We start from the raw sequence: 70,829 nt of genomic DNA, 5'->3' as shown, positions 1-70,829 counted from the left end.
TATTAAAAGGTTACTCTGAGAATTAAGATGATGCATGTAAACCCATAGGTATAGTTTCCAGTATATGATGGTTCCCAGTATGGTAGCTAAAGGTGTATTATTGTTTTGTCACAAAGTGCCTCGTGGCCCCACGCATGCTGATGGGAACAACTGGTTGGATAAGTCTGAAAAGACCTGGAGGAAATGGGTTTCCGGGAAAGCACCAGTGAGTAAACGGCACTGGGAACTGATGGTGCTGAAATGCAGGCTGAAGTCATCTTTCAGGTACAGGCAGACTCTGTGAAACATCACAGTGATGGTTCTTTTCATAAAACCTCCAGGTGATAACTATTTTATATAAGATTGCAAGATATGGAATATGATCACCATCATCACAACTCTATCTCTTTCAAGCAGTTAGCCCATCTGACAACTAAAATAAAGATCTCTCCTGCAGAGTTAAATGAAGGGCTAATTACCTGGAAACGGCTGTACAATACAGACCGCAGACATTAAGTGCATATAGACTTCATGAGTAACTCATCCTCAGGATGCGAAGTTCCTTTACTTTACCTGAAATCATTCATACTTTTCCCAAGCAGGATGTTAAATCCTACGTGATGCTCCCAGCCATTCCTGCAACCCCCTCTCTAGCCCCTGGCACCCCAGTCTACTCCGCTGCCCGGGGAAGGCAGACGTGGCAGGATTCCCGCTCGGCCGTGTAGGTGTAGCCTAATTCTTCCGGTTCTTCAGATACTTGGTTGTGACCTCCTCTGTCAGCCCAACAGAAACCTCCAACAAAGCCCACTGCTGCGCCCTTCCCCACAGCCAGGGAGGCTTCTGGGAAGGCAAGGGCCCCCTCGAGCCTGCGTGCTCCGCCTGCCGGCCTCTCTCCCAACCACCCTGCGGTGTTTTACTTGAGCAGAGAGACGCGTTCCTCCTCGGTCATTCCTCATGCTCAGCCTGCACCTGCCCCGTCTTTCCAGCCTCGTCTACAAGGGAGATGCCCCCCTGGCTGCCAGTGCCTGGAGACCCAGGAAAACGACACACTCCTTCCAACCCCCCACGGCATGCAGCCAAACAACACAGAGATACTTCACCTCTACCGTGAGGTCGCTGGCTTAACCGATGACCTAAGCACATGTCACAGAGGCCTGGCACTGTCCCCAGAGGGGCACTGTACTCGTTCCTGGGAGTCGGGGCAGGAAGGCTCAGGGACGCACCGCTCACGGCTCACCCTGGAGAGCAAGGCCCAGGAGGCAGACAGAGGGACGTGCCCTGCCCGAGAAGGGGGAGGGGGGGCGGCACTCAGACAAGAAGAGACATTTCTCACTCACTCGCTAATGTGCCAGGCCCTTCACATCGAGCCAAGGAACTGCCGCCTGCCCAGGGTGCTGCCAGGAGTGGCCTGCACGCACCTCCAGCAGCATCTGAGGGTCTTGGTCTTCACACCGGCGGCCCGGGGTGCAGCCGTGCCGCCGGATGGGGCAGGAGGCGGGAAGGGTGAGGCACCCTCCGCGAAACCACACTGTTACCTTGGCTAAGACTCACGGGAGCCTGTGAGGGAGGCACCTGGTGAGAACACCAGTCCGCAGCTCCGGTAACCCGCCAGCTAGTGAGCATCGGAACCCAGCTCGGGAGACACGGGCTCGGAGCCGGGCTTCTGGTCCCACCCTTTCAGTCCGCAGACAAGCACAGCTCTGAGCTCCCGCCCACGCTGCGTGGGGCTGGCTTGTTGCACTCCTCCTGCGAGAGGGGGAGATCTAAGTCAGGTTTCCGCGGAAGAATGATCTTCAAGGATGTGTTCATTCCACAGCGTGTAAGCCTGTGGGACATCTGGTGAAACACAGTAATGTCTGCTCTGTAAAGCAAAGTACAGAGAAGGAGCTTGGGGCAGATGCACTGCGCAGACGGTGTCGATTGCACGGGCCACGCGGAACGGATCCTGCCGCACGACACGCGCCGCCGCGGCGCAGTGCGGGGAGCAGTCTTCTCGCGCAGAAGGTCGTGCAGTTGGAGAGCAGAGCGCACGTTCAGGACCCCCGGGTGGACTGCGTCCCACCCGCGGTCACTAAGGCGCAGGTGTGCCGTCTAGGGGGGAGGACACCCCCCTCGCCCCCACACAGGCACACGCACCCTCCAGAGGTTCTCGCTGTGCCAGCTTAAGGCCATAATGTGATAGTATTTGATTAGCACACAGCCTGCCCTCCCTTCCTTCCCCTCCTCCTCACACCCCGACCCCGACCCCGGCTTTATCACGCGAGGGAATCAGGCAAAGTCCTGCGCACTGCGGAGACCAGCCCCGATGCCTTCCTCCCAGGAGGACGGGGCGGGAGTGCCAGGACTGGGGCCTCTGCCCCAGGATTCGTGGAGAAAGGACTTGGTCTCCTGCTGGGAAACCAGAGTCCGCTCAACAGCAAAGTGCCACTGAGGCTGGAGCACATGGGTGCCTAAAGGACAGGGGATGTTTTGAGAGAGCTGGAAACAGAAGTAGCTAATGCCCGTCTCCTTGAGCTCGAACAGGAGGCAGGACAGAGCCATGGGATGTAAGCGGCAGAAGGAATGCTGTGGGCCTTTTTGTCCGTGCATGTCCCCCCACATCAGAACGGTCTTCCTTAAAAGTAAACAAGCTCAAGAAACCAGATTCGGATCCCTCCACTGGCTCCCTCACGTCACACGCTTCTCCCTGAGCCCCCGCAGCCCTGAGATCTGGCTCCTGGCTCCTCTCCGGCCTCGGCTCAGTCAGCTTCCCTGTGTCCATGGCAACAAGGCTTCTCTGCTTAATTCTTTTCAGACACACCAAGCATGTTCCCACCTTAGGGCCTTTGCACCAGATGTTCCCACTCTCTGCGACACTTTTCTGCCACATTGTTTTGTGGCTGTCTCCTCATCATGGTTCAGGTCTCAGCTGAAGTACTACTTCTCCCCAAGTTCTCCCCAACAACCCTCGCTGAAGGAGCTCCCCCAGCACACACACAGGTGACCTCTAGATCTAGGCATCATCCTTGCTGGGTTCTCAAAATACTTGTCCCTCCTGGAACTGCTTTGTTTTGTGTAGTTTATGAATTGTCACTATTTCCTCACGAGGACAGGGGCCAGAGAACAGGAATCCCGGTACCCCTGACCATGGTGCCAGCCCAGATAATGCCACGTGGTTGGCCCATGGAGACTCTGCAGTCGGACGCTCGCTCCACCCTCACACTCCTTCTGCGTCTCAACAGCCCATGTCTAAAATGAGGCATATTATAGTTTGAAATGTGCCTTTTAAACATTTATATGTTGAGGTCTTAATCCAAGTATTTTAGTATGTGATCTTATTTGGGAACAGGGTCTTTGCAGATGTAATTAGTTAAGTCAGCATGAGGTCATACTTGTGTAGAACAGGCTCTAATCCTACATGACTAATGCGTTCATAAAAAGATGACATTTGGACGCTGAGACAGGCACAGAGGGAAGACGATGCGAAGACGCAGGGAGAAAATGGCCATCTTCAAGCCAAGGGACAGATTCTTCCCTCACAGCTCTTAGAAGGAACCACCCTGCTGACTCCTCAATTCCATACTTCCAGCTTCAAAACTGTGAGACAACAAATTTCAGTTGTTTAAACCACCAGTCTGTGGTGCTGGGTTACTGCAACCTTAGCAAAATAACACAAAGAACGTACAAGATGCTTTCCGCATTTCTCTCCTCTGAGCCCCACTTCCTACTCCCCCGTTCCAGGGGAAGGGCAGAGTCTCAGGTCCCTTCCAAGCTGGCTTATTTAACATTCTTCAGCAACTGGACACATTCGCTTCCCTGGGTGAAATTAAATTCTGTGGCTGGACAGAGTCCTAATCTCTCCACACTGTTGCTTACATAATATTTGTTCTACCATTTCCTACGAACAACTTTGCTGAGGGAGTTAATGACACAGCTTAAAAGAGGAAGCTTTTACTTTCCTTCTCAAACCGCTATTGCAAGAACTTCTCCAAGGAACTGTGAGTCCTTGATCCAGCACCAGGGCAGGAACACCCCTCTCCAGGCCTCACCTTGACAATCCTCGTGGCCCAGCTTGGTTTCTGCGTTGGTCCCATTCCGTGCACAATGACCCTGCAGCCAGCACCTCTCATGTCGAAATACATAAGCTCTGGTTAGAGCACAACTCAATCTTCATTCCTGTTTTCCAAAGTTTTTCCAAGATGAGAAAACTATAGTGCCCAGGAGACTGGCTGAACAACGTGAGGTTTCTGGCAAACACAAATATGTGCAGATGTGTTTTCCAAACAAGAGTAGGGCCTCCCCAGCCCGTCCACACAGGCCCCTCTCTAGGACAGAGGGAGGCAGTAGTTCTGGCGCAAGTCTCTGAGAAAGGGCTGCATCTACATGTTTAGCTTTGAAGAAAGGGCCTCCAGCTTCAGCTCAAGAGAGGTACAGAGCTGAAACAACATCACCCTTACAATAAGAAAACAGCTGGCCAAATTAAAAATGAATGACTTTTCTTGAACTAACACCATCAGAGAGCAGAGGTCGAAACAACCGCCCAGCCTCTAGGGAGACACAGCTGCTCGCAGGCATCACCAGAAGCCAGGAAAGCCGGCAGGAGGATTTCACTACAGAAATGTAATGAATTAATACATACCACATCTGAGCCAGCGTGAGAAAGTGAGACCCCTGAGAAGAAGAAGTGAATGGAGATTTAGGGGTGTAGACAGACTCTTCCAGGCTTTTCCTCCATGAATCCACTGGGTACAGGGAAGACGCAGAGATCCCCGAGACAGTCTCAGTCACCGTGCTGGTGGAGAAGGGTAGCAGCCTCATCCTCAGAGCTAGAGCAGCACACACTGCTGCCCGAGCCCTGGTGGAAACCTACTGCAGCTGGGAGGATGGAAGAGCAAGGAAATCCTGATCCCTAGCGAAGGCCAGGAAAACGGGCTGGCTCCAGCATTGTGGCTGGGCAGGTAAAGGAGCATTTATAAAGGTCATACCCCCAACATCCAACTTCATGGTGCCCACCTGAGACTAAGGCTTAACCGGAACATCGGAGGTTACCCATTTCTGCATTCCCCACCACCATGCTGACAAACACTGAGTAAAAGTAAGTGCACTCCATCTGGGAGAGTGACAACAAACAGATTTTCTCTGGGGAGCTACACAAAGCAAAGACCCAGCACCCACTAGTTAGGTCTGAGACCAAGTAGGGTGCCTACAGCGGGAAAAGCCCTTAGGAAGATTAGCCCGTTCCCTAAAAACAAGGCGGCACCAGGAGCATCTGAAGCCTCTGGAGCACTGTGGTGACCAGAGCAACAACAAACTTTAAGCTCAACCCAACTTCTGACCATAGTAACACAAATCCCTGTACTAAAGGCCCAGCCCAAAGAAAGATAAGCTCATATCCACACATAAAAAATATTTCCTACCAACAACAAGAAAAATAGGAAGCATATGAAAAAGCAAGAAAAACATACTGCTGAGACAAAGCAAATACCAGAAACAGAATCAGATATAACACAGAGTTAAAACTGTCAGACAAGCAATTTAAAATGACTATGATTAATGTGTTAAAGGTTCTAGTAGAAAAGGTGTGACATCCAAGAACAAATAGGTAATTTCAGAGGAGAGATAGAAATTCTAAGAGAGAATCCAGCAGAATGCTAGAAATGAAAAACAATGTAACACAGATGAAGAATGCTTTCAACATGGTAAGATATCAATGGGTATAACACAGCTGAAGAAAGAATCAGTGAATTTAAACATAGGCTGATAGAAATGATCTAAACTGAAATGCAAAGAGAGAGTAAACACTAAAAGTACACTCAAGAACTGTAGGGCAATATCAAATATTCTAAGACACACACAGTGAAGAGAAAGACAACGGAGTAGAATTATTTAAGGAAATAGCATCCAAGGAAAAGCATTTTTTCAAATTAATGACAGACACCAAATCACAGATCCAAGAAGCTCATAAACATCAAAACAACACAAAATAAACAAATAAAAACACCTAAACATATATTCAAAATGCTGAAAACCAAAAGCAAAGAAAAAGTCTTAAGGGCAGCCAGAGAAAATGTCACATTGCCTACAGAGGAACAGGATAAAAATTACAACAGACTTCTGATCAGGAACAACTACAATTGAGTGCTATATTTTAAATGCTGGGGAGAAAAAACACCAATCAGCACAGAATTCTATAGCTGGTGAAAATATCTTCCAAAAATGAAAGAAAATTAAAGTCTTTTTCAGACAAACAAAGCAGGTAATTCACCTTAACAGAACTCCTCCAGAAGAAATGTTAAAATAATTTCTTCAGGAACAAGGAAAAGAATATGATATAGGTTAGAAAATTGGAATCTTCACAAATGAATGAAGAGCACTACAAATAGAATAAATGAAGGTAAAATAAAATTTATTTTCATATTTTTAATTGTTCTAAAAGATAATTGGATAATTAAAGCGACAATAGAAACAATGTATTGTGTATTTATAGCTTATGTATAAGTAATATATATGACAACAATAAGAGAAAAATATTGGGGATAAAGATCCTTCTACAACATGTGAGGTGGTTAATATTATTTAAAGTGAAATCGGATTATTTTTAAATGTATATTGTAAACCCTAATGCAAGCATTAAAATATATTTTTAAATCTTCTCTCTTGAATACATATTTCAATGGAAGAGATAAAATAGGAAAGAGACTTGGTAAATGTTTCTTTCAACTTAGTCCAAGCAGACATGGAGGGAGCAGCCGGCAGGAGCAGGGTCCACTGCTGCTGGGAAACACTGTCCACAGCAGCCTTTTTTCCTTCACTTGTGCAAAAATCAGTACTTTCTTCTTTTACTCTAGAAGTTGTTCACTCATTGAATAATTTTTCTGAGTAATTTCTTTTATCTTTCAGTTTTGTTTCTTGTCCTTTAAGTGAATAGTGGCCAAGTGATTACAACAAAAATACCAGAGATAGTTGATAAAGTTTTGTTGACCTCCCTGGCCGATTTGGCTCAGCGGTTAGAGCGTTGGCCCGTGGACTAGAGAGACCCAGGTTCGGTTCCCGCTAAGGGCACGTACCTCCGTTGCTGTTTGTCCCCGGCCCTGGTTGGGGTCATGTGGGTGGCAACCACTCGATGTGTCTCTCTCACATTGATGTTTCTTTCTCTTCCTTCCTCTCTCCCTCCCGCTCTATCTGAAGATAAATGCAAAAAAATAAAATAAAATAAAAATATCCTCGGGTAAAGATAAAAAAAAAAGTTGTTGACCAAAGCAAAACCTACATGATGTGGGATATTGATTAATTACAAGTTACACTATTCCTAATATTGTGTATTAGACTGCTGGCTTTTTACCATTTTAATCCATCTTTTACTTCTATCTAAACAATGAAAAATTACCAAATAAGAAAATAGTCATGTACAAGATTATCTTCTCACGGATGGAACAGTAAGTCCTTTAAATTCATCAATCCACTGATCATTCATGACTACGAAGAGAGAGAAAGGAAAAGAGAAGGGAAAAACAAACAAAAGCGATTTCTCTATCAGCATTTTTCAGGGTTATTAAATTAGAATCTAGAAGTAGTCTTTCACAGTTAGAGCAGCAATTTATTAAATTCCATCACCAGGAGGGGCCATCTGCAGATAGGCAAGGCATTGACTCTCACAATGAGAATTTGGAAATCTGTTCACCATGCAAACTATCTCAAAATTTAAACAATTCACCAAAAGAAAGAAATTTTTCATGAGAAACCAAACCGAAAGCACTAAAACACACTCAAGCAACGTTCAACTTCATGTGGAAATTGCTTCTCCAGATGGTTAAGGCTCCTGAGGACAGTGTCATTGCTCCAGAGGCTAATTTACTGTCTGTGTGAACTTAAAACGGTTCTTCTTCAATGAAAGTTAGACGTTCCATTCTGAATATTGACCATTAACTATTTTTTTCCAAGGAATTTCTGGACTTTTTCATAAAAAATTAAAATCACAAGAAAATATACTCAAAATGTTTTTAAATACTTGGTTTAAAGAAGTAAATATTTTCTGTTTTGAATAAAGCTTTTTTATAGTGAGGTGTTTTTAATTTTTAGGTATATTCAATATAAATTGTATATACTTAAGGTGTATAGCATGATGTTTTGATATACATATGCAGTGAAGAGACACAGTCAAGGCAATTAACATATCCACCTTGCTCACAGTGACCATTGGGTGAGCGTCTGTGTGTGGGGAGTACCTGAGGTCCACTCTTAGCAAATTTCAAGTGTACAATACATATTATTAACCATAGTCACCATGCAGTACATTAAGCCTCTAGAACTTAGTCATTCTGTACTCTTTGACCAATCTCTTCATTCCCCTCCACCTCCCCAACTCCTGGCAACCACCATTCTATGCTCTAGTTCTATGAATTCAACTTTTTAAAAAGATTCCACACATATGAGTGAGATCATGCGCTATTTGTCTTTCTGTGTCTGGCTTGTTTCACTTAACATAACAACCTCCAGGTTCTTATCTCAAAATAGTACTAAATAACGATTAAAGTTAGACAAAGGGTTTCAGTGTCTGAATCAGGTATTCATAACAAAGAAGGTGCACGTGGTCTGGCTGATAGCAACCATGACAGGAATTCAGAACCTGATCATCAGCCGTCTGTGCGCGACCAGAGGCTTCCCGTCACTAGGCCGCCGCGCGAGGCGGAGGCCCCTTCACAGAGGTGCCCTGAGCCCTGGCCTGCAGGACACTAGGCTAGGTGCCAGAACCTCTACCTGCAAAGGACACCCTGCTGCAAAGACTCATACCTGGGTAAGAAGACAACCAGACTTGGAGGTAATTAAAAATGATGTTTCAAGAAAATGTTGCCAAGCCTCTGCCTAGTAATTCATCAGATAAACCCAAATAACTCAAGCTAAAAAGAAGAAAAAGTAATCATCTACACAAGTCTCCCGTCATTCCACAACCTCTGTAGACTAGCCCTACATAGACCACAGGTGGGACTTCGCCACCCCGGGGCAGAGCTGTCTGCTGAGGGCAAGAATTCTGAGTCCCCAGGGCCCTCCAGCAGGGAGGGGGAGGGCCAGCAGCTGGTGATCCTGTGAAACTACCAAGTAAAACCCCATTTTAGTTTCTCCCACCCTCAGCAGGGACAGAAGGATGGGTACCACTCAGGGATCTCCATTTCTGTGCAGGGTTCACAGACAGGAGGGGTGAGGTCCGGGGACACCTGACTACAACAACAGATTACAGGTGATTCTAATAGAGAAAAAAAAAACATGCTGAAGTCAAATCACAGAAAACTCTTAAGCCTCAAGGCATTTTTCTAATCTGACTTTGTACCAATGTTTCAAATCTTATAACATGGTAATATGTCTAATTTTATTATTTTAAATTATAAAATAATAATACTGAAAGTCAACCGTTTTTTCTCCAAATCCCTAATGATGGGTTATTTGAGGTGGAAAAACACAGACCATAGTTTAAAAGATAGAAAACAACAAAAAACCCAAGGGAAGCATGAAACGGAGCAGCCAGCTATGTTGCACAGCAAGTTCTCGTGCAGAGATCACACGTGTAAACCTAACTCACGAAAGAAGGGCTGCCAGTAAGCACCAAACACAGCACAAAACCCAATCACACGCCTTCGATGAGGATATGCAGTTAAAACAGAGGAATGTAGGAAAGCCAAAAGTGAAAAGGAGAACAAAAATATTCCAGTTCAATAGGAATCTGGGTATTAATATCTTACATACATTCAGGGCCCAAAACAGAAGATTATATCATAATAATATTTATTTATATTCAATATAAAAATATTGTACACAGCATAAATAGTCAATGTAAAAATATAAAATATTGTATAATATTTTTGTTCAGTTGTTAGTAAGCAAATCAGTGAAGATATAAAGCCGTCAAGAACTTAAATTTATTTTTATTTATTTTTATTCTCACCCATAGGCATTTTTGCATTTATCTTCAGATAGAGTGGGAGGGAGAGAGGGAGGAAGAGAGAGAGAAACATCGATGTGAGACAGACTCATTGACTGGCTGCCACCCACACCACCCCAACCGGGGCCAGGGACAAACTGCAACCAAGGTACATGCCCTTAGCGGGAACCGAACCCAGGTCTCTCTGGACCAGAGGGCGATGCTCTAACCACTGAGCAACTGGCCAGGGCAGAACAACACCGATAAATAAAGCAAAAGCCAGGGTATAAAGTAAATTTGGCAAAACACAAAATCATTTGAAGACTTCATTTATTTTTTATATATCCTCACCCAAGGACATTTTTGCATTTATATTCAGAGAGAGTGGGAGGGAGAGAGGGAGGAAGAGAGAGAGAAAAACATCAATGTGAGAGAGACACATTGAGTGGTGCCAGGGACAAACTGCAACCGAGGTACGTGCCCTTAGCAGGGACCAAACGCAGGACTCTCTGGTCCACGGGCTGTTGCTCCAACCGCTGAGCCAAACCGGCCAGGGCTATACTCTTTTTTATTGTCCAATTTCTTATATTATTTAACAAAGAAAATCTTAAATTTTAAAAAAGGAAAATAAAAACAGCAGAAACCATTTTCTCTAACATCAGTAGAGTCAAACTAGAACTATATAACAAAAAGTTAGTCGTTGCCAATGACAGTGGGGAACGGTTTGGAATTACAAAGTTCTTCCCTAAATAATACTTTGGTCACAGAAAATCTTAAGATAATTTCCTTAAAACAATATTCCTTATCAAACCTTTGTTGCTCTGCCCAGTTTTGCTCAGTGGTTAGAGCGTCGGCCTGCGGTCCAGAGAGACCCGGGTTCGGTTCCCGCTGAGGGCATGTACCTCGGATGCAGTTTGTCCCCGGCCCTGGTTGGGACGTGTGGGTGGCAGCCACTCGATGTGTCCCTTTCACATCGATGTTTCTTTCTCTCTCTCTTCCTGTCTCTCCCTCCCACTCTATCTGAACAAAAAATGGAAAAATGTCCTCGGGTGAGGATAAAAAAAACCAAAAAACCTTTGTTATACTGTTATAGCTACAATCATAGAAAAATGTATAGCCATTAATATTTTTAGTCATACAAATTAAAAAATACAGACAAGTGAACTAAGAATTCTATTCAATAAAATTTTAAAAATTAAAGTCACTAAAAAGAATATTACAAAGCTGGGGACGAAGTGGGGTATATGGGGAGGAGGGTGTCAATGGGGAAAAAAGGAGAGACATCTGTAATAAAAATAAATTAATAAAAAAAGAATATTAAACATAGAATCATAAGTGAATTAAGAAGTTAAGATGAAAAGCAGCATTTATTTGATTGTGATAAAAAGGTGGTTATTTGGAAGGGAGAAAAATCGAATATGATAACATAGATTAAAATAGAATATGATTTAGTCCATTACAGAAAAACAAGAGTAAATTAATAAAAGAAAAAATAAGGAAGAAGAAAAAAGTAGTAGTTTGTTTAAACTTTTCTGGATGAGCTTTTAAACTGATCCAGAGCATAGAAATAGGAAAAAAATAATTTCAATTATTTTGTTAAAAGTTAATACAATTCTGACATCAAAACTTAACTGAAAGAGAGAGCACAGAAAAAGAAAACTATAGACAACTATCCTATATATTAAAGCATTAAGTGCTAAATTAAATATTAGCTTAATATTTAATAATATTTAATAATAATAATTACCTTAATGCAGAAGGAGAAGTGGGGTAATGCAGCCTGTATCTGAGCATCTTGCTTGGCCATGGGGTCCAACTCTGTTCCTGAGGCTGAGAGTGTGGTCTCGTCGTGAAGCGGAGTGAGCACCCGGGACAGAGCGCTGGGCCCAGGACTTGAACACCTGGGTTTGGCCGGCAAGGACTGTTTGTGGAGAAGGGGCTGGAACAGGAGGTGCCCAGCAGAGAGCCCCAGGCAGGTCTGGCTCTGGGAGGCTGAAACCACTGAGTTGTCCTGCGACTCTGAGGGGAGCCGAGAGCGGCCCCCAGCTCCAGTGGGGAATGGGGCTAGGTTCACACTCCAGGACAGGGGTGCAGAGCATTTTGGGGTGACTTCAGTGGCCTAGGGGGGAGGGAACTCTCCTCTGAGCAGGGGCACGGTCCTCCTCGGGGAGGGGAGTCAGGAGCCTGAAGCTGGGGGTGGCAGTGCGGGGAGGGGCCCAGCTCCTGACGCTCAGGAGATTTATCTTAGATGGCTGGAAGGCACTGAGGGAAAAAAGTATAAAAAGTGAGGACATCAAAGCTGCATGAAAAGACAGGGACTGTGCCATGTTTCACAACTTACAGCCTCTTTGCAGCTTTCAGCCTGTTTCTTATCAAACTCTGGATGGTGACCACCCCAGAGACCTGCCTCAGGCAGGCTGGGAGTTCGGGAATGCACCCCTCCCCTCCTGTGCTCCCAACCCCCAGTGTGACAAGTCACAGAGGAAGCCATGTGCCAGACCCCTGCCACCAGCCAGGCTAAGTGTCTCTGCTGTCGGGGTTTCAGCCTGAAGTCCAGCCTGGGCGCAGGGAGCTCAGGACTGCCTGCGGGCTGTCTGAGCCCATCCAAACTGTGGCACTGTCCTTCTCTTCCTTGTCCCTCTGCTTTTTGACACGTTTAACTCCACGGATTCTGCATCCTCCTCAAGGCCCTGGAGAAAGTGATTTGTGTAAATGACGAGGTAAACCAAGGTTACAGGCAGAGCATGATTGATTCCCTGGAGCTTTATTGTAAGAACTTTAATCTTCTGGAACTCATCTGGTATGAATTTAGGGACCGAGCAGCATTTCGCTGAAATCCCCCCTAATGCAGCCCTCGCTCTGCTGGCCTTGGTGGTTATGGAGTTTGCCATGTTTACGATTTGGCCCCAGGCTCCTTATTAATGGGCCTTGAAAAGAGGGTGTGGAATGTCTAGGAGCCTGTAGTTGTGCTTTTCTTGGGGAGGAAACAAACAGAAATATCTACCTTGAAGTGCTCTGGGCTCTGCCTTCCTTTAAAGAGAAGTAAATCAAATGTGTGCTGCCCAGGCCCTCACGGGGGGAGGAGCCTCTGGCACCTGTAAAGTCTCAGTTCTGGGCGTATGCAAATTGGGGGGAGGGGCAGGACCTCAGCTCAGGTCTTTACACTGCTGCGCCCACCGGAGTTTACAGAGACCACGAGGCTTGGGCACCAGCTTCTTCTGTTCTAACAGCTCCGGTCCAATCACTGGACTTTGGGAGACCTGGGTCAGTTCCACTCCCAGGGCTTGCCAACTCTGGACAGGTCACCATCCTCTCCCCACATCCATTAAGCGAGCACTTCCTGGAGTGGCCTTACCCACGTGTCCTTCCCGCTCATGATCCGGGAGCAGGGGCTGCACCACAGGGGCTGTGAGGCCCAGCACACCTGAGCCTCTCTGGGCTCTGCAGACCACCGCCTGCAGAGGAAGGCGCTGCGTCCGGGGGGGAGAGGCCAGAGGTCCACATCCGGGGGGAGAGAGGCCAGAGGTCCGCATCCGGGGGGAGAGAGGCCAGAGGTCCGCATCACCCGTGCAGAGCCTGTGTGAAGACACAGAAAACAGGCAAACGCACTTGCCGGTGCCTGACAGGCCGGCCGAGAGGCTACGTCTGCACATCATGCAGCGTACCTATCACCTCTGCATTGACAGCACGTTCACATATACTTCCTGCTGTCGCAAGAGGCTTTGGTCAACCCTGCTGCGATCGAAGACCCTGGCGCCGAGGCGGACACTGGAGTCCCTGCCTGGACCAGCGCAGGTGCAGCTGCGGCCCGTGGAGGTGGGCAGTGCGCCCTCGTGTGCTTCAGACGGCCCGGATTTTAGTCCTGGCCACTCACCTGCTCTGGGGCTGGGCAAGACACCCTCTCCTGTGACTCTTGAAAGGAAAAAACAAAAACAAACAAGCAGAGCCTAGCAGCCATTTCTGCACAGGGCGTCTCAGCAAACTGCACTTGACAAGCCTGGGCGCTAGACTGTCTGCCTCTGCGGGGCGCTGGGGACTGCCGCCTGCACTGTGGCCGGCGGGCGCCCTTGTCAAGGAGTCCGCGGCCCTATTCCAACCAGTAGCACAGGATTCCCCCTTCTTCCCAAAGCTGTGACCAATAGCACCAGTCAAGCTGTGAGGATGCGGTGTCCTCATCCGCTTGAGGGCAGGTCAGTCAGGGACGGGTGGAGACTTCTGTCTCTAAGCCAGCTCCTCTCTGGCCCGGGGCCACGCTGTGCTGTTTCCGCGCCATGCTGTCTACCTTCGAGCTGCTGGCACTGAAAAAGTTCCTTCTTCACCGCACCCAAAATTAGGGGTTTCTGTTGGCATTGAAATGGCGCCAGTGACCATCCGTTGACATTCCTAAGTCCATTTCTTTCTTAGGTTAACAAATGGCAGTAAAATTACCTGCTTCAGAGAGTGTCGATAAAGTAGGTAATGCACGCCTATTTCCCAGGAAACACATAGTACATAGTATATGTTCAATAACCTAAGTCCAACTCCCCATTTCTTTCCACTACGGTGTTTCATACGCTGAAGTATCGCACTGAAACTGAAGGGCAGTGTAACCAGAAGAGAGTGGTCTCCTCATGGACTCGCTGGCATGGCTGGGTGAATGCTGGTGATGCTCAAACCTTGGCTCTTGGGTCGCCTGGTGGCTGGTGTCATCCATGTCCCCTTTGCCTGGCACTGTCTGCTGTGTGCTCAGAATGAAGGGGCCTGTGTGGACCTGGAATTCCGAAACCCACAAAGCAGCTATGTGAGCCCACCAATGCCATTCTCTGTCCATGCCGGGCCTTGCAGGTCCTATGACCCAGAGGAAGGGCCTTACTGACTCTGACCAGACATCCTGAGTAACCTACTAGGTTAAAAAAATCCAGCAGTGAAGAATCGGGCAGCTGAAAAGCCAGCTGTGAGAGCCTAGATCAGACTGTGAACTGGCCAGTTCCCTGCCTTGACCTTGCTAGTTCCTCTCTGGACCGAGGCCGTATCTACACCCGGCAGCTGCGGTCTGAAAGGCGGTGGGAGGTGGTGGTAAAGTCCACGCACCGTCCAGCAGGATCAGGACAGCGGCCACACAACCCGATGTGCTGCATCCCTGGCTGGGCCACTGTCACTGAGATGAGAGGGGTCGGGACCCCGTGGTCAGCGGGGTGCTGGGGTCTTCCGGGGCAGCCCTAGGCCAGAAAGGACCCCCAGCACCCCCTCTCCTATCAGCTGCTCCACTCTTCACCCTGATCAAGAGCCACACCTCTTCGGTGAAGCAACTGCGCCTCCCTCACTTCAGATATGGGGAAGGGGGGGCGGGAGAGAGGAGACCCAGCCTTCCCCGCCTTGGTCTGTTTCAGGAACTAGTAAATCCCCACCCCAGCCTGAGCCAACGCTGTTGGCTTGGTCCCTGTGACTGTGAAAATTGGCTATTACTAAAGCCCTAGCCGAAGGTTTCTAGTCAGGCTGCCCTAACAAGCTGGTGGAATTTTTATACTCCTGATGTTTCCATTATGAAAGTTTCTTTAAATTACATTTCATCTAAAACCAGGCCAAATCACTAATCTGAAAGATCTCCCACGGAACTCCACTGGCCACCCTGAGATTTCAGAGGTTCCATCCACCCCGCCTGTCCAAGCTGGCCACCAGCACCTGGGACTCTCCCAGTCCATGTCCAGCACCTTAAGTGGCCAGGTGTTCCTTGGAACAGAAAACCCTTTCTGAGACACAAGGGGCAAGGGGCAAACTATTAGGCACTGTGATGGGCCCCAGGTGCCCTTTGGGCCTGAAGGATGTGTTTCTCCCAACACTAAGTGCCACGAGCTGATGGCCACCTGCAGTCGCCCTGTCAGAAGCTGACCTCTGCTGGAGAGAGCTGCCTAGCCCATGGCCATGCCCTTTTCCCGAGCAGTGACATCCAGCAACACATCTGGTAGAAGCAGGAGGGCCCTGTCCCCTCAGGGTCCTATGGGATTAACTGGGACCCTTTCAGGGCTGCATAACTGCTCAGCTTCTCCCTCTGACCAATCCTGGTTGCTTTCTTCCATCCACAGGCCTCAGCCTGGGAGTACGTCGTGTGCGTTACAGAAGTACATGCATACATGCCATAGTCGCTGGTCCCGATAGTCCTGGGCTCCAATTTACTCGGGCTCTCTCTTGCCTCTGGAACTCAGCAGCATTCCTAGCTACGGTCCAACGGGGCCAACCGTAGAGGTTCGAGTCACCCTAGGCATGTCCTGCCAGAGCTGGACCTGCTGGACTCAGAGGGCTGAGAGAGCTCCTGGAGGAAGAACACAGTGACATTAGCTATGGGTGGGGGTGGGGGGTTGCTGCAGGGGCATTCTGGTGTCTGGGCCAGGCCCCTCTGCACTCTGCAGGTAGATGGAAACCCTCTGGGGCATATCACTCCGGTGGCAGAATGTGGCCCAGGTGAGCAAGAGAGGCTCTCTCCGCACTGCAGAGGGACAAGCACAGCTTCTGCCTTGGCTACTAGGAAATGGGCACCTCAACAGGTGTGGGGATCAGCCCATGGCACTAAGGGCAGTTTTAGGGTTGTCGCAGCAGCAGGACCTCAGATGGCTGTGAAGCCCAGTCATGAAGAGTGAACGGTAGAGCTGGACACCCTGGCTCCTCCGATGCCCTTGGAGCAGGGGCGTTGAGGTGGGGGCTCTAGTGAAAGGGGGGCAAGGTACCTTTCCTGCAGGTGCAAATCCAAGTGTGCCCCCAGCTGGCTGGGTGGGGGAGCACCAAGGACTGAAAAAGTGTTCCACTCTCTGTGGTCAGACACTCAGGACCCCTGACCTGGACACCACCTGCCTCACCGCTTAGCTCTGTGCTGTTCTGCTCCCGCTGCCCCAGCGTGTCCCCGGGTCCTCACCCTCTCCTCTGCTCCCCACTCTCTCCTTCCCCCCACCTCCTCTCCAGTCTTTATATCTTGGTAGTCTTCGATATTTGGCTCCAATACGCCCTTGTGAACCCTGAGAAAGAAGACGCCATTAAGAAGGGCTTCTGGTAGCTGACTGGGCTCACATTTTAAAAAATAAATACATAATTAACAAACAAACAAACAAAGAAAAATAGCCTAGCAGCCATTTATACATAGGGACCTCTCACGGAACTGCACTTTCGGGAAGTCTGCCCTGAGTTCCCGCCAGCTGAGCCAGCCTTATAAAGCAGTCCTGGAAATCTGTCAACCCGCAGGACCAGGCTTTGCCCATCCAGTCGGAGCTGCGATCTCAATCAATAAGAGCACTCCATTCTGACTAATCAGGACAATGCCTTTTGGGCCAATCGAACTTCAAAGACTTGGAGCCCTCATTTGCATGAGGACAGGCCAATAGAAAACCAGAGCAGATTCTGCCCCTATAAAGCAGCTCCTCTCTGCCTCTGAGAGCACACTCCCCCTGCACCGCAAACGTCTTCCTGGCTGAGCGGAAACACCAAGCTCTCCGAGCAGAGAAGGACACGCCAGGGAGGAGCAGAGCTGTCCAGCCAGAGGGGCATGGCCCCAGGGCCACCTGCCTCCTGTGCCTCGTGCTGCATCACTGTTGAGCTGCTTTGCACTCAAGCTTTCTTCTTCACTGCACCCCAGTTTGGGGATTCCTGTTGGCACCGAACTGGTGCCAGTGACCACTGGTTGATGTCTTCCTTCATCCAACTGTTCAGAATGCCCTAGCGATTCACCTCCCCTCTGCCCTTCACAGTAGCCCCTGCTCCTCGACAGGGGCGCATTGTATTCTAATAGTACTCAAGCCCCCGGCTCAGTGCACTGAGATGGCCCCTGCACCCACCCTGAGCAGGATTTGTGTGGATTGCAGGGAACCGAGAGCCTAGGGTCCATCACTGAGTGTGAGTTCAAATCCCATTTTTCCCACTCACTGTTGATGAACTGCCTGAGCCCCAGTCTCCTGGCTGTGGCAGGGAGGGATGTGCAACCGCACTTAGGCAGCAGCTGGGCTCCAAGGACTCCTCTCCAGGCAGCTCGGCTTGTCGTTTTGACTTCTGCATGAAAGCCTTATGCATAAGGATCAGGTCCCACCAGCATCTAGCACCCCCTGGAAGGAAAGGAGGGAGAGCCAGAGACCTCTGGGGATGAAGTGTGACCTCACCACTGTAGGGCAGGGTGGACGCAAGAGACACTCAGGACAGCGCTGCGAGCCAGGAGGGGCAGGCCCGCGGCTCCGTGTGACGCTGGGATTGGAGGCATGGCAACACCAAGATGACTTGGTTTGTGTGGTTACTCAGGGAAAGCAAATACACGACATGTGGAGAATGAGGCTTTTGAGCACCCAAAGACAGGAGTGGGGGTGCCTTTCCTGATCCTTCCCCAGACAAATCGCAGAAGGAAGAGGGTTACTGGGAGGAGCACAGAGCCTTCCACGGCTGCGGGCTGCCCTTTCTCACCACTAACCCACCCTCCCCGAGCCAACCTGCCAGAGGCAAAAAGTGTGGGACTCACACCATGGGCTCCAACGCGACCTAAGTCTGCACCTGCATAAGCCAAATAGGTTCTGTCCTAGGGCCGGGCGTTGGGTGCGGACTGTGGCTGGCTGCTTGCTGAGTGCGCCTGTTCCTCCTTGGCACTGGTCTGAGTGAACTTGGCCTTAGCTCAGCAGTCCCTGGTCATGCCTGTGGCGGAGATGCAGGGCCCAGTCTAGGGAGGCAAAGGCTCTTTCCTGGAGCACACTGGGTGCCATCTCCTCTCTGGGCATGGACCCCTCCTCTCTGGACAGGGACCGTGTCTTTCAGAGCCTGAAGTGGGGAGCAGGACGCTATGAGGCCTGGCAGGTGTCTCTCTGTCCAGTGCAGATTCTTCCTTTTCCTTATCTGCAAACTTAACACCTCTACCATCTGATAACCTGGTAGAGGTCCGATTTTGAGACAGAGGTAAAATTTTGCCCACATGGAGCCTTTCTGCCTGAATACACAGGTTTCTTTCTTTCCCTTCCTCCCTCCCTCCCTCCTTCCCTCCCTCCCTCTCTTCCTTCCTTCCTTTTTTCCTTCCTTTCTTCCTTCTCTCTCCTTCCCTCCTTCCCTCCCTCCCTCCCTCCCTCCCTCCCTTCCTTCCTTCCTTCCTTCCTTCCTTCCTTCCTTCCTTCCTTCCTTCCTTCCTTCCTTTTTTCCTTCCTTTCTTCCTTCTCTCTTCTTCCCTCCTTCCCTCCCTCCCTCTCTTCCTTCCTTTTTTCCTTCCTTTTTCTTTCCTTCCCTCCTTCCCTCCCTCCCTCCCTCTCTTTCTCTCTCTCTCTTTCTCTTCCTCCGCCCCCCCTTTTTTTCCGTCTTTCTTTCTCCTTGGTCCCCTGTCACCCCCGGAATCCGTTCAGCTGTTCCCAGCCTGGTTTACCTCCTGGCCCCAGACTACTCTGGGTCAAGCACAGGCACACCTGGACTGGAGAGTGGCGGGGGGAGAGGGTCATACTTCCGTGGCCTGGGAGGTAGATGACTGCACTTACTTAGGAATGGGGGGGCTGGTGACAGTCCCCCACAGCCTGGCCTTGTCCTCACTGCCCTCCCTGGGGTACTGGAATCAGAGGCTTGTTCGTGCAAGGTGGACCGACACCCTCTTCCTTCATCTGAGATGCCTTTCCTGAAAAACTGTTCCCCCAGACCTCCTCAGGCCTGGCCCTGCCTCTGGGTTTCTTTCTTCCTCCTCTTCCCTGCCCCCAATGCTAATGGAGAGGGCCCCGGTAAAGGACGCATTTATCTTCCCTCCCATCTCCCATGGGTCTGTGGCCTGCAGACATGCTGGTTCTCTCTGAAACCCTGATTGCCAAATTCCAGAGGGTGTAGCTTACAGAAAACAAACCCCATTTAAGAACCTGTTGGGGAGCCAAGCTGACAGCGGCAAGGGGGTGAGTAGGAGTGAGCCGGGGGAGGGGGGGGGGGCTTAAAATCTGTTTTCTTCGACATCCGGCTTGGCCCCTGAGACCAGGGAGTTCAGACACCTGCCTAAAAAGTCCACCTTGAAACTAAGGTGGCTTCAGAGCCACAGGGGCCCACAGGAGCCAGGCAGGGACAGTGGGAGTGAACTGTTCTCCTGAGGTTTTGCTAAGGTCAAATCTAACCTTGGAGAAGCTGTTGCTTCCTGATGCCACTCCCAGCCTCTCAACATCTGCACCGGCCTTTGGAGACAACCCCGGGCCCGCCTCTGCACCTGAGCCATCTCTGCGATCCTTGAGTCTTAGATTTCTCATGGGCAAACGGGGATGTGAACTCTGCCTCCCTCCAGTTCAGGAGGAGAGAGACACGGGCATGAGCGCCGCCTGATGAACCACCGAGAGCTGTAAGCTGGAAGAGCTCACACATTCCGAGATGTGTGATAGTGTGTACCACTGGTCCTTACCAATCTCCCCACGAAGGACATTTTGGTGGTCTCCATGTCTTGGCCACTGTGAGTAATGCTGCGAAGAACATAGGGGTGCATAGATCTTTGCGAATAAATGTTTTCAAATTTTTCAGGTAGACACCCAGAAGAGGGATTGCTGGGTCATATAGTAACCCTGTTATTCGTTTTTCGAGGAATCTCCACAGTGGAATACTACTCAGTCATGAGGAAAGATGAATGCTGGCACCTGTGACAACATGAGGGACCTTGAGGATGTCATGCTAAGTGAAATAAGTAAGACAGAAAATGTCAAGAACCATATGATTTCACTCACATGTGGGACATAAAAATGAACAAACAAAACAAACAAACAAAAACTCATAGACAACATTACAGTGGGAAAAAGGGGTGTGGAGGGCAGTAAAAAGGGGGTGTAAAAGGGGTCAGACACATGGGGATGAAAGATCCGACTTTGGCTGGTAAGAATAATGCGACATACAGATGACGTGCCGTAACCATGTACTTGAAGCCTAAATAATTTTATTAACCAACGTGACCCATTAAGTGTAATTTAAAAATCAAATACACACACACACACACACACACACACACACACATATACAGGGTGGGACAAAAGTAGGTTTACAGTTGTGAATATACAAAACACAGCTTATTCTTACATTATTATTTATCATTGTATTATTTTTCATGAACAACTGTAAACCTACTTTTGTCCCACCCTGTACTATATGTATATATACATTTAATATATACAATGTAGCATACATTAATCTATATTGAATGAAACACGCCCTGCCATGGCCCTGGCCAGAGTCCAGTGTGCACTGCCAGCCCACACCATGTTGGTAAGTCCACTCTCCAAGCCTGGGCTTCTTCATCTGAGGAGTGGGTGAGCACCCTCACCCTACAGTCAGCTGGTGGTGTGTCCCCTCTTGCATTTGGACATTTTGTCAAGAGGCAGCTTGGTGCTTGGTCCCTGGGAGACACCTGTCCCCATAAGTTTAAGCTTTGATTTCCCTTCAGACTTCATGATCTGTGCCAGCTTTAATGCACTCTTTCTACCAAGGTTGCATGAGATGCCACACAGCCATGACTGCCATCTCTGCACAGTGGTATGTCAAAAAGATGGGTCGTTTGGGAGATCTGGGGCAAAACACAGGCAAGCACTGCACCAGCCAGTGGTGCTGTTGGCCCAGGTGCACACGGAGGCCGTCCATCTGGCCCAGAATGACCCGGTGTGCAGACACTCCCTCCATCCGGCCACGACAGTGCGATGTGCTTTTCTTGGCACACTCTGGGCAGGGGTGCCTGACTCCCCCTGAGTTATGAGCACTGGGGTTTAGGCTTCCTGATCAGAATCTCGCTCCAGTCAACTGGTAGACAGAATTATACCCACACTGACCTGCTGAAGAAGCCACAGAAGTAAATATTGCCTCGGGTCAGATCCCCTCCTGGAATCTCGGGACTTTGTTGAAAGCTGCTGAGACAGGGTAATACATCACTGCCCCCGCCTCTGTTTACAACGGGTAATGACTTTTATGACTGCTTCTCTCCATCCTGAATATTTCTTTTATTGCCCCTGTAGGGAGATTTTTCCATTTGGCAAAAATCATCCGATGGTTTCAGTCATGTTAACAACTACTCATTAAATGCAGAGGGGTAAACAGAGAAACAAAGTCTTTTTTATTTGCTATTTTTTTGAAATTTATGAAAGAAAATTATGGGTTGGGCAATAGAGAGTGAAGAGTGTTCAGATGCTCTCCTCAGCTCCTGCCTGAGTGGGGCACCCTCAGGAGAGGCCTGAGGAGAGGCCACACCTCAGCGAGAAGGGCAAAGCTTTCAGCCTCTTTCAGGTGAGGGCTTGCTGTGTGAGTGGCAAGTTCTGGCCCCCTGATGTTTCATTATTCTTCCCCTGTGGTCCAGAAAGTAGGAGGCACATCTTTCTGTTCCTGGTGGAAATAAGTCTCGGGACTAGAGGATCTAGAGATGATTGATGTGAAGTGGTTACAGGGGAGCCTAGTGGATTGGTAGGTGGATGGAGAGAGGGATGGATGGATGGATGGATGGATGGATGGATGGATGGATGGATGGATGGTTGAATGGGTGGGTGGGTGGATGGATGGATGAATGGATGGATGGATGGATGGTTGAATGGGTGGGTGGGTGGATGGATGGATGGATGGATGGATGGATGGATGGTTGAATGGGTGGGTGGGTGGGTGGGTGGGTGGATGGATGGATGGATAGATGGATGGTTGAATGGGTGGGTGGGTGGGTGGATGGATGGATGGTTGAATGGGTGGGTGGATGGATGGATGGATGGATGGATGGATGGATGGATGGATGATGGTTGAATGGGTGGATGGATGGATGGTTGAATGGATGGTTGAATGGGTGGGTGGGTGCATGGATGGATGGATGGATGGTTGAATGGGTGGATGGATGGATGGATGATGGTTGAATGGGTGGATGGATGGATGGATGGATGGTTGAATGGGTGGGTGGGTGGATGGATGGATGGATGGATGGATTGATTGGTGGATGGATGATGGTTGAATGGGTGGATGGATGGATGATGGTTGAATGGGTGGATGGATGGATGGATGGATGGATGATGGTTGAATGGGTGGATGGATGGATGATGGTTGAATGGGTGGATGGATGGATGATGGTTGAATGGGTGGATGGATGGATGGATGGTTGAATGGGTGGGTGGGTGGGTGGATGGATGGATGGATGGTTGAATTGGTGGGTGGGTGGATGGATGGATGGATGGTTGAATGGGTGGATGGATGGATGAATGATGGTTGAATGGGTGGATGGATGGATGGATGGATGATGGTTGAATGGGTGGATGGATGGATGGATGGATGGACAGATGGGTGAATGGGTGAGTAAAAGGGTAGATGAGTGGATGAAAGGTTGGACGGCAGACTTATGAAGGAAGTACAGCACTTCTTGGTGACACAGCCTAGGGCACTGAGGCAATGCCTGCCTGCTCCACAGAGACAGAGGGAGCAGCAGGAATCCATCAGCCTGCTGCAAACACAGAAGCTTCACCCTGGGAATCTAAGAAGAGAGAGGAGGTTTCATGGGTGAGACCCAAACTCCCAGTCAGCATCCTGGATTGCATTGTCTAAACAGAAAGAAAGACAGGAAGGGAGGGAGGGAGGAGGAAGAGAGGGAGGGAAGGAGGGCGGGAGGGAGGGAGAGAAGAAGGGATGGATGGAGGGAGGGAGGGAGGGAGGAAGGAAGGAGCCATAATTTTTAAATTTTTACTTGCTAAAATATCCCCAAACAATTTGTTTAGCCCCAGTCTGCTTAGGAGCACTGGGTGGGGGAATGGATACCTTATAGGCACTGAGCGAGCCTCCCCACCTGAGTTCACTGCCCACTTCCATGCCCTAGGCCAGGCGGCCAGTGGGACAGCCTTTGCACCTGACTCATTCTGGGGAGATGGCTTCTCCTTTTCTATACAAAGCGTGTGTGCTGCTTAAAACAGGAGGAAGAGGTGTCAGGGTGGGCTTCATACCCATCTGCCCCACCAGAGAGACGAGGGCTAGTGATGCTCCGGATACCTCTTCTTGCCTCAGGCATGACCAGGACTGTTTCTGGAAGGTCAGGGTTGGGGTGAAACTGCCAACGGCTGAGAGCAGAGTGAAACGCGAGCATCCCTGCACTGCTTCACTGGACCACGTTCCAACACGATAAAACACGTTGTAATAAAGCTGGAGAAACCCCCTCACTGAGAAAGTGGGCGATTCCAACCCTCTTCCCACCCTCTGCCCACATGTGCTGAAGGCCAGGCAGAACGCCCACAGAGGGCCCATTGTGCTGGGAAGAGCATAGACCCTGGAGAAGGGTTGCCAGACTCAGCACATAAAACCCTGGACACCTAGATAAACTTGAATTTCAAATGAACAACGAATTATCGCTTCCAGCATAAGCATGCCCCTTGCAATGTTTGGAACACATTTATACCAAAAACAAGGTCTTGTTTATCTGAAACTCGAACTTAACTGGGCGCACTGTGTTTTCTGTGCCAACCCCCTCTTCAGGACTTCACCAGGGACAGCTCTGGAGCCAGGCTGAGTCGATTTCCATCTCAGCTCTGCCAAAGTGTAGCTGTGTGATCTTAGCTCCCAAATCCAAGGATGGGCTGACGTGAAATCCACGTCTAGGTGGGTGTGTGGAGGAAGGAGTTGGAAGCTCTGTAACACTGAGCAGCTCCTGTGTAAATGTTATGCATCCTCCCAGGACTCACACTTCCTGTCACCTGGGCTTTCTGGTGGGGGCTGATGCCTGCTTCAGTGCTCGGAACTTCGTGGAGCCTCAGATGCTGACCCAACCTGCCCAGCGCGGGTAACAGGAGAGCAGGGCAGGGTAGGGGAGGCAGAGCGAAGCTGGACCTGGTTCCACTGCTCTGTGACGGTGCAGGCAGAGTCCGGGTCATGTGTGAAAGCTGGTGTAGTGGCTGGAGTCCAGCCCGGAACCCTCGGGGTTCTGGCATCGATTTGCCCTGAGCATTAGCCTTGGTAGTCCATGCTTCTCAAGAATGTTCCAGAAAACACCACCCCCGCTTTAGGAAGGTCAGTCGGGGGAAGAGTCTTTGGGCACACTCCCTAGATAGAAGATCTGGCTTGCTGGATCCACGTGTTCAGCTGGGGTGCGCTGTGCCCCCAAGCTGGCCAGGACCCAGCACAGTGCCCGGTATGCAGGATCCCCGGCTCAGCCTCCCTGGGTCTTTCCTTCAGTGATGGTCTGGGGCTCAGGGAATATGTTGCACTGGCTCCTGAGGTCAATTTGGGATTGCATAGCCAGCTGACAGCTACTGAGCCCTGGCCCTACGTACAGGATTCCAAGGGCACCATAGACCTCTGTCATGGAGGTGGCATATGTCTTTGCATAAGCTCCCAAGGCTTTGCTGATGTTCCAGAATCCAAAGACGCTGGTCCCAAAGAGTTGTACCTTTGCCCCTGGCCAGCTCTGCCTTGTTGGTCAAGGTCATCTACCACTCTGAGCCTCAGGCTCCTCGTCCTCAAAGCTGAGCTATTAGGGCTTATTCTGTGAGTTCAGTCTTTGTAAGAAGCAAATGTGACAAATTCAGAGAAAGCAAGCTCAAGTATTGTGTAAATACCCTCCTGAGGGCTTTCCTGTGCCAAGGGGTTTCATACTTGGTACATCCCAGTCCCAACCCTAAGAGCTAATATACTCATTCCACAGATGACAGCATTACGGCTCTGAGGATGTGTCCTTCTCAGGGGGTCTCCTGGTTCCCAGGGTAGGACATCTGCCTACTCGTGAATTTCAATGGGAGATGTTAAGGTGGGTGAGCAGAGGTGGGTGGGTGGGGTACAGCTCATGCAGAAATCTCTTGGCTGTGACTCTCCTGGCCACACTCAAAACTGGAGAAGGAGGGCACATAGTTGGGGTGGAAGCAACTTGTTACCCAGGGCCAGGGGTGTGGGGTCTCATGTGTCCCTATACTCTTCCTAGGACCTGAGCATTGCTCAGTGAGGATTCTCTCTCTCACCTGGAGGACAAGAGTGGGGAAAATGTCATCCCTCCCTCATATGATTTCATTTTACTACATTGGGGCCAAATGGTGGGGAGAGCCCTGGCCAGGTGACTTGCTTGGTTGGAGCATCGTCCCATATACCAAAATGTTGTCAGTTAGATTCCCAGCCAGGGCATATACCTAGGTTGCAGGTTTGATCTCCAGTCGGGCACATACAGGAGGGAATCAGTCAATGTTTCTCTTTCTCTCTCTCACTCTATCTCTCCCTCTCTTCATCTCTAAATAAAAATAAATAAAAAGGGGCCCAGTGAGTGTGGCTCAGTGGTTGAGTGTCGACCCATGCACCAAGAGGTCGCCAGTTCGATTTCCGGTCATGGCACATGCCCAGGTTGTGGGCCAAATCTCCAGTGGGGGACATGTGGGAGGTGGCCAATTAATGTTCTCTCTCATTGATGTTTCCCCCTCTCTCTCCCTCTCCTTTCTTCTCTCTCTAAAAATCAATAAAAATAAATAAATAAATAGAAAGGGTAAAAAGTGTCAACTAATACAGAATATGTTCTGTAGGCATCATTTTCAAACTTTGGATCTTTTTGTATCACTGAGTTTGATATATCCTCAACCACCCACACTATTTCATGCTATGTTAGTTTAAATCTAGTTACTTTTTAAAACTTGAATCATATATTTTAAAAAGTGAAATCAATCCTGAGTGCTTTAATGTGCCAGTTACACTTTTTCCTTATTACTTTAAAAAATAAATATACATATCTATATTTTTTTAAAGTAGTGTTTTCAGATCTAAAGTCATCTTGTTGGAAAACAATCATTTGGTGCAAAACTTCAACCTTGTGCCAAGGTCCTTCCTCAAAATCCCACCCACTGAGCCCTGAAGGAATGAACAGCCCCGGCTGGGAGAGGGCCCTGGCAGGTACCAGGGGTTCCGAGATCACCACCACAGTGGGGCCATGGACTGCACCTGCCCCTCCCGTCTCGAACGCCACATGAGGGAGGTGTCCTCAGGGGCAGCAGCTCTGATGCTGAGCTGCAGGTCTTACGGGGGAGATGGCACTGCTTTCGGTCTCGGTGGGAACAGAGCTCCCTGGCAGAGAAAGAACAGAAAGTGGTCTTGCAGCAGAGGCAAGTGGGTGGCATGGGCAAAGGCTAGGAGAAAGGGGGTGGCAGAGCCCAGGTTAAAATGCCAAGTCTGATGGCCCCTGTCCCCCAGAGGGTTGGCCTGTACAGAGTTTTAAATTTAAATAGCCTGTCAACTGAAAAATTGTGGAGATTTTACCTGAAATACAGATCTGTGGCTTTCTTATCAGAGACCCCAATTCCCCCCTTACCTTCCCGCAGCCCCGTGTTTCCATAGCACTTAATGGCCTTCTACCTTCCGTAAATTCTGTGCTTAATTACTATGTTGAGTGCCATTTTCTTCTTCCCCTGCCCCATTTAAACTCCAGGACAGGAGTTTGGGGGAGGGGGGTGAGTTGTGCTTCTTCTACCAAAATATTTCATTAAAAACATCTGTCTGGTATATAGTAGGTGCTCAATAAGTATTTCAGTGAGTGAATGGTGGAGGTGGGGTTTCAGGGCACCGCCAGCCAGGAGCCCTAGTTGCCCTCCGTCCCAAGCCACGCAGGCCTCTCCCAGTGGCTCCCCCAGGCTGCTGGAGAAGCACCTGATTTTGTGGCAAGAAGGAAGCAAGCAAGAGCCTTTGACATTTACTTTGACCAGACTGGCAGGCGAGGCTCCCCGCAGCTTGCACCAGGTTCCGGACTCCATGGTGTTCCCCTAAATCCAGTCGGCCACATTCATCAGGCTGCGCAGGGGCGTGGGGGAGAGCCAGCCTTGATCCTCTAAGACACCTCCCCCCATTCCCTGCACCGGAGGCACGGAGGGGCCCAGGGGTGATGGTGAGCAAGAGGAGTAGGAGACTTTACCACCAGAGGGCGCGCGAGCCCAGCCGCCGCTCTGCCGTGTTGGCAGCAGGCTCAGGAGCTTGGCGAGGATCTGCTCCAACTCTCCCTCAAAGAGATGGGGGCCAGGTCCCTAGGACTGTCTTCTCCATGGGGTTGTTAGTTCTTCATAAGCAGGAACCAAAGCAGTGGGGTTCCCGGCTCAATGCCCAGTGCCCAGGAGTGGGCTCAGTCCAGGGTGAATGAATGAAAGAAGGAAGGAGGGCAGGTTCACAGCCCATTTAATTGGGTAGGAAAGCAGTTTTGGAGAAGAAAACAAAGGACACCATCTCCTTGGCTGGAGTCCCGGAGCCCTTGCAGGTCCCTGCTGACCGCCCCCCCCCCCCCATGGCACCCAGCTGGAGCAGAAGGGCCCAGGCCAGGTGGGACCCGCCCACTTCCTGGACGGTTGGGCTACTGGACTCCTCAGGGACAGAGACCTGTCCCCACCGTGCACTCCTTGGATGAACACGGGGACAGAATCCACTCCACTGTCTCCCCTGCCTGGTTATCTGGGAAAGGGCAGGGAGACATAGCTGGAGCCACCACTGGTCACTAGGAGGCCCAAAAGGGCACTCTTCTCGGCCCTGGACACCTGCGGAGCCCCTTCCTGCTCCACCGAAACCATCCAGGGTGTCCAGCTTGGGGTGCGCAGTCTGCCAGGGGAGTCATCTCGGTGCTGTGCTCCGGCCCAGAAAGGCCAATCCAGAGGCGCTGCCAAGGGAGGGCGGGAGGGAAGGAGCTCTCAGCGCCGGGTCCTGCAGGACGGCGCTGGAAAGAAGGGGAAACACTGAAGTTGTCAGTTCCTGGCTTCCATTTCCTGGGAGGGGTGTCTCTCGATTTCCCCAGTTTCACCCGAGGAATTGTGACCAACCTATTTCCCAGTTGAGACGACAGAGGTACAGAAAGGGCTGAACTGACTACGAGCCACGGGGGGCCTGCTGTGTTTCTTTTTGGTGACACAGCACCCTATTTTAGTGCCTGAGTTTTACAGTTGAGGAAACTGAGGCTTGGCTAGTAAGCAATATCCTTGACTTGGAACTGGGGTTGCCCTGACTGTAAAGATCGGTCTCATACCCTCTTAGGCTGAGCTTTGGGACCACCGCGCAGAGGGCCTGAGTCAATGGTCACCTTCCGGTGGGTCGTACACAGCGGAAAAACAAGACACTCTTAGCTACTACATCTCTTGTAGCCCTCCCAGGTCCCTGTGGGCCCTCACCCCTAGTCTTGACTTTGCTTTTCCTTGGTTCTCATTCAGATTTGCCTTTGGGACTCAAAGTCTCCATCTGAACAATGGAAACAATAACCAGCCCTTCAGGCCAGACTCACTGGGAAGCCTGGTTCCTCACTGCAAGTCAGGCTTACGGAGCCGGCCCAGTGGAACCCCGGATAGCCAAAGGCCTGAGCGCACAGCATCCCCTGCGGCACCCTTGGCACAGAGGAGAGGTGGCAGGGAGGGGACAGTTGGAGTTCTCTACTGGATGGAGGCTTGTCAGAGCCCCCGGCTGTCACGGGGATTTGGCTCCAGGCCCGCCCCTCGCCCAGCGTCCCGCCCCTCCCCGCCCCGCCCCGCCCCTCCCGCCAGCTCCCCTCTTGCCTCTAAAGCGTCCGGCGCGCTTCCCTGGCTGCCACACTTTCACTCTCTGCCGCCACTTCAGCTCAGCGTCTGACTTCGGCTCTCCTGCCGCCGCCTGTCCGTGCCATGGATGCCAAGGTCTTCACTGTGCTGGTCCTTGTGCTGGCCGCGCTCTGCCTCAGCGACGGTGAGTGTGACTGGCGGCGCAGGCTGGGCAGGCTCCGGGCTCAGGGCTCCCGGCTCCGCGCTGGGCCGCGGCTCTCTGCGGTCGGGTCGCCCGCGCTGCCCGGAGCGAAGCCAGCGCGCATCGCTGTGCACCGAACGCCGCAGCCCATTACGCAGGGCGCGCTCCCTCGGGTGCGGTGTCCAGAGTGCCGCGCGCAGCGTCAAGGCACTGAGGCTTTGCACTGGGCTGGGGTCCGGGACCGCGGAGCAGCAGCAGACCTGGTGCAGGCTGCAGAGCAAGGTCCCACAGGACAACTGGGTGGGCGCTCCCAGGGCGCGTTCTAAGTGTGCCCCGGAGGGAGGTTAGGGTGTGGAAAGGAGCCGCGAGTCCCAGGCCCTTGCCCATCTACCCCGCAGCTAGTGCCTTCCTGCGCCTGGCTCGCTTTCCAGAGGCAGATGGGCTCCCGGTGCTTGGAGGTGCGATGGGCGGTTGGTGTCGGAAAGGGATCTTGGCAAACCTAATTGCAATTGCTGTGGTGGCTGTGCGAGCTGATGCAGCAGCGTGGTTGCCCTTCCAGTGAGGCCAGATTTCCCTCTGCAGCCACCGAAGCCGGAATCGGCAGGCGGGTGGTACCAAGCAACTGTCGGGTTTGCGCCACAAACTGGGCTGCGTTTCTACGCAGCTCCAAGGTCCAAAGCAACACGGTGAACCTGGGCATGCTTTCAGGTTCCTTTGGGCTCTCACAGTGGTCCCTCTAGAGAGGTCCTGGGGTCATCAGAGTCGCTCATGCCCTAGTCCCCAAAACACACCTGCAGAAATGCGCCTTCACTCAGCCACGGGAGCTGGCCACTCAGAATGAGCTCTGCAACAAAGTTCAATCGCCAAGGCCTTAGGCCATTGTGCAAGGTGGTGTCCAGTTTCACTGGGAGAGTGAGAGAGCGTTTCTTCTTTTGAAGCTTGAGAGAATCTTCCTGTCCTGTCACAGGACACCGCCACTGCTACAAACCAAAATAAACTGTTGCAAGAAGAAAAAACAAGGCGGGGGGGACAAAACAAAACGAAAAAACGTTAGGCCATGCTGCCTGGCCTGTTTTGTTCTTGGCTTCGAAGTTTACCACAAACCCTGCAAAGGGTCGAAGGACACTCTGAGTGCTTTTGGTGCTACTGAGGTCTGTGCAGGGCCCAGCTCCTGGAGTTCCTGCAGCACTAGGCTGGGTTGTGGGGAAGACCCCTGATGTGTCCTGGCAGGTGGGGGCGGGGCAGTGTGAGTAAGGCGAGCATGCCTGCAACCAGACCAGGCAGAGGGGACTGGGCTGACAAGGGTTCTTTGCTGACCCCTGGAGAGTGTTCTTTAAAAGTGTAGCAAGTTGCTGGTCAGAGCTGCAGAGGGACCAGATCAAAGGTGATCTAAAACTTTTCTCCTGGCTGAAACACTGTCCTAGGCTGCTGCTGTCTCCACATTGACTCCCCAAGTCATGGAGGCACCCTGGTTTGGGAATTAACAATTGAGTGGTCTGGTGAGAGTGGAGGTGGCACCACATACCTTTCTCTGGAGAAGTGATGCACCCCTCGTTGCAGAAAGGGCTGGGATGCAGGGTCCCAGCTCACTGAGTGCTGGACATAGCTGTCCTGTGGGGAGCGCAGCCACAGACTCCTGACCCTGGGAAAGGCTGGTTGCTGCCTCTCTTGGCAGTCAACTGGCCAGGTCAGGGTCCTGGGCTTCAGGCTGGTCTGATTCTCCTTGCATGTCCAGGTGAGAATGCCTGTTTTGGAACTCCTGGGGTCTTTGTACTCATGCCGAGCTTTGAAGCTGCACTTCGGAGATACCTTTGTTCAGGCTCAGGCTTGGGACTCTGCCCTTCCTCCACTGGCTGATCCCAGCCAAGAAACTGGTCTGGGTGTCCAGAGGTTAAATCTAGGCTGGGCCCCATTCCCAGGCCTGTTTGGAGAGTTTGGTCAGGGTCTGTCTGTTCATTAGAGTGAAAAGTTTTCTGGTAACTGCTCTGACATAAGCCAAGGTCCCAACCCTCAGTAGTATCTGGGCTAACCAGGTGTCTTTCTTGTACATGAAGTCACACCCAAAACAGTTGGAAAAGTTAGTAATATTGACAAAAAATTGTAGGAAATGTTACTAATTGGACACAGTGCTGAGTTCTCCCAGTAGGTGCACTTGGGCTCTGTCACTTTAAAAATCTACTGAGGCCCTGGCCAGGTTAGAACCTTGTGCTATGTCAAGGTTGCAGGTTTGATCCCAGGTTAGGGCACATACAAGAATCAACCAATCAATGCATAAATAAGTGGGACAAAAAAACTTGACATCTATCTTATCTATTTATCTAGCTAGCTAGCTATCTCAAATCAATAATAATAAAACTATTGAAATTCCCCACTTGATAGATAGGCAACTGGGTCCTGGGAGTAGGAATAAGAATTGCCTTTAAAAGAATGGGTAGTCCCAGAAGATGAAGTGGGGAAGAGAAGAAAAAGAGAAAGCCTGTGTTTTGAGTTCAGACTAGGCCTGCTCTGCACCGGATGGAGCCAGAATACCTTCTTGGACACTAGAGAGCAGCAGCCACCACCCACCACTGCTCAGACCATCACCTTCCAGCTCCCCGTTGCTCTAGGGGTGGGACTGTCCTGGCTCACCATTGGCTCAGTCCCTGCTCAGCTCAGGAGGACCCGTGGGAATTTGGGGGAAACCTGGAGGCAGCACACTCAGAGGGGAGACGGCTCTCCTTTTAGACAGGCTGCCTACCCCCAGCCCCGGGACTGCTTTCCCAGGTGATCCAGTTACCAGGTAGTATAGAGAGGAGATGTCTGTGCAGTTGCTGAAGGCCAGGCCCCAGCAGAGACTTTCTGGAGTCAGATCAGGGGTACATGTGAAGGCTGTTCTGATGCTCCTGCACCCTGAGTCAGCTGTGTACCCTGAACCAGGCTTTCTTCCTCCTGGTTTCCAGGGTGTTGAGTTTGGTTGGGGGGAGGGGTGTCTACTTTTCCCTGGACTTGGTGGCTAATAGGCTGCTATACGCAGGCCACGCCATTTCTCAACTGAATGCAGCCTTTAGAAAAGACAAAAATAAGAAGTCCCCAATTTGCAAGGTTTCACGAAGCTTCCTCAACTATCTTGCCCCAAAGTGCAGAACTTCTGAACCACCAGGAGGCCTCTGGGAGTTCAGTAAACAAAAGTACTTACACAGACACACACACACACACAAAACACACCCTGGCCGGTTTGGCTCGGCCCTCAGACCAATGAGTTGTGGATTCAATTCCAGTCAAGGGCATGTACCTCAGTTTCAGTTTGGTTTGTCTCTGGCCCTCCTCAGGGTCATATGGGAGGCAACCAGTCAATGTGTCTGTCTCACATCAATGTCTCTCTCTCTCTCTCCCTCCCACTCTATCTGAAGATAAAGGGAAAAATATCTTCAGGTGAGGATTAAAAAAAAAAAGAAGAAGAAGCTGAATGCTTAAAAAAAAAAAAAGACAACACTCTAACCTGGCCAATTTGGCTCAGTGTTTAGAGTCTCAGCTGACAGACCGAAAGGGTTGGTGGTTCGATTCCCAGTCAGAGGCACATACCTGGGTTGCAGGTTCCATCTCCGGCCCCATTCGGGGTCCTACCCCCAGTCGGGGTCCTACCGCAGGCAACCAATCAATGCCTCTCTCTCACATCTGTGTTACTGTTTCTCCCTCCCTCCCTTCCACTCTATCTAAAAATCAATGGAAAAATATCCTCGGGTGAGGATTAACAACAACAACAAAAAATCCCTGGACTAAATATTCTCAGACATACATTTAATCCCCAATGAAAGAATTCACAAATTCAAATAATTTGGGTTATTAAGCAGGGCTTGGATAAAATCTGCAGGAAAAACCCTCACAAATCCCAGCCTCCCAGGGTTTGCAATTCTAGACTTAAAGGGTAAGGGTGGGTTCTGCAGGAGCCCTTTGCTAATTTACACTAATGAGTGTCAATTATGGCATTTTGCAAACTGGTGAATTTGCAGACAAAGATGTAATACAACCCGGGAGGCTGGGGGCCCCTGCAGCAGCATGAAAGCCATATCTGACTCCAGAGCTGGAGTCTCCATGCCTCTGGGAAGTGCTGGAGAGAAAGTGGCCTTGTCCTGCCCTCCGGACTCCCAGGTAGGAAGCCGGCTGGAGTCCTTGGGGTTGCCTGGGCTTAAGGTAAATGTGAGGCAAGAAGACTGCAGGTGGGGGAGGGCAGTATTCCCAGGTCCGTGGTGGCTCCTGGGACCAGGCCTGTGCCAGAGGAGGGGAGAGACTGAGCCTGGCGCTTCATTTGCCCCCCCCCCCCCCATGTTTGAGTAGGAGAGATTTTCTCAGTTGACCCTGGAGGAGTTAATTTTGCAAAGAATAACTGGGAACCTTGGCACCTTCAAGGAAATAGCTCTCTCCTGTGATTGACATCCTTTATCTTAAGGAATCTAAGCAGGGGCTTCTCACTGTGGTTTTCCTGCCCACCCTCCTCCCTCCCATCTCTCCCAGGGCCTCGAGTCCTCTGTCCTTGTAGAAGTTGAGCCTGAGCCCACTGGGTCTCAGTGTGCTCCCCAAGGAGAAGGTCTCTGCTGGGACGCACCAGGGGCTCATCCCATCGCTCTCCACCCCACCGTCCTCCTACCCCCGTTTTCCTCAGTGCAGACCCAGACATGTGTGTATGTCTGAGGCCTGGCAGGGTAGTAACAAGTCACCTGTTCTTACCACCTCTCCCAGGGAAGCCGGTCAGCCTGAGCTACAGATGTCCTTGCCGATTCTTCGAGAGTCACGTTGCTAGAGCCAACGTCAAGCATCTCAAAATCCTCAACACTCCGAACTGCGCCCTTCAGATCGTGTAAGTCTGAACATCGTCCTCCTGGACGTCACCTCTAATGGGCACAGTAACAACTGGCAGACTTGCTACAGCTAGAGAAGTGAGACTTGCCAAGTGTCCAGCCTTGACTTGGCATAATTAGAGGCAGCTGTCATCACCACAAGGACTTTGAGGACACCACCAGGCAGGGGCTTCCGAAGCCACTCCCCCTGCGGTGCCTTGCTGTGCTTACCTTGGGTGGGTGGGGTCCTCTTCTTTCCAAGCTTCCCCCCTGCAGACAGGAGTCAGCGCACTCGCACTGGCTGCCGCTCCAGCCTGGAGAAACATGGCCTCGCCCGAGTCTGCTCAAGTGCAGTCAATCAGCCAGTCCTTTGGTGGTACCAATCTGTCTCTCCCGCCAGTTTCCGGGCTTTGCGCTAATAAATTAACCCTTTCTCACATCGTACAGACTTGCAGGACCCCAATTCAGATGCAGTCGTCTTTAACCAGTGTCAGCTCACTCCACTTCATCTTCTCACACGCAACACATGGTTTTTGCTTATGCTGGTGCTGACATTCGATGTTGTTCTTGGGGAGTGAGATGAACCAAAATCACACAGACGTGAGATGGAGATCCATGGCCTGCCGTGCGAGAGGCTGGACGGGGTGTGTGACAGAGCCACCCGTGGCTGCCCCCGGCTTGGCCGGCATGCTCCTGGGCACCTGTGCTGGCCACAGGGCGCCGGCTTGCCCGTCTGGACTCCAGGGACGTGACGCCAGGTGTCTCCTGGGGAGAGCGCACCTCCTGAGAGGTCTTAGTGCTAAAAACGATGGGACACAGCAATTAAAGCTGAAACTTCCTCAAGACTTTTCAGCACAGCACCAGCGTTTTAGGTTTGATTTTCCTTTGTGTTCTTTTCTAGCCTCTGATGCCTTGATGTTTCCATTTACAAATGTTGTAGGGCCCGAGGAGATGGATGTTTTACTTCCTCGGTGCATAATAAAATCCTGTGTGTCCCCTGGGAGGTGCTTTACCAGGTTGTAAGTGCAGCTGTGTGGGCCTAGGCCTGCCGAGCAGCACAGGCCATGCTGGTGTGGCGGCCCGGGGCGCTCCTGAAGCCGAGGAAGCCCAAGAGGACGTCTGGGCAGACCGAGCAGTCAAGAGCGGGCCCAGATCTGAATTCCATCCGCTCTGCTTCCAGCCTCATCCCCCGCAGGCCTTCCTTAGTCCTCGCAGGCAGAAGTGACGGCCAGGCGGGGCTGCAGGCTCCACGTGGTACATGCACCGATTGCCTGGGGGCCACAGCCTGTGGAGGGGGGTGCAGAGAAAGGTCTAGATCCTCCTCCAGGAGTGTCCTGGGAGAGTGGCTTTGAGTAGAGGTGAGAAGTGGAAGGGAGAGGGGGTATGAACTTTTGAAAAACAAATGAGACCGTGGAAGTCACTGAAATTGTAAAACTCTGTGGAAACCATATTCAGGCAAATCACCTCCATTATGCCTCTCCCAACCACTCTCCTCTTCACTTCCCTGCCCCCCTCCCCTGTACTTCCCCCTTGCCCTACACTGCCCCCTCACTGCACTCCCCCCTCCCCTGCACTGCCCCCCCATTACACTGCCCCCCTCCCCTGCACTCCCCCTCACTGCACTGCCCCCCCATTGCACTGCCCCCCTCCCCTGCACTCCCCCCTCCCCTGCACTGCCCCCCCATTACACTGCCCCCTCCCCTGCACTGCCCCCTCCCCTGCATTCCACTCACTGCCTCCCCCTCCCTGACACTGCCCCCTCCCCGCACTGCCCCCTCACTGACACGCCCCCCTCCCACTGACACTGCCCCCCTCAATCCTGCACTGCCCCCCATTACTTCCCCCTGCACTGCCCCCCATTACACTGCCCCCCTCCCCTGCACTGCCCCCCTCCCCTGCACTCCCCCTCACTGCACTCCCCCCTCCCCTACACTGCCCTCCCCCTGCACTGCCCCCCATTACACTGCCCCCCTCCCCTGCACCGGCCCCCTCCCCTGCACTCCCCCTCACTGCACTCTCACCTCACCCCTCAGATTACTGCAGGCCCCTGCCTCTCTAGTGGTTCTCAACCTGTGGGTCCTTGTGGGCTGCAACCCCTTTGGGGGGTCGACCCTTTCACAGGGATTGCCTAAGACATAACAGTAGCAAAATTACAATTATGAAGTAGCAACAAAAATGATTTTATGGTTGGGGGTCAGCACAGCATGAGGACTGTGTTAAAGGGCTGTGGCATTAGGAAGAACCACTGCCTTCGGTTTAGTCTTGTTTCTGTCTTCAAGATGATTCACCAAAGTAAAAGTCTGCTTCTGTTTCTCTCCAGCTATAATCCTCACAAGTTCCCATATCTTGCAGAAAACATCCTCTCTGTTCGCCTCTATGTCTGGCTACAGGTTCCTTGAGCAGCTGTTGGTCAGGGCTGTGCTGTTGCCTCTGCTGTGTTTGCCTTGCTTCTCCCCCTTCACTCTCTGTCCAGCTCCCACGAATCCTTCAGGTTCCAGCTCAGGTGCTTCCCGTGGAAGACTGCCGAGCACCGGCTGCAGGAAGGGCCCGGCGACGGGGTGGTGGGTGAGCGGATGCATAGGTCCCCTCGTGCCTTCTCGACACACACCATCGCCTCTTCTGTTTTTTAGGGCAAAACTGAAGAACAACAACAGACAAGTGTGTATCGACCCGAAACTGAAGTGGATTCAGGAATACCTGGAGAAAGCTTTAAACAAGTAAGCACAACAGCCAAAAAGGACTTTCCACTAGAGCCACTGGAGGAAAGCGAAACGGTGTGAGAGTCTTGGATGGGCAAAGGTGTGGGGAGGAGGGCCCGCCTGGCCAGGCGTGCTTGTGGGAGCACGTGGGCCTGGGTTGGCGGGAGGTGTGCCCAGCATGAGGCATCTGCATTTGTAGCCTATGGTACGACATCGCAGCTTATATTCATTCACACCCGGACCCTTGCACACGGGCTGTTTGACAGCCGGGGTTTTTCTAAGAAATTGTATTATCCCAACAGCATTTCCCACCAGTCACTTCCCTTGTGATCGGCACAGGCATCGTCATTCTCATTATCCTTTTTTAAACCAATGATTACTTTAATATCTGTATTTGTTTTGAAGTTTTCCTTTTCTCCCCTGGGGAATCTGAGCACAGTCAGGTGATGGCCAAGCATGGAGCTCAAAGAAGTGTCCTTCCTCCACAGCCGAGGCATGGAGGAAGACAGTGGGTGTCTTTTTCAGGGCACACCCCTCTCAGAATGAAGGCCCAGGTAGCTTGCAGATATTGACCATGCTAGGCAGCTGCCACCATCCGCAATGGACCTGTGGGCTCCACACACAAGCCATCACTCGGGACTGTGCTCAGAGACCCCCTCCCACTCATGCCCAGCCTCTCTGCCTGCAAGAGCATGCTCTCATCTCTTCTGCTTCTCATCCTGGTGTGTGCTCCCGGAGGGGGGCATCGCGGAGCTCCAGCCCCTTAGCCCCTCCTCCCTGCGCCCTCCCTCCTGCTCAGGCCCTCTGTGAGAATCTGTCTGGCCTCCTCCAGAACGGAGCTGGTCTCCTCCTGGGGTGTGGGAGACCATGTCTCCACCTTCCCTTGAAAGACAAGTCTTTGCGAAGTCAAATGCAATTTCAACCTGAGAGCTTTCTCTGAGGAATTGGGTTTCTGATTGCCTCTGAAGCATGTGTGTGCCACAGAGGCTCTGCAAATGCCACGTTTTCTGAAATCAGAGATGAACAATCAAATGAATGAATGAGCCTCTTGCCACTAACTCCTGCTCCTGAAGCCACAATAGCTGTAATCAGAAATGTTGGCAAGGTGAAATTTCCACGCACAAATGTGATCCACAGACGGGCCTGATGGTATTTGTTACTTTTTGCAAGGCATTTTTTTAAATCTATTTTTGTGCATAATTTTTTAAACACTTCTTTATAAAACAAATGTATTTCAGAATATATTTATAGCCGAACAATTCCTACATTTGAGGTGGAGCCACATGGATGTCAGTAGCTACATTTCTCTATTATCTTAAACTACTGGCAGTTTGTGAAGAAACACAAGTGTGATTGCAGCTTTTTAATGTCGGCCACAGTGTATTTTTTCACTTGTACGAAAATTGTATATCAAATGTGACATTATATGCACTAGCAATAAAATGCTAACTGTTTCATGGTATAAACGTCCTACCGAATGTGGGAATTCATTTACCTGAAATAAAGCCCATCAGTCGTCAGACGGAGCTCCCGCAGGGTCGTTTCGGTTTGTGAAGACAAGCCAGCCTGCCGGGGCCTGGCCCCTCCTCGAGTCCCCGTGACAGCCCAGCCGCAGGGCCTTGCTCAGGGGCACGTGAGGTCTGCAGCTCAACTTTTTGCACTTTGTTGGGTTTTTTTTTAACCCAACAGTCTCAGTGGTGCTAGTTTGCTGAAGAATAATATTTGACTCACTAATCCCTGTCCCCCTTCCTTCTCCTCGGTTCTCCTAACATCCCCACGTAATCTCCAGAGACTCAGCCCTACGCAGCTCTCACATTTTCCCATGTGAAAACCCTGTAATCCCAGCCCATGGTTAATATCAAGCTTTCTAAGGAACAGGTGGCCTTCTCCCATAAATCATTAAATACCATTCAGCTTGAATCATTTTAATGTGACAGTCATGAGCCAGTTGCTCTAATAAAATTCTGCTAACCAGCTCTCTCCCTCATTCTTCAGAACAATCTCAGCCGTTCCCAGGGGTCTCCATGGGCATCCAGAAAGGAGAAGGGGTCTGCCTGGAGCGCCCCCTCCTGTCCTGGATGGCCTTCTGAACTAGCCTCTGACTTGCACTGCAGAGACTTTAAGACAGCTCAGCTCTGCAGCGTGAAGGAAGCCTGGGCAAGCAGGTGGGGGGAGGTAGAAGGTGCAGGGGGCCTGGCCCTGGTTTGCCTTCACACCCTCTGAGATGCGAATTCCTTTCCCCACGGGGAGCCTCAGGCAACAGTGGGAACAGGGTCAGGTTGGCCAACTGGTGATGGCTGGAATCAGTTCACGCGCTGAGGAAGCCTGTCTAACAGGGCTTTGAATCAAGGCACATGTTGAATTTACGGGAATGAGGTCCTGAGGGACAGGGCTCTGCCCGGGGCCTCCAGGCCTGAGACGGGACAGTGGAGCCAGTACGCGGGCCAGTGTTGAATTTTGTGCAGGCTGAGACAGACGCTTGTTTATGTCATCATTATTAATGGTTCTACTAATTTTGTCGAAGGGGGCGCAGAGAAGAAAAAGTGGGGAAAAAGGAAAAGATAGGAAAAAAGAAGCGACAGAAGAAGAGAAAGGCTGCGCAGAGAAGGAAAAACTAGCTGCCGGCCTCCTGGACGGACCGCAGTGCCCTGTCTGGTCTGCCCGCTTTGTAAATGGGCTCTGACCCCTCCGGAGCAGACCCCGCCTCCGGGGCCTCTCAGACCTCCGAGGGGAGCGCGCTTTGCACCGCTGTGGCCACACTGGCCCCTGCATTTATGTGCTTACTAAGGTCCTTCCTGGTCTGCCAAATTATGAAGAAAGTAGTTGTACAGAGACCGAGGCTGGGGTCTGGGACGTGGAGACGGTGTGCTCAGGACTCTGTAGAACAGCTCGGGACTCTAGCATGACCCAGGGTCTATCTAGAGTGACCTGGGTCCCCACCATCGCCCGGATTTCTCAGCCTCGCACCCCGCCCTTCACTCCTTCTCTTAGGAGGCTCTGATACTCGGAGCTCACACACTCCGCGCACTCAGCTGCCTTCCTGCCTGCGACCAGCCTGGGACTGCGGGCCACACACCAAGCAGTCTGCTGGCAGCAGCGCCTCGGCCAGCCCAGCGGAGGGCACGTGCCTCCGCCCTCTCCTTGGCTGCCAGTGGCGCTGCCCACCAGGCCTTCCTGGGGCAGAGCTGGCTGTGGCCCTTGCGCTTGCAGAACACAACTGACTCCTTTCCCCAAGTGGGGTTGCCTGGCCCTCCACCTCCGCCGCCCGGGGTGGGACTTCTCCAGCCCTCCCAGGCCTGAGCCTTGTGAGAGGCCTTGCTCCAAGCTCAGGTGGGTCTCTGCAGCCCATACAGGGAGAGGGGTGTGAGCTCCGCGGTCCCAGAGAGCGGAGGTTGTTGCATTTTGTAGATTCTTTACAAGGGGCCCCGACAGAGGAACAGTGTGAGGGGCCCGCAGCTCTGGGACATCTAGCCTGTCCCCCCCCTCCTTCTGGAAGAGTCTCCATGACCCTGTGATTAGGTTGCAGGACACAGCTGCCTCAGTGCTCACTCATGGGAATATCTGCTTAAAGTGACTTAAATTCTAGAACTTTTCTCACTACCCTCTAAAGAACTATGTCAGAATTTTTGCCAAGTCTCTAATGTGGACGGGAAGGCGGGGTCACGGGGAGAGCAAGGCCCTGTCAGTGGTGCTTTGGAAAGGATGCCTCGCGCATCTGTCCACCCTCCTCCCTGCCCCGGACACATAAGCACACACCCTGCACCCCAGACCCTGGTGACAGTTTTAGCACATGGATCCGGAAAGATGACGTGGATGGAGGCCATAGCAGGTGGATTTCAGGAGAAGAAAACTCAAGGTCCCTGCGTGTCCGGCTCACCTGTCAGTGCTGCGTCCCCTCAGGCTCTGATGCGCTCCTTTGTGGTTACACCACAGTCTTCCTTTCACCATTGGAGAAGTGTCCTGCTAGGGCCCACGGCCAGAGACCTTTCGTTTCCCACTGCCATCCCTCTGAGCTGCCAGCACCCAGCTGGGCCCTGCTGCCAGCCCTGGGATGGCAGGTCGCTCCTGGGTGAGCGGTGAGCGGTGAGCGGTGAGCGGGGCTCACGCCATCTGTCCTGCACTCCGCCCTCCGGTGCCCCGCGCTGTGCTCCATTCTTTACACTGTAGGACAGCCATCTCTGCCGAGAGGGTGGCATGTCCTTCCTATGCACCGGAGGTAGCGGACTGCCCTCCAGCAACAGTGGGTCAAACTGTTGCTGACCTGAGGTGACAGACTGCTTTCTGCGGTGCCCAGGGGGACAGTGCCTCCCGCCTGTCGGGGGCAGTGGGGACTAAGAGAGCTGGCCCACTGTTGGGAAGCACAGGCCAGCATCATCCTGTCTCTACATGGCTCAGCTGGCCCTTCTGCCAAGCAGAGGGTCCTGGGTCGCTGGGGGAGAGACGAAGAGCTGGACCTTGATGCACTGCTGGGTGGGCACTGGGCAGTGTCCACAGTCTGCGCCAGGTGAGTGGTGTGTGAGGCCACCTCTGCACCAACCCCGGGGCCACCCCGGCCCATCCACTAAGAGGTCCTGTGACAACTGTGGGGAAGGGGCCAAGGGTGGAAGCAGTGGGTGGTGCCAACGCCCTGTCCTGGTCCAGCCGGCAGCCTGCGTCACTCTCGGTGTGAGGCTGGGCCAAAGGTCTGCCATGGGCGAAGGCCATGTGCCCTGTCCTGTCATGTGACCACTGTCGGGCTGGCTCCTGCCCTCTTTCCTCTGCCATGACCCCTGCTTGCTGCACCGGTCTGTCCTCTCCACCCCACTTTCCATCCATCACTGCTTTGGTCATGCTGTCCCTCACCACCCTCCCTGCCCAGGGCCTCAGAGGGAGACGCAGCACCACGGCCATTTGGAGTTCGGAGGTCAGAGCGGGGCCCTGGAGTGGGCCTGGCATCTCGGTGAGGCCCGGCCACTGCAGGAACCAGCCTTAATGGTGTCTCCCTCTCTTCTTGTTAACAGGAGGTTCAAGATGTGAGAGGCGCAGGCTGGGTCAGCCGCCTGAGGAAGCCTTGCTGTAGGAGGCTGGTCTGAGCCGGGTTAGGAAGGGCCCGGTGTCCTTGTGCAGCCAGACAGGCCCAGCAAGTGCCCGGGGCTTTGTTTTGCACAGTTTGTCTCACTTTCACCATTGATTATGTAGCAAAATATATTCATTGTTTTGTTTTTTATTTAGCTTGATTATCCAATGTCACTGGTGACAAATAGGAACTTGGACTAAAACCATTGCTTTATTTGCTTTATTATAATATCTTTACTGTGGACTCCGGTCTGACGAGGGGTTCCAGAGTTTTATATTCCCCTGAGCTGCACAGGCTGGGACCCCAGACAGAGGGAGCCTTGCCCACAATGTCATGTCCTGCGATGGAGAGCCACCAGGAGGTGTCAGTCAGCATGGGCAGCCTGAGTGAAGGTGGCCCCGTGCTGCGAGGGGTGGAGGTTAGGTTAGGGGCCGGGCCAGCTCCTCCACGAGAGCATCACCCCTGAGCTGAGGCAGGCAGGAGTGTGAGGCCAGGGCAGGGCCTCATCCTGAGCTCTCTGCATCTCATCACGTTCTCCTCATCATCCTCTCTCTCATCCATCACCATGTACATCCGAGACTGTCTCCATGTCCCCGGAAAAGGACTCTTTCAAGACAAAAACTTTCATTTAAACCTGGGCACCAAGAAGCAAACCAAAAAGTATTCCGTTACCAGGTCCCGGCAACATTGTGCACATCTGTGTCTACTCTGCAACATTGTCTGTTGTCCAATCCTGTGTTCTTGTTCAAAGCCAGTGTCCTCCATGCTGCCTTGTCTGTTCCTCTTGTGCAGAGGCTGGGAGTGAGGAGATGCTCGTGGGCCTTTGCCTGGGCTCCTGATTAGGGCCGTGATCATTTTGGGGGTGCCCTTGTTTTCCCCACTGATCACAAAGCCGTGGTGGACCAGCAGAGCCCAAGGGAATTCAGTTTTCAACAGTCCTGACCTCTGAGGACACCGACCCACAACACTGCCACAGAAGCTGCTATCTCAGAACTAGACGGTTTGTCTTGACTGTGTCAAGCCCAGCATTGTTTGGGGAATAGCAGGAATGACGAGAAAAAAAGAGTCTTACCTATTGTTTATTTGTTTTGGGAACCAAATCCATAAAATAATTCATCCCAGGTATTTTTTCCCCTGATTAGAATCTAACCTCAACTTTTTCACCATTTGGCAATCCCATCACCTGTCCGCTGCACGGCGGCCCTGGTCCTACCCTGCTGCGGTGGTTACCTTGTGCCCCCAGGATGCCCAGGAGGCCTTCCTCCTAGAAGGGACGGGGCACGTGGAAAAGCTGGTTAAGAACCCTCTACTGAGGGCAATTTAGTTTGTAGGGTTGTATTAAACATTTAAAATATTCACTTTTGAGAAAGGTAGGCACTGAGGGTTTTTGCTTGTTTTGTTTTTTATGTGTCTCGCTAATACTTCTCCCCTTTGAGGAAAGATCCAGTGAAGTTTTAGAAACGAAGTAGGTGGAAGCAAAAGGAGGCAAAGCAAGGAAATGTGTCAATGGACAGAACGCCAACAACACAGTCTGTTACGGTGAAATCGTGAGCTGTTGGTGGTTTTAGATGGAATAATCAGGGTTATCAGTAGCATGTGTTAGGCATTTCCACGAATGTTCCTTCACATTGAATCTTTCTGGTGGAGAGCGGCTCTGCAGGCTGCACAGCACCCACATCTCCGGCTGCTGCTGCGTGGAGCACGGAGGACGGGTGCCGTGGTGAGGTGTAAGGGGTGCAGCACTGGCCTCGAACCCCTCTGTAAAACTAACCTGTTGCTACAGGGCTCCCGAGTTACACATGCAATTATTGCATTTTCAGTGGGAGGGTCATTTTCCAGGTAATCCAAGATGTGTAAAAATCGCATGGGGAATTTGGAAGCATCTTCTAGAGTCCATGAATCAGAGCCACTAAAGCTGCAGCTCCCAGCACACAAACATGCCCCTGAATCCTGACTACAGTTAACGTAGAGTCATCTGTGTGTCTCCGGCTTGGGGGGAAGTAGGTAAGAGTAGAAACTGCTTGGAAATTATTTGTGTGACATTTTCTCTACCTGCAATCTGCTCCTGCAAGGAGCCCTCCCAGCTACAGCAGGTATGCATTTAAATAGTTCATTTGCAAAGGAAAAGCTCTCCCTGTGCTTTCAAAATACAAGTCAAGTCATCAGGGGAGCAGGGGTCGGCCAGCTGTTCCTCCTGGTCCAGTGCTGCCTCTACCTGACCTTCCCTTGGGCTCTGTACAAGGTCCAGGGCAGACCTTCGCTGCCAGCCTTTGCACCAGGTGGGGAGGGCGGTGGGGGCTGGGCTCACAGGTCCGCTGTGTGTTGGAATCTGAATCTGTGCCTCGTGTTGTCTGTACTGCTCTTTGTCCTGCTCTGGCCAGATGCTGAGACCCCAGCGAGGAGGCTCGGGAGAGCCCTCTGCTTGTGTGGGCAGAGGGCCTGCAAAGCGAAGCTGCAGTGCCCACGCTGAGAGCCCAAGGGGATTTGGTATCAGCGTTTCTGAATGCTGCCGGGTGTGACACCCTGGGCTCCCTCACCGGGACTTCACCAGCCTTCTCGGGTGTTGTGCCTTTCCGCAGCTGAATGAGAACTGTGGGATCCTGATCCCTCTCCACATCTCCCCTGCCCCATTCTGAGGGAACCCCATCCCTGGAAATCACCCCTAGGAACATCCAGGTCCCCTCAGTGCACCACTGACACAGCCAAGTTGAAAAACGCACAGGAAATTTGTTATTCCCCAACCTCGCTGGACTCTCAGTCTCTGAGCGGTGATGGGTTCAGTGTTCAATGTGATAAATACTGTATTTTGTATTGTTTAAATTGCATCTCCCAGATAATGTGAAATGGTCCAGAAGAAGGCAGCTTCCTGTATGCAGTGTGCTTTTTAAAATAAGTAACACTTCCTTTTGAGAAACAATTTCTACTTTCATATCAATGAAAAGATGTACTGTATATGCACTTATAACTGTTCTAATAAAGACATGTATTCAAATGTAGCAGCCAACTGGGTTGAAATTAGTATTACCATTTGTAATTTTCCAGACTTGCGTTTTCTCCCTCAGACCCCAGAGCATGTAATTCTAGCCCCGGTGGTTAGTGGAAAACAGGCCATTGTAATGCTGAACACGAGCAAGAGTTCTGGGGGCAGCCCTGCCTCCCCTGGGCCACTGGTCCTGAACCGGAAAGGTACTTCCTTTCCCCAGATGTCCTTGGTGTTGATGGAATTCCTTAAAGACAAGACAGCCCTCTGCTCCCGAGGGGCGGTTCTGTGCAAGGGCCCAGCGTTTGCCCCACAGCGGTGGGGACGAGACCTCCACTGGGCACTTGCTGGCTCAGTGGGGGACAGGCCCGTTCCCAGAGGCACTGCTGGGGACCAGCACCCGCACCTCTCTGTCCTGCACGGGGCCCTTCTGACGCCAGGCGCTGATTCAGCTGCCACCGCAGCACTGTACCGGACACTGGTCAGGGGCGAGCTGGACAGACAGGGCTCTGTCCTCACCGTGGTCAGCCCTTTCACACTTTCTGCCGTACTCGCTCTGGTCCAGTCAACCACGCCAGAGGGGAGGCCCACACGAACACCACCAGCGTCTAGTCCGGGTTGTTCTGTCCTCCAGACTCTTGCCCACCGGCTCAAATGTGACCATGTCACCGCTGTGCCCAGAACCTCCCTGTCATGTGCAGGGTGGCCACGGTGTGGCTGCCAAGCTGCTGATGGACTGCAGGCAGAGAGGGCTAGAGGAGGCACCATGGTGGCCTGAAACAAGCGTGGGTGTGAAGGTCACACCAGGCTTCAGTCCTGGTCTCCCTGCTCACTCTGGGACTTGAGACACGTCCCTTGCCCTGCGTCTCAGTCGTCCCAGCTACAACCCTGAAGCTTTGTGTCCCCAGGAGACACGAGGATTAAACTGGAATAGTGTGCATGGGCTCCCTGTCTCTCCCTCTCTCACACTCCCGTTCCCTCGGGCCCACAGCGCTGGGATCTGTTCACACGGCCTCTGCTCAGACCTGCAGCAAAGCTCAGACACCAGCTGGAGCTACAGGTGATTCGGCCTGAGCTCTTCATTCTCAGCCTCTTGGTTGGGGTCTTGCAGGTTCCCCGAGTGGCCGTGCAGTGCTGCTCCCACACACCCTCCACTATTCTAACACTAGGAATGAGCACTCTCTGGGTGAATTTTTCAGAATGATGTTGACTCTTCACAATGACGTTGCATTGAAACAGAAGTTGCTCGTCTTTCATGCTCCACACGGCTGTTGGCCCTTATTACTCAGCTGATATATGCGATTCCAGACCTGCACTAGGTGGTGTGGAGACTGGTGGGCATGGTGGCTTTGTCCCCGCCTTCATGGAACCTGCAGTCTGGGGGCCTGACCTACGTGAGGGAGTTTCCCGAGACGTGGTAAGTGTGCAAGACCTGAGGGAGGGCGTGTTTAGGGGCAATCTGACCCATGAGGACTGCCGCTGAGAACCCGTTTGAGGTCCTGCTCTGAGTGAGAAACGAGCTTCTAATGCCAGGCTGCAGCTTGCACGGGGACCCGGTGTGAGGGCTGAGCAGCTGGGTATCAGCCCCTCAGTCCCTTGCTGTGCCCTGTGGAGGGAAGGAACCTCACAAACACAGCTGAGAAGAGCTGGGATCCCCGTGGAAATGAGAACCCGACTGCGGGGAAGCACCATGAGAGAGTCCCCGGCACAGTGGATTGGACGGTGCAGACACCTGGCCCGAGCTGGCCAATCCAGGCTTCTGCCCCGGGAGCAGAGCTGTGGTTCCAGCCACCCAGGGCCTCCAGGCTTCTCTGCCTACAGCGGAGGACCTTGGACATGGGAGTTTGGGGAGCGGGAGGCGAGGAGCAGAGGGAGCTACAACTGGATGGAAAGATTCCGAGAGAAGTGAGGATGAGAGACCTGTTGGCTCTAGAGGAGGTGAGATGTGGCTGCCCACAGGGGACAGGAGTGGCTGGGGAGGCCCCTTGAGTGGTCCAGCTGCAGGTCCTTCTCTTGGGGTCTGTGTATTCTAAATAAATCCTGATTGAGAACTAAAATGAGACTTTCTGCTCCTTGCATTCAAATAACCATACTGGGGGCAACTGGCAGCAGAGTGGGTAAGGCAGGAGGGGCGCGCGGAAGCCATGGGCTGGTACACATAAGGGATTTTGGAGACTTCCTACCCTCTTTTCCTTCCCAGCCTCCCTGGGGTTTTTCTGGGCCTATTCTCTTGATTCCAACTGAACTCCAGGAAAAGACATTTCAGGCCCAAGCCTGCTGCCCTGTTGGAATTGATAAATGACTCAGAGGCATCCCCTAACACCCTCCCCTGTAAAAGGTGCACAGATCCAGGTCAGGGCCTAGATGCTCTTCCCTCCCTGAAAGCACCCATCAGCACCAACCCAACCTGCCCAACATCAGTGGTGAGATGGCTGAACCATAGTCAGCCTGTGGGGAGCTCCAGCCCAGCTCAAGGTGTGTGGAGGGGTGAGGGGGTCTGTCCCACAGGCTGTGCATCCCATGAGAAAAACAAGCCGGAATAATGAAGTTGTAGGTGCATCCATCTCTGAGACACCCCTGCCAGCTGTAAGCTCCTAATGTCAGACTGGGGATGGGGGAGCTTTGTTCCCAGTGCCCTGAAGAGTGTTCGTCTTAGTGGGTGCTTAATAAATATTTGATGAGCAAGCTGATGTCCTCAGGTTGAGAGGCATCAACAAGCCACAGCCAAGCCTTGGTGTTCCCACCTGACGCTGGAGCTACTCTCACATTTCAAGGAGGTTGCTCTGCTCAGTTTTCAGGAGTTAACATTTATTTTAGAGCAAACAAGTTGCATCTAAGTCTTGGCCCATTGAACCTGAACAGAAACAAAGCAGGGCGAAGCCCTGGATGCAGCCTCGTCCACTCCCGGACCTTCTGGCTTGCGGGCTGGGTGGCTGGGTGGCTGGGTGGCTGGGTGGCTGGGTGGCTGGGTGGGAGGAGCCCTGGATGCAGTGAGAGGTGTACCTGCTCGTCGCTGCGCAGCCCCCCCGGCCCCCCTAACTCCCTCCTGCACACCTGCAGGTGATTAGAGCTCGGGAACAAGGCGTCTGCTGTCTGCTCTGGGACTTCCTGACGCCCAGGAGCGCACCCTCCGTGACCCTGTCACACATCCTCCCGTTTGCTCCTCTCTCTTTCAGGTGCTCATTCCACACTTTGTTCACTCTTTTTATTTTTGTAATTGATTTTTAGAGAGAGAGGAAGGGGAGGGACAGAGAGAGAAACATCAATGTGAGAGCAAAACACTGATAGGCCGCCTCCTGCATGCTCCCCACCAGGGACTGAGCTGCAAGCCGGGCATGTGCCCTGACCTGGAATCGAACTGGCAGCCTCTTGGTGCACAGGACAGTGCCCAACATGGTCTGCCTTCTATTTCCGAATAAAAGGAAGTAATAAGAAGGGAATTTCCATGGACATCACCTCTAATCTATCGTGTGCCCAATCTGCACCCATCGTCTGCTGTCAGCCACGAGGAGTGCTGTGGCCCTGGCCCCCCACACCGGGAAGTGGGGCCCAGTGCTTTCCACCTTCCCAAGGACATCTCTCCTGAATTCCCCTTCTCTCCATCACCAGAATTACTTTCTTACTCTCTATATCAACATGCTAACATGCATACTTCCCATCACAAATAAAGCAAAGCAAAAACAAAAGTATATACACCCTCCTTTTACTCTATGTCCCCCTACAGCTTCTGCAGCATGTCTCTGCTTCTCATCGCTCAAAGTTTCTCAGAAGAGTTGTGCACATTGTCTCCTGCTCTCTCTTATCATGAAGCCACTCCAATCAGATTGACCCTACCCCTCACTCCACTAGGTCTGCGCTGACACGCCGTCACTCCGCCCCGTGGGGAAACCCAACAGTCAGTTCTCAGTTCCCAGCCTGCTCAGTCTCTCCGCTTTCTTTGAATCATTGATCACCCTCCTCGAAACACTTTTTCTGGTTGCCTCTCAGAAAACCACTCCTGACTGTTTCTTTGGCTTCATACAATCTTTTTCTCTTGTTTTCTCCTCATCCTCCAAACATCTAAACAAAAGAAGGCGCCGGAGCCCAGCCCTCAGACGCTCGTCTTGGCGCAGGCGGACTCGTTTACGCCCTGGCTCTGGGCACCACGGAAAGGCTCAGGAGCCCAGAGGGCCTCCCTCTTGGACTTCAGGGAGGTGCACCCAGCTCCTCCTCTGAAATATATCCTGTGCGAAATGAAAGGCCTACTTCTCACTTTCCCTCCAAACTGCTCATGCCACTTCTGCAGATGACAATTCCATCCCTTCGAGGCTTTGCTCAGGCTAAGACCTTATAGTCATCTTTGATTTATTTTATTTTCTCAAAACTCTGAGTTAAACCATTAACAAACCGAGTTAGTTACCTTCAAAACACATCCGGAACCCAGATACTTCTCATTATCTTGATCTAAGCCCCAGCTCCTTGCTACTTGAATCATTGTTCTAGCCCCTGGCTGGCCCACTGTCATGCCTGGGTCACTCTTACCAGCAGCAAGAGTGGCCTGTCACCATGACCAGCCATGGAACCCGTACTCACACCTCCCAATGTCCAACAGAAGCTACAATCGCTGGTCCTTGTCACCTATCTGACTTCACCCCTTTCTCTGCGCCAGCCACACTGGCCTCCTCTCCCTTGAACAGGCAGGGCACACACCTGGCAAAGGTCTTCGCACTAGATGGTCTCTGCCTAGAAACCATGTGGTTTACCCTCTCCCTTCCTTTAATCTGCACTCACCATCGTCTTCTCAGAAAAGTCTTTGCACACTGTCTTATCCTGCACAACAGCCCCTCCCCACACTGGCATGCCCGGGCACCTTGTTCTGCTGTTCCCCTCCCCACACCACGTGCCATGTTCCTTGTTTGTTGACTGCTTCCTCACACAGGAGGTTAATGACCATGCTGAAAGAAAGAAGCTTGGTCTGTTTGCTCACTAGTTTTTCTCTGTGGTTGGCACGGAGAAGGTACTAAAGAAATATTTTTTGAATGATTGCCCAATAAATTATCAGGATGTTAATACACTGGAACTTTTCTTGGCTCATCTCTAAAATAAAGATAACTAGGCTCATCTCACAAGGTTGTACACTTGTTTACATACTCAGGGTCACACTGATAAGTCATTACTTGGACCCAAATTCACCTTACTCAAATGTTCATATATCATGGGTCACACACACTGCCCCAGAACGTGAGTGATGATAACAGTTAATTTCATGTGAGCCACGACTAAAGACTCATTCCTCCCACATCACATTCAACGGTGAAAGATTGATAGCTTTTCCTGTAAAATCAGAAATAAGACAAAGTTGCCCACTTACATCACTCTTATTCAACATAGTACTTGAAGTCTTAGCTAGAGCTAAGGCAAGTGAAAGAAATAACATTTTCAGAATTGGAAAGGAAGAAGTAAGATTGTCTCTATTTGTAGATGCCATGATTTTGTATATAGAAAATCCTGAAGATTCCACAAAAAAGAAAAACAAAACCTGTTATATATAATAAATTTATTTATTTATTGGCATACTCAGCAAAGTTGTGAGATAAAAATCAACATACAAAAATAAGTACTGTTTTTATACACTAATAACTAATTTTCTAATAAAGAAATTGATCTTTTCTTATAAAGAAATTTACAGTAACACCAAAAACAATAAAATCAGGAAGAAATTTAACTAAGGAGGTAAAAGATCTCTACTCTGAATGCTATAATATATTGATGAAAGAAATTAACAACACAAATAAATAGAAAGTTATCCCATGTTCATGGATTGGAAGAATTAATATTATTAACATGTCAATACTACAAAAAGTCATCTATATGGTTAGATCACAATGGCATTTTTACAGAAGTAGAAAAATCACTCCCAAAACTTATGTGAAACAACAAAAGACTCCAAATAGCCAAAGAAGTGCTGAGCAAGAAGACCAAAGCAGGAGACATCAAATTTCTTGATTTCAACCTGTGCTATACAACTACAGTCATCCACACAGCATGTCTCCGACATGAAAACAGACAAATAGATTGATGAAATAGAATCAGAGCCCAGAAAAAGACCCAAGCTTATACAGTCAACCGATATTTGACAAAGAAGCCAAACATACTCAACAGAGAAAGGACAATTTTTTTAATTAATGCTGGGATACTTGGATAGTCGCATGTGAAACAATGAACTGGACCCATGAGGATAGCAATACTCATCTCACAAGGTTGTGCATCCGTTGGCACACGCCAGTCCACACCTAAATAAACCCAAAGCACAAGCCACAAAGTCAGAAGCGAACAAGTGAGACTATATTAAACTAAAAAGCTTCTACACAGCAAAAGACATCAATAAAGTGAAAAGACAACCTATGGAATGGGAAAAAATATTCGAAAGCTATATATCTGATAAAGAATTAATATTCAAAATATAGAAAGACCTTAAACAACTCAACAGCTAAATAAATAAATAAAATAAATCCCAATTAAAAAGTGGGCAAAGGTCCTGAACAGACATTTCTCCAAAGATATACAAAAGGTCAACAGGTTCAAGAAAAGATGTTCAACATCACTAATCCGCAGGAAAATGTAATCAAAACCACCGTGAGATGTCACCTCAGGTTTGTTAGAACAGCCATCATCAGAAAGGCGAGAGCTAACAAGTGCTGGCGAGGGTATGTAGAAAAGGGACCCCTGATTCACTGTTGGTGGAAATGCAAATTGGTGCAGCCACTACAGAAAACAGTTGAGTTTCCTCAAAAAATTAAAAATTGAACTACCATATGATTCAGCAATTGTGCTTCTGGGAATATAGTCAAAGGAAATGAAAACACTAACTTGGAAATTATCTGTACCTTATGTTCACGGCAGGATTATTTACAATAGCCAAGAAATGGAAATAACCTAAATTTCTATGAATGAGTGGATGAATAAAGAAGTTGTGGTATCTATATGTACAATGGAATATTATTCAGCCATACAGAAATGAAGAAATCCACCATTTGTCACCAGACAATGGACCTTGGAGCCATTATGCTAAGTGAAATGCTAAGACTAATGCTATGTGATCTCACTTACGTGCGGAATCTAACAAAACAAAAAACAGAACACAAAACCCTCTCAAAGTCCTAGAAAAAGAGATCAGACTCCTGGTTACCTGAGGTGAAGGGTGGGGGGAGGGGAGATTAGAGGAAGGTGATGGAAAGGTCCAAACTCCAGCGTCAGATAAATAAGTCCTAGGTAGGTAATGTCCATCATGATGATCACAGCTAACACCACCGCCGTACGAGATACAGGAAATTTGTTAGGAGTGTATGCCTTAAACCTATACAGTGATGGATATCAATAATTTCTCAATAAACCTGAAAAAGGGGGTCATCCCGCTCCCCAGGCACGTCCTTCGGAGTGCTCCTCCCTCCTGTAAGTCCCGCACTGTCTCGGGTGCAGATTGCAGGGTGGGCATCGTGGGCTGGAGTCGCGGGGAGCACAGCCACAGCCAGTGCAGGCCCAGGACGAGGTCTCTGCTCATCACGCGCCTGACTTGAGGCACAGGCTGGGACCTCGAGGAGCATGATTCCGGAGACACCGCCAAGTATAAAAGAGCAATTACCAGGGACCAGCTCTCGGGAAGGGGTGCAGCAGGGGCTCCGATATGGGAAACACTGGAATCTTGAACCATGAGGACTCCCCACTTTGCTTCTAGACTTCTCCACACCTTTCCCACTGCCCTGCCCAGAGGTAGGCCCCAGGCCCCTGACTACCACTGACAGCCAGACCCGGGAGGGGTGGCCAGCCCCTGGAAAGGAGACGAGGGACAAGGCCAAGAAGTCAGGAAGCTCTGTGGTCCCGGCGGCTGTGTCAGCTTCCTGGGCAGCACCAGCTCCCACAGCAGCCGGGGAGGCTGTCAGGAAAAGCCCTGGCCGGTCCTGGTCAGTCCAGAAGGCCCCAGATGCAGCCACAGGCTCACCTTGCTCTGGCCTCTTCCCAGGCGTGTCCCTGAACATGGGACTGTGAGCCCAGGTCACATGGCTTGTCGGCCGTGAGCAAGCAACCATTCTGGGCATTCCTGAGCTTCAGCGGAGGCAGCTCTTTCCGGCCACTGCTGGGGTTCCCAGGCCTTGGACCCGGGTGAGGCCTGTCGAGGACCAGCTCCCGCCGTTCCCCTTGGAGGCAGCACCTGCGGCTGCCATGAGGGTGCCCCGCTCGGGCAGTCGAGGGGAACGGAGCTAACTGCGTTCACCACGCAGGTCCTCCGTCGGCAGGCAGCCCGGTCGGGATAAACTAACACCCTGGTCAGGTGCTTGCCCTTCCCTTGGTATTTCCAGGGCAGCCTGTGACGGCCAGGCCCATGGAAGTACTTTCCAGGCACTGTCATCTTCAGTCTGCCTGACACCCCACAGGAGACTCGTCTTCTTCTGTGTGATGGACACAGAGACCAAACCCACGGCGGCCTCGCGGCCTGTAAGTCTCGGAGCCCTGACGTGTGAGGGCCGGACTTGGCCCCGGCTGTTTGGTGCCCATGAACCCAACACCTATTCCTGCACTTTGCAAAGCGGTGCCCCAGGCAGAGGTGGCTGAGCTCCGGTTGGCCCTGTGTGGCCCAAGGGTATTTCTGGAGTTGAACGGAGCGTCCACTTAGAGGAAATGCTAGCAAGCTCAGGCTGTGAAACCGTATAGCTTGTCGGAAGCAGCAACTTTAAAAATGAAATAAAAATTGACTAGAAAAGAAAGAAGAGAAAAGAATGGTATGGAAGACATTGGCATATGTCACACCTACTAAGGGAAAGAACAATGCTTGTGTGTGTGTGTGTGTGTGTGTGTGAGTTACAACGTGAAGTGCTGTCGCCACCGCGACAACCCTCTGGTGGCTGTCACTCTCCTCCCTGAGCGGAAGGGAAGGAATTAGACTATAACACCAGACTTCTTTGATATAATGAGTTTAAATAATGTTCTTACATTTCTAGAATCAGGATACATTTTACAATTACAGCATACCCATAATGGCTATTTTTTTAATTCTTAAAATACTACAGGCTTTACAATTAAATGGCGACACCTTGGTTACAGTTGCTGCCCTATTTTGGCCTCCTGCTTTGTGGTCCTGTATCGGGCATTGAACTCAGTCCTTCAAGAGCAGAGCATCTGACTAGTACGCGTTGCAGAGATCGCTGGCAGGCACAGGAAGGGCCAGAGGCTCAGAAAGACCAGGGGAGCACCCAGCCTCGGAGCTGCAGCCCTGGGGTCCAAGCGCCTACTCCACAGCTCACCTGTGTGCTCTCTGGAAAAGGCTGGGGTTTGAGCCATTCCAGGAGGGGCACAATCTTCGTTCTGTGCTTTTCTAGAATAATAAAAACCTATCTCACTCCCAAGGCCTTTCTCAGTAGCTGCCAAGGCCCGTGTTCTCGGGGGCAGCAGGCCAGGACCCAGAGCCCGCCGAGGTGCCTCTGCAGGGAGCTCAGTTCCAGGGGCAGGGACTCATGCAGTCCCTGCTCACCTCACCAGGCCGCTTCTCACGGACCTGAGTGCTGAGTTTGCGCTCAGAAAGCCACAAGGGGAAAGGGTCTGGAGCCTAAGGTCCCAGAAAGTGGAGGACTTGAACTCTGCGATTCTCCTCTGAGGGGATCCCCCCGGGGGAAGTGAGGGTATCCGTGATGCTATCTGATACTCTTTCCAAGTCCTTCAAGAATGTAGTGACCACTCACCGTGACGTGCCCGGACAGTCCAGTGTCTGCCTACGTTCCCAGAACAGTGCCTAACAACGCTCTTTCTCTCTCAGAATGTCCTAGTTCGAATGATAAATTCAGTGGCCACCTTATCAAAGAATGAATGAGTTTCTGAGGTCTGCGGAGCTCATGTCTAGAGTGGTAAAGGATTCTGCTTCTTCCTGCCCCGTTTCTTCTCTGTCCCCTCCTCTCCCTCCAGGACAGCCTAAACCGCAACCTTAGATGCATGTCCCACCTCTCCTCCTGGCCTCACCTCCTGTCTTCACCCAAACCAGGAACTGAATCGCCAGCCTGGCTGTAGGCTCCTCCTCCTACCAGACACAACACTGGGAACCTGGCCAAGGCCAGGACAGCTCAGAACCCACAGAGCTTGAGAAGCATCCCTGGGCCTGTGTGCCATGCCCACCCTGTCACAGACCACACCTGAGACCTGGGCAAGTCCCAGCCCCGTGGGCTCTGGTCTCCTGGTCTGCGGTCCTTCGTCTGTAGCTCATGAAGTGGGAGATGGGACAGCCCTGGATGGCCCCAAAGGGGGGCTGGGCTGGTGCCTGAGGGCAGGTAAGAAAACCACACGAGAGCTCATGGTGCCCTTCTGCATGCCAGGCACATGACATGAAGTCTGTACTTGCTCCTTTATCTGGGAACTAAAAATCATAAGTCTGGATTTTGCCATTTTAAAATTTTGCTGATGATTCACAAACCACAGATTTCCACAGTTTTAAACACAGAGTTCTTGGGAGTTCAAATTCCCAACTTTCACCCTTCACTGCCAATTTTTCCTGCTTCAGCAAATTCAACCCACCAGCGGGGCTGCCAGGGATCCCAGCACCACCTTATGCCAGTGTAACCCAGACAGATCCCCTCCCCCGCAAAATGGTTTCCAGGTGAAATAAGACAGATACAGACAGGGTCCTCACCGCCCCCCCACCCCAGCATGGCCCCCACCTAGACGTCGTGTAGACGGCTGCACATAAGCGTCCACGCAGCTAAGAAACAGGCTTCCAGCTCCTCTTCCCCCAACACAGCACGCGCGGTTCCACAGGAGCCGGACCCAAGCGGACACGCCCGCGAGGTCCTTTCTCTGAAATGCTCCTTCCCCCTCGTTTTCGTTCCCATGTTCACACTATCCGTATCAAAGGGAAGCAACACAATACAAGGAGAGGCAAAGAGGCATCTTCAGCAGGTTTGGGCTTGGAATTGTGACAGGAACTAAGAACACATGAGAAATTCCATCTCAGAGACCCAGCCAGACCCAAACACTGGGTGAGCCAGGGGCTGCCGCTGCCGGCCTTCGGGAGCAGCTCCGGCCTTGCCAGCCACGCTGTGGGCACGTCTGGGGCGCCTCGTGCCACGAAAGGCAGCCCCCTTGCCCTTCCCGCGCCCACAAGCAGGATGCGGAGGCTTCCCGGCTCTGGGCACGGCCAGCGCGTCATCTGCCTCTGTGCTGAGGGGATGTGCAGAGACTGGGGGAGAGTCTGCAGGAAAAAAAGCAAAGTTAAAATGGGTGGGAAATAGAATCTATACAATAATATTAAACATTTAGTTTTAAACAATGTAAAGAGAGCCTTTAGGATGGCCTAGAATTATTTAGAATTTTGGATGCTATCAATTTCTTCCCTCCTAGAAGATTAAAAAGCACCTCATAGGCAGCAAGCGGTCAGATTCTGGAGCAGTCAGACCACCTCATCTTGCTTCTCGGTTTCCTTCCTGCCCAGTAAGTGCAAACTCACAGCAGGCAGTGAAGATGTGCTGTATGGATCACGCCGTTCCTTTATTGCAAACCTCTGAGAACTGCCCATGGCGCCCTCTCGGGTCCCACCTCCTCGCCCACCGCCAACCACACTGCTTTCCTTCTGCTGCCCCAGAGTCCGCAGACACCTTTCCTTTGCCCGAGGCCTCTTCCCAGACCTCGTGCCCCGGGACTCCTCTTATCTGTCAACTGGAACCTCCTGCCCACCAAGATGCCTCTCTGACAACGCTTCCTACTCCACACATGCCCTTCACCGGCACAGCCTCCGCGCCAGCTCCGTCCCTTTGCTGCGTGTCTGTGGGTCAAGCTCCAGAGGCAGACACTGGCCACACGGTGCCCAGCCGTGCCTGTCCGCCGCCCTCTGGCCAGCCCAGTCTCTCCTCTCGTCACGCAGTCGACTCAAGTTTGTCTGCCTTCTCCTGGGGCAAAGCCTGAGTGACCACCCCAAGAAGGCAGGCAGCAAACCTGACACATGTTAGCTATTTGCCATGCGGTGCCCGGCGTCACTGCTGTCCCCATAGCCCCAAGGGTTTTGCCTTGGTCAAATTATCATAATTAGAATAATAGGGCTACTATTTCTCTAAACACTTTCATGTGGTCACATTTGCAATATATGTCAACATGTGTTATATTTACATAAACTATCACACTGGTTTCATTTAAAATAATAATTTAGTTTAATAAGTTTAATATAGAATACTGTAACTTCCCAGGCATACAGATTGAAGCGTTAGGGGAAATGGAACATACTGATTTTTTTGTTACTTTTACTTATTACTCATTTTCACATAGTGAAATTTTGCATCCTACAGAGGAAAATTTTACGGACTGAAGAAAAAAAAGTAGATGACCAAAGCTGTGCTTAAGATTCTCTATGAGGATTTCACAGACTCACAAGAAAATAAAAATTTTTTATCTCTACTACAAATAATCTAACACATCGATAAAAATTTAGAAGTAAAAACAAGGTCATTTTGTAAAGATAAGACCCCTGGAAATGTAAGAATAATTAATTCTGGGATATGTAGAGTATACGTGGCATGAGCCATTGCCCACGAGTTCACAGGAACTGGAGGAGGGCAGTAATCACTCGTGTATGTGAGACTTTGCCACGTGAAATATCAGCGGAGGGAAGCTGTTGTAAAGGCCACCCCACTGCATGGGACTCTCAAGTCCCCCTCCCAGCGTTCTGACCGGAGGCCGCGTTTAAGGTTTGATACAAGGAATTCTCGAGGTGGGCGAGTCTTCTCAGGGTAGCCTGTTAGTCCCTAACAACTTCTTCAAGGGTAATTTAAACGTGAAATGCATTTCTACCTAAGTTAGTAATTTTCAGATTTCTTTAACCTATGAAATGGGTATTTCTAAAATTTTATGAATATGAGTTTCTAACATCATTCCCTTTGATCAATATTTTTCTGTTTTTCTTTTTAATTGAGACTACAGTCTTGGAGAAGAACGTTTACATAAAGTACCTTAATAAATGTCATATATAAGCAAACAGCCTTAGAACACATTTTGAAAGTGCTTGTTGACATGGTCATCTATCTTGGTAGTCTAGCCTATAAATAAAACAAGAAGAGAGCAGAGATGAATCCATGTGGCTTTGCTCACACTCCAAACCTGCTGGAGCCTAAGAACGTAGGTGGGAGACGCTGGCAGGGGCTGTGGGGTCCCGTCTGCCTTCACGTGTCCCCTGCAGCGGGCAGTGAGTTCTCCCAGGAGCAGGAGAAACGCCTGCGTGGACCGCGCTAGACCAGCCCACTGAGAAACCCCAGGAGCCGCCAGGAGGAAGTGTCTCTCGGTGCAGCTCGGTGCAGCTGCGCCTGCTTCGCCCGCAGTGCAGGAGTGACCGGAAAGAGCAGCAGAGGTCAAGGTCAGCCCTCTCCACTGGCTGGCTCTGGGGCCTTGGCAGTCAGCCAGAGACATCGCTGCTTAGAAGTAGGTCCATTCAAACAAAGTCCTTTCTTACTTGTCATCTTATTTTTGAAACATATTAATCTAATTGTCCCCAAAAGCAAAATATTTAGAAATCCTTTGCTGTGCAAGGGTCAAACCTAAAATAATAAAAAGCAAGATTACCATTTCAACAAATACTTTTTAAAATGGTTATAAGGAACACACTGTTCTCAGCATCCTGGTGGAGACCGCAGAGGGCTTGTCAGTGTCTATCCTGTGGCTCACTTTTCCCTCCATAACTGTTTGGAAAGATTGTCACCCTCACGCGTTTTCAGTGAGTGGAGGAAAGAGCAGAGAAGAAAGCAAGTCTAGGATGTGGATTTAGTGGAAGAAATACAGAGAAGCAGAGGCAGAAAAGCCACTTCTGAAGGCAGCAACCCTCCTAATGGGAGGACGGGCAGGGTTCCCAGCTGGGCCTCTCCTACCTGGGCCTCTCCTACCTGGGCCTCTCCTGTCTGGGCCTCTCCTGCCTGGGCCTCTCCTGCCTGGGCCTCTCCTGTCTGGGCCTCTCCTGCCTGGGCCTCTCCTGCCTGGGCCTCTCCTGCCTGGGCCTCTCCTACCTGGGCCTCTCCTGCCTGGGCCTCTCCTGCCTGGGCCTCTCCCGCCTGGGCCTCTCCCGCCTGGGCCTCTCCCAGCCTGGGCCTCTCCCACCTGGGCCTCTCCCAGCCTGGGCCTCCCCTACCTGGGCCTCTCTCAGTCTGGGCCTCTCCTACCTGGGCCTCTCCCAGCCTGGGCCTCTCCCACCTGGGCCTCTCCCAGCCTGGGCCTCCCCTACCTGGGCCTCTCTCAGTCTGGGCCACTCTTTGCTTGGGCTGCTCTTTAGGGTCCTGATTTCCAGGCTGTCACAGATGAAATCGGGGTCTGGAGATGACATCAGTTGCCAGCAGTTTTGGCTTTGCTGGTCAACTCACTGTGGGAAGTCACTGCTCTGGACCAATGCTTTTCAGATTTGAGAGATCATCAGAACCTCCCGAGGACTTCTCAGGACACAGATTTCTTGGCTACACTACCAGAGCTTCTGGATCAGTGGGTCTGGGTGAGATCGAAGTAGGTGCATCCCCGAAGGAGACATGTGCTTTGGGCCGAGGCCTGCAGGGTGAGAGCCTGTGCTCAGCACCTCAGGCATGGCCTTGCTGAACCTCAGGCACTGACCCTGTGCTGTCTCGAGGTCAGGAGGTCAGAGAACCACAAGAATTCAAGTGTAGAAGTGACTCAGCCTCTCGAGTGTTAATCTTAACCCTCGGTCACCCGCCCACAGGCATTTCTTTGCTCCGTGTAGGGAGCACCCTTTCTCCAGGGGTCTAGGACATTGCTTCCAGATTTAATTATTGTGAAATTCTTCCTTGAATGGAGCTGAGTTTGGTCTACATCCCTCCTACTCGTTGGTTTCAGCAAACGGGTATTAAAGACGGCATTGTCCAGGCGATGTGGAGACCAGGGCAGCTGTCCTCTTGGCTTGTCATTTAAACTTCTCCTCAGTAGCTCCTGGATATAGTGCCAGGGCTGTCCCTTGGTTCCCAGTCTGTGCCAGCCCACGCCAGCCTATCCTCAGCCCGACCCCTCTCCTCCAACCCCGCTTTGTCTTCCAGGGTGACGCCTTCACCTCCAGCCAGCCCCCCGCAAACCAAGCCTGACGGCGCTGAGATGGCGGGAGCGTCGTGTCCATCTGGGCACCAGAGTCTGTAACATTTGATCCTGTTTCTGTCACTAGCGATGAGAGCCGACAAACACCCCTCCTTGTCCCTGGGCCTAGTCACATGGCCTCCGATTTCCTCTGCAGTCAGAATCTGGGTGAGCCCAGAGTCTGGGGTAGCTCCGGCCCTAATCACTGAAGGAAACCACCCCCCATCCCAGACACTTGAAGTATCTTCTCTCTCACCTTATGGAATGGAAGGCTCTGGGGCTGGGTAGGGCTGACCCCACACTTTTTCAAGGCTGGCTCTGAGAAGTCTGGAGGGGGACCCTGGTTCAGACTGTTCCTTCCTGGGGCTTGGCAGTGAGCGCAAGCCTGGGCTCTAGCTTGGACGCTGCTCCAGTCCCCTTTCTTTATGATTTATGTCCACACCCTTTGCTGTTCCAAATACCCAGAAACACAGCATCCGAGAAGCATTTGGTGTGTCCTCCCTCCCAGGCTTTTATTTCTCCTGGCATGGTTAAAATGAGAGAGAGATCCCACCTGATGAGGACCCACCCAACCCCAGCTGCTGCAGTCCTCAGGTGGCCACCTCTGAGGTCCAGGTGCTGATGTGCAGAGGCTGAGAATCCCACGTGTCCGGAGGCTGAGAATCCCACGGGAATGTCTGACTTTGAGGCTGAGTTTCAAACTGATTTGTTTAATTACTTGCTTGGATATCAAAAGCATGTCAAACTTTGCATGAACAAATCCGAAATCTTGATTTCACAAACCCCTTGCTCAGGACGAGTATATTTTCCTCCAGTCTTCCCATCTCAGGTGTCACTCCTGCGCTGCAGCCAATACCCAAATTGGCCCATGATTCCTCGGATGACAGCCCCACCCCCCTCCAACCCCTCCGCAAAGCCACGAGGCTTGTTCAAAAACTGAATCAAACTAACTTCTCTAATAGTTTCCCAGAGCCCTCCAGGCCTCACCCCAGTCACAGCTGCCTGCCTGCGCCACAGCTGACTGCACAGGGAGCCCAGTGGGTGTGGGGCAGCGGGCAGGGTTGGCAGAGGAGGGGTGGGAGGAGTGTCCAGGGACAGGGGGCGGAGTCCTGGAGCCATGATGGGCAGGTGTCATCCCCATTTGCTGCTTCCACACTGGGCACCTCTTACCACCCCATTAACACCCATCACTCTCCTTCAGTTAATGCGATTCTGAGTGTATTCAGCAGACTTCATTCTGTTCCCTCAGTTCCCTCTAGAACTTCAGTGGTTTCAGGGACTTAAATGTTTGTGTGTGTGGTGGGGGGGTGAGGGCGGGGGATAGTCAAGGTTTAGTGAGTATCCTGTTTAGAGACAACACCACCAAAAGAAGGTGCTTTATGGAATGGGATCCTGGGGAGACTGTGCTGAATAAATTCTACCACCCTCCAGAGCCAGGTCCACTCTCTGGAATCTGACTTCTTTGCGGGGACCAACCTGGCCAGCACTACTGTCTGCGTCAGCAGCAGGTGAGGACAGCAGGAAGGGGGAGGTCAGGATGCTGGCCCCTGGGATCTTCAGGCCAGGTCACCGGGCTCCTGATGAAAGGTCGGCGCTCTGTCCGGACGCGGCCCCCGGTCCCTGACTGCATCTGGTGCCTGCTTCCTCCCGTCCCCTTCTCGAGTCCCTTTATTAAACTCTTCTGAAATGACCCTACTTGACTGAGCCATCTGCTTTCTGCGGGGACCCTGATGACTACACTCACTTTTACATTTTCAGATTATATTTTTCCATAATGTCTGCTTTTCTTACAAAAAGCTCATTATAATAAAAGTGAACAGCTAAGATAAAGAACAGAGAAAGGCAGCATTGAGCACCCTCCGGGGGGGGGGGGGGGGGGGGCTGCTGCCTGACCTGGGCCACTCTGAGCTCAGGTTTCAGTCCCAACAGGCACACAGAGCTGACCTGTCACAGCCTCTGGGCATAAACATGCGCGGCGAGTGCATGTGGGTCCCTGAGCTGCTATGACACCAAGACTGAGGACTGCGCTCACACTTGGGTGAGAACCTACTCAGTCCACTCTGGGCCACCGCCTGGGGCTCAAGCCGGCCTTGGGGAGGGGCGGACCTGGCCGGCTGAGGCTTAGCCTGTGGTCGCCTTAAACACGTCACCTAAGCTCTCTCAGCCCTTGTCGTTGGCACAGTATACACCTGTGGAGAGAATTGTGTGAGACACTACGTTTTGAATGTTTAGCAAATTAGCACCCAGTAAGTGCTAGAACATAGAGAAAATCCTCATTGTAGTTATTAGTGCTGATTCATATATAGAGCAATTGATGAGCACAGTGAGGTCGGTGAGTGTGCCCACTTCTGGTTTCTTTTTCACGGGGTGAGGGTGGCAAGAAGGTACTGTTGTCCCAGGCCAGGCCGCCCCTCGCCTGGTCTCCAGCCCTTATCCTGTCCGTCCTCTGCTGTGTGGCCCAAACGGTCCGAGGCCCCACTCGGTCTGCCTGTGGCGGCAAAGCCCTCCTGCCAAGGTCTCCGCCGCTGGCAGAAGCGCGCCGCCTGGGCACCCGCAGTCGCTCAGGTCCTACCATGCACACAGGTCCCTCCACCTTGTGTCTGAGGGGGGAGATCCTCTGACGGTGTCCCCAGGGTGCAGCCCTGGGCTCTGATCTGGGAAGGGTGATTTGTCAGTCACCGGGCTGGCTCAGTGTGGGGCGACAGCTGTTTAGAAAGAGCTTTTCCCTTAATGACATTCAAGCTGCCCCTACGTAGACCCAACTCCCAGTCCCTGCTGCCATCCAACTGCTCGCTCACCCCGACAGGCCCCACCACGCCTTTGTGCATCAGCAGGATGGGTTCCGTGCCAGCCACGAGGGGGTCACTGGACACCGAGGGGGTCACTGGACGCTAAGGTGAGAAAAATCAACCTGCAGCTGCGTTCCTCCGCCTGAAAGACCAAAGCCCCTTCCTTGTCCGTCCCAGATGGGCCAACAGCAAGTGCTTGCCACGGAGGCTTTCAAGATGGCACTCGAGGGACAGTGACGCTCCAGAGACTGTCCCACACCCTGTCTGTCCATCCTGGCAGCTTTCTCTTCTGCTCAGCAGGGCCTGGGTCTTGGGCGGACTATGGAGATTAGGAACGCGCCTGCCTGGAGCCCGGGCTCAGTCCCCGGTCCTGTCCCCGGTCCTGTCCCCAGCCCAGCGCAGCAGGGAGGCCTGGCAACGGGGGCTCTTTGCAGCCCAGACCAGCGACCACAGGTCCAGCGGCTCCTGCCAGATGGTTTAACCTTTCAAACATAAAGTAGTTCGCACTCTTCTCCCCAAGCGAGATTGTCCAATTTTCTGTAGATTGAGAATGAAACTCAAGCACCTCTCCAGACCTCAGGGCCTGAGGAGCTCTGCCTGGTCCCCCTGGGGCTCATTACCCACCCCCCATGTCTCCTACAGCCGCCTCCCAGCCTTCGCCCTGCCCCTCCACCAAGCCAGCTCACTTCCTCCTCAGGACACAGCACCGGCTGACTGTTCCCCCGGAGCTCTGTCCCCTGCCTGCTGCCATGCTGCCCTCTCTCCACCCCCAACCTGAACCCTCAGTGGAGGCCCCTGGTTGCCCCCGCCGGCTGATGCCCCCTCCTTAACCCCCACCCCTGCTCCTGTCTGACTGCCCCACACCACTGATCGTTATGTGACAGTGTCTCCTTCATCGTCCAAGGGCAGAGAGCTTTGTCTTTTCCCACGTATGCCACCAAGGCCCTGAAGAATGCAGAGGACATAGCGAATATTTAATAAATAAGTGAGGACTGGAAGGGGGAATGATTCCCCTGATGCACAATCCTGCTCCAGGTTGGGGGCAGGAGCCTGTGACCTGCTGCACAGAAGGGGAGACGGAGGCAGGAAACACCACACATCCCCCTGAACGGTGTGTCCCGGGGCCGGGGCTCAGGCAGCCTGGGGACGCACACGGAGAGCATTCAGAAGCTGAGGATGGGCACTGGGCGCGTCACGGGGCCAAGGGCACGAGGCCTGGAGGGGGGGGGGTCCACCTAGTGGGACCCTGGCTTTGGAGCTGAGCAGCTGTCCCGCCGCAGCTGGCCAGGCTCAGCTGAGCCTCCCCGGAGGAGGAGTTATATAAACAGGATGTCCACTGCCCAGACGCTGATGTGCCTTTGATAAGTGCTGGGTCCTCATAGGTTTCTTTCTCCCAAACAGTCTTTCTGCTGGTGTGAAGCCATAGGTCCGATGCAGGAAAACGAATTCCACACGTTCCTCCTTCCCGACTCGGTCGCCAGGCCGGAGGAGAGGAGAGCAGACGGGGGACAGAGAGAGAGGCGGGGAATAGAAATACAGGGGAGAAAAGAGCGAGGAAGGGAAGAAAACAGGAGGAAAGCGAAGGAGAGGGAGAGACACGTGGGAAGCAGCAAAGAGCTGCGGGATTATATGACTTCTCTGAAGGAAGCCAGCGGCTCACCGGGCTCACCGGGCTCACCGGGCTCACCGGGCTCACTGGGCTCACCGGGCTCACCGGGCTCACTCACTGGGCTCACCGGGCTCAACGGGCTCACCGGGCTCACCGGGAAGCGGGAGGCAGTCTGCAGTTCACAGGCTGGGACTCCCGCGGACTCCTGACCACAAAACACGCGAGTCCGGAACACTGTCCTTCAAGGAGCGGGTCTCATCCGAAACCCGTGTTCTCTCAGCCCCGGGAACCAACACCAGCGGGGGAGTTTCTGGTCGCGCAGGATTTACATGGGTCCCGGTGACTGTCCTCCAAGCAAAAAGAGCAGTGTTGAAGGGTGGGAAGGAGCACCTTTGGGAGGTGAGACCACCTTGCTGGTAGCGAGCCTCATGACCTTCCTTAAGTCCTTCAGCATTTTGAACCTCAATTTCTTCTTCTGTAAAATGGAGAGAAAATATCGACCTTTCCAGGTGATTGTCAGAGTTCAGAAGGAACAAGGCAAGGGCAAACCTCTGTAACCAAACACACTGTGCCCACAGGGAAGTCAGCTGGCCAGGCGGCCTGTGGGTGACATGCATCCACCTCACGTGGGGCATCGTGCAAGCAGGTGGGTCCGGGGTCCCACACCCAGTGGGCCAAGAAAACTCGTGTACTCCTGCATAAAGGGACGGTCTGACAGACTGTCCACCTGTTCCATGTGCCCAGCACCGAACAAACATCTCCCAGGTCTCCAAGACCAATCCGTTGAGCTTTGTAAACGAGGCATGGACGACACGCTGCGCTGCGCTGTGCGCAGAGGCTCCGACGTGACCGACAGCCCCTGATTCCTAGCCGCTGGTCTTCCCATCGCTCTCCTTCAACCCTCCCTCCATCTGTCTACAGACGGAGAACCTGAGGTCGAGCCAGGTGCAAAGGCCATTCTGTCGTTAGGTGGCAGAGTCCACTAGCGTCTGGCCAAGTCTTTGCTCATTACCACCGTGTGAAGTTGTCTCACTGTGAGAACAAGACCCGTCCCTGACTTTGAGGACCTTGGAGAGAGGGAAGATAAAGAGATGTACTTTTGTTGTAGTTTGTTGTTTTATGTTTCATCCTTATGTTCTGAGCTTCCACGTACATGTGGCCATGTCCCCCTGCCTCTGGACACAAAACTCCATACTAATTTCTGGACGGAATGTTTGTACCTCCCGTTCAAATGCATGTGTTGAAACTCCAGCTCCCAATATGACTGTGTATGGAGACAGGACACACAGAAAGTAGTTAAGACTGAATGAGGCCATAAGGGTAGGTGTCTGACCCAACAGGATTAGTGTCCTTACAGAAAAGTCACCTGAGAGCTCACTCTTAGCATGTATGCACCCACGTCATTTGAGGACACAGTGAGAAGCTGGCGTCTGCAACCCAAAGGGAGCGCCCCCACCAGGCATGAGCACTATCGGACCTCACTCTAGGATCTCCCAGCTCCAGACTGGGAGAACATACATTTCTGTTCTGTGAGCCGCCCTGTCTGTGTATCTTGTTGTAGCTGCCCTAGCAGAGGGACACCATTCATTCACCCCACAGACAGCACCCGAGGCCTGCTCTGGGCACTGAGGATACAGCAGGGGACCAACAGACAAAGGCCGGGCAGGTGTCATGAAGCATGTGCTAACGTAGAGAGAACGGAGAGGAAATAGTATAGAGTGTAATGTCAGGAAGGGAATAATGCTGAGTAGCAAATAGAAACAAGGCGAATTTTGCTCAGTTCTCCTCCTAGTAAGTCCTTGCTGCGTCTCTGAGAGTGGAGCCCGGTCCCTCGATCAGGGTCCTGTGGGCGGGAGGGCGCAGACAAGAGCAGCTGCCCTGGCTGGAGCGGAGCAGAGGCTGAGAGCCCTCAGGGCGGGTGCCACACAGTGACGGAAGCTCAGGTCTGGGACCCCGCAGGCAGAGCCCTGTGGCGGACTGGTTCTGGGTGTCTTGTCTTCCCTGTTAAGGAGAGGTGTGCGACCAAATTAAATGTGAAACAGTAAAGGAAAGGTACCAAGTAGACATATCTATTAATATACCTGCTTCTCTCCAAAAGGAGTGTCGCCAAACCGAAACTTTTCACAGGCCCCATGGAGAAAGCGGGTCACACTTATCGTGGGCCAAGCGAATAGCCCAGAGCCTTCCTCCTTGGTGAGCTCAGGGCTGGCACTCACCTGGCAGCGATGCAGAGCCCCTCAGTGACGTGTCCAGGTGGTGGGTGTTGGCCCCCTGGCCAGGCTTCCAGGACACCACAGAGCCTCCTCCACTCGGGCTCAGAGGGCTGTGTCCTGGACCTGTGACTCTGTTCCTCCAGCGGAGTCTTACTCCAAGGCCACGGGGCTCCCAGGATGCCTGGGCGACCTCCCAGATCCCAGCCGCACTCCTAAAGCCACCAGCCCTTGGGGAAGGGCAACAACAACCTCTAACCTCCATTCTCATGGCTGCATCAATGTCTCGCGAAAGACTCAGAGGCTGCCAGAGCCCGAAGGTTCTGTGAGCAGAGAATTGGGGAGTGGATGAGGCCGTGCGTCTGTCAAATCATCCCGGCACTGCACAGTGAACTTGGAGACTCGGCCGTAAGCTGACTGCCCCCAGAGCACCGGCTCTCGTGTGGGCTTTCTGTGATGCTCACGCATCTTCCCGAAGGGCCTGGCCGCTCAGGCCTTCCAGAAGGCCTCTGCTTCTGGGCCCCCGAGGGCCTGCGGGCCTTGGCTCTGCCCAGGGTCCCAGGTGCCCATGAAGAGCTCGACCGTCTGCAGCGAATGGTGCTGTGATCCTTCCTTCTTAACAGCACGAGACTCCACTTTACAGGATCTTCCCGTCCCTGATCCTGCCCACTGAGTCTGCCTGAGGGTGGAGGGCTGGGGACTTGGGGCCTGCTTCCCAAGCCGGGCTGAGGGATGCCCTGTGGGGGGAGTGACCCTCAGGTGCAGAGGACATGGCAGGGTGCTATTCCCTTCAGTGCTGGGGACTTCTGGACCCCAAGGCAGCTCTGGTCCTTGTTCTGCCTTTTCCCTTGTTCTGAGCGTGATTCTCTGCTGCTCCTTCCGTCTGGGGTGCAAGGCACACCTCCCTATGACTGTCTCTGTGGCCTGAGTGGAGCGGGGTGGAGGTGGTGACAGAGGACACTGCTGGTTGGTGTCTGAGCCCTGTCCAACTTCTACTCTGGATGCCAGCAGACTTCTGTCTGCCAGTGTGTGGGCCTGGGAATACATCGACTTGACATACAGGTGTGTTCTGTTTAAAACTTAAGAAAAATATTTAACTAAAAGAAGTTGCCCGGCCGGCGTGGCTCGGTGGATTGAGCATCACCGGACTGAGAGGTCTCGGTTTGATTCCCGGTCAGGGCACAGGCCCAGGTTGCAGCCTTAATCTCCAGTAGGGGGCGTGCAGGAGACGGCCGATCGATGTTATGTCTCACATCAATGTTTCTATCTCTCCCTTCCTCTCTCTCTAAAAAGTCAATACAAACCATATTTTAAAAAAAGAAGTAAAAATGACTTTGGTGGCTGCCAAGCAGGGAATGTGTGTGGGTCCCGCCAGGACGGGTAGTTTAGAGCTCCCGAGGCTCCGGGTGTTGCAAGGGAAACCCTTCCAGCAGGTCTTGTTCCACTCGGAGAGCCCGCTGCAGGCTGGGCTGTGGGGCACTGGCCGCCAGGCCTCGGCACGGAGCTCTGCGTTCGGACAGGACCGCAGGGCTCTGAGATCCCCCAGTGGAGGCGGTGGGACCAGGACCCCCTTCACCAACCCCCCGGCGGCGTCCATGCAGCTCTCGGCCGGGTCTGACGCAGGTGCGCCCAGTGTGACGGGGGCTCCGCCCTGCCCACTCCATTCTGTCTCTCAGCTCCTTCGAGGTTGCATGTTAGAGATGTGCAAGGTTCAAACGACAGCTTTCCAAACACTCTTTCCCAGAAAAGTTTAACGAGCAGGGCCTGGAGGGACCTAGGACCCTCTGCAGCCAGCAGGTGGAGGAGAGCCAGGTTCTGCTTCCCTTCCGCAAGGGTGGGCATGGCTCTGCCCACCAGTCCGGCCGTGGAGACCGGGAAACACAGCCTGTGCCTCTCTCTTTCCCTCCTACAGAAACGCATGTCTCTCCAAAGCAACCTCCGAAGCTGTGCACGTGTCCAGTGTCCTTCATCACAGGGTGCTCGGGGCCCGCTCAGGGCTAACCCCGGAACTCTCAAGAGAGCCCTGTAATTGTGACATTTCTTTCTTTTTGCTAAAAGATGAATTCTCAATGCACCCCCAGCTAAGTCATTTATCAAGTAAAATTGAACTTTTTAAAGCATTCAGCTAATTCCTACCCAGACCTAGTTTGCTGGAAGTTCAGTGGCTGAAAGAAGATGAAATAAGGGGGGACCGGGAGGTTGTTGCTTTAAAACGGGGATGCCACGGAATGTTCAGAGAAGGCTCTACGTCCAAGGAATACAAACAAAGGTGAGACAGGAAGCTGTGGGGGGTCTGGCGAATCCGTTTAGTGAGGACTGTTTAGTGAGGACTGCTTTGGGCTTTCATCCGAACCAGTGATACCCTCCCTCAGCCACAGCTGGGCCATGTCAGCATGCTTCTCCTGAAGATGTAGTGTTCCCGTATGTATTACTCTACCAAACCATCCCAAAACTCAGTGACAACACCACCACCATTCCACGGTGCTCTCAGGTTCTGGGGGCCATGAGTTTGAACAGGGCAGAAGAGGGGGGATTGTTTTCCTCCGTGATCTCTGGGGTCACAGCTGGACGACGTGAGTGGCCAGGACTGCTGCTAATGACGGGGGCTGGACTAGACCATGTGGAGGTGCTTTCGCTCAGCGTCTGCATCAGAGCAGGTGGCTGGCAGGCCGAGCTCTGCCATGACGGGACCACAGCGCTTCCTGCCTGCCTTCTCTTGTGGTGTAGGTGGCTCCCAGCATGCCGTGGACTCCAAGAGAGAGGGCCTATGATGGTGAATTTTAAGGGTCAAACTGAATAAACCACAATATACAGATATTTGGTCAAACACTAGTCTAGTCTAGATGTCAATGTGAAAGGCATATTTTTAAATGCGATTAACATTTAAATCAGTAGACTTTAAATAAAGCTGATTTCTCTCCATAAGGTGGGTGAGCCTCATCCAATCAGTTGAAGACTTTAGAGGAAAAAGGCTAACCTCCCCCACAGAAGAGGGATTTCTGCCTCCAGACTGACCTGGGACTCAAGACTGTAACATCAACTTCTCTTTCCTCTAGGCTACCAGTCCACCCTGCAGACCTGGGGCTTCCGCTGTTAGCAAATGTCCTCAGTGTGTGCTCAGCTTCCAGGCTGGGGCCGGAGCTGGCTTCCAGCTCCCCGCTGTGCTCTGCACCTTTGACTGCGCAGCCACCCGAGGGGCCTGCACCGCTGTGGCGCATCTGCCTCAGTCCCACATGTGTGTGTGGGGGAGGGCAGGAGGGAGGGGGAGAGGAGGAGAGTATCTAACAGAACATTTGACTGCTGGGTCTCGTGCTCACATTCTGCATGAACTCCACGGGAGGACCCCGCCATGTGAGGGTGTTAGGCGGTGGAGGTGGCACTTCATGGTTTCACCCACCTGTGGAGAAACTGAGGGCAGCAGGCCAGGAGAAACTTGCCTAAGGCCCATGCCAGAGAGAAAGGTGAAAGGGGATTTTCCTCAGGATTCTGAGCTCTCCTTAGCTGTGTCTGGGTCTCTTTGTTGGGTCTCTCCAGGCCCCTTGGCCCCTAACTCTACCCAGCAGACTAATTGGCTAAAACTCCAACCTGATCAAATGTCTCAGGCCCCACTTCGCACTCCAGGGTCCACTTGTCCTTGCGGACAACTTCCTAGCTCTCCGCTGGGCACTGGCTGCCTTCCGAGTCACAGTCCCCTCTGGGCGTTTCTAAGCCACAGCACACGTGTGTGTTTTGTCACAGGCTGTGCCCCTTGAATGGTCACTCCCCTTGTCTCAGGGCTACCCCTTGCTGAGCGTATTGGTTTTCTAGGGCTACCAGAACAAATACCACAGTCAGGGTGGCTTCAACCACAGATCTTGTTCGCTCGTGTTCTGAAGGCTGAAGTCAAAGCAAGGTGTCGGCAGGGTTGCTTGTTCTGGGGGCCGCAAGGAAAGGATTGGGGTGCAGATGACCCTCCTCTGTACCTTCTCACGGCCTCCCCCTGCATGTCTGTGTCCTGGCCCCCCTCGCAGGAGAACTGCAGTCACATTGGATGGGCCCACCTTGATAACCCTACTTCAACTGGATCATCTCATTAAACACCTTATCTCCAAACACAAGCACAGTCTGAGGTACTGGGCATTAGCATCTCAACATCTGAATTTTGGAGACATGAT

At 52.0% G+C, this 70,829-nt stretch overlaps 1 protein-coding gene across 1 annotated transcript; it reads left to right on the top strand.

Annotated features, from left to right (window-relative positions):
* Window positions 1–29,312: 29,312 nt before the first annotated feature.
* On the top strand, window positions 29,313–45,020 carry CXCL12 (C-X-C motif chemokine ligand 12). The gene is made up of 4 exons (XM_036265664.1): window positions 29,313–29,458; window positions 34,172–34,289; window positions 36,900–36,986; window positions 41,969–45,020. Exons 1-4 carry the CDS (start codon window positions 29,398–29,400, stop codon window positions 41,982–41,984), a joined length of 282 nt encoding a protein of 93 aa, XP_036121557.1. The 5' UTR covers window positions 29,313–29,397; the 3' UTR covers window positions 41,985–45,020.
* Window positions 45,021–70,829: the final 25,809 nt, after the last annotated feature.

The sequence above is a fragment of the Molossus molossus genome, unplaced genomic scaffold, assembly GCF_014108415.1.
Source record: "Molossus molossus isolate mMolMol1 unplaced genomic scaffold, mMolMol1.p scaffold_m16_p_17, whole genome shotgun sequence".
Lineage (NCBI taxonomy): Eukaryota > Metazoa > Chordata > Mammalia > Chiroptera > Molossidae > Molossus > Molossus molossus.
The sequence above is the reverse complement of the archived record's forward strand: the minus strand, read 5'-3'. Positions and strand labels throughout refer to the sequence as shown.

Coding starts and splice junctions, on each gene's coding strand:
- CXCL12 (XM_036265664.1), top strand. CDS start 29,398: ATGGATGCCAAGGTCTTCACTGTGCTGGTCCTTGTGCTGGCCGCGCTC. Junction 29,459..34,171: donor CGCGCTCTGCCTCAGCGACG/GTGAGTGTGACT, acceptor CACCTCTCCCAG/GGAAGCCGGTCAGCCTGAGC. Junction 34,290..36,899: donor AACTGCGCCCTTCAGATCGT/GTAAGTCTGAAC, acceptor TCTGTTTTTTAG/GGCAAAACTGAAGAACAACA.